Raw genomic sequence first — 72,089 nt, 5'->3', positions numbered from 1 at the left:
GTACGTCCATAATTATTGTGTACACCTGACAGCATTCTATGAAGTCCATGCACCTCCCACACTTTCCTGCCGGATCTTCAGTGCCCCTAGCCTGAGATTAAGCATTCCATATTGCCTATTTGCCTTACCCGTGTATCCAGACCTTCCCGCTACATTATTTGATTTCGCAACTTTGCCTCCTGCCTTGACCTTCTGCTATGTTTGACTACACTACTGCCTTATCCTTCGGTACCTCGCATAGCCCAGCTACCTGTGTGGTCGAGCCGTGTCGGGGATAGTGGCCTAGTTGTTGCCTGCCGCAGCAAGTCCATCCTGCCTTGCGGCGGGCTCTGGTGAAGACCAGCAGCACCTTAGACTCCGCTCCCCGATACGGTCCGAGTCATCAGCCACACAGTTTAGAGGATCCACATCTAGCTTTGTTACACCATAGAGTAGGAAACAGCTGTCACAAGTTCACCTGTCATTTGTACATACCAGCATCCACAATATGAATTCACCATGGAAGCACTTTTGTTATGTCCAAATAAAGCAATCTGTTGTACACTAGCTGCGGTCAGTGGCAACTTTTTTCAGCTTTTTTTTAGCTGAGCTGAGTACAGTGACCAAAAGCAATGTGCAAAAGCATGGGTCCAGGTCTGAGTGGTACTATATCAAGAAGGAAGTGGGCATACCAGGGTGGGATCCCTATTATATATAAATAGCTAAATAAAAGCACCAAGCACTTGGGATACCAAGAGAAATTCATTGAACCATCTGTTGTACATCTATATAGTATGCACAAGTTACTTAGTCTCTTCCACATAGAGTATTTATTCCCTTTTCTCAGTTCTGCCACTCCTATACAAGAGTTAAACAAATAAATGAAACATGACAATTTTTTCTGTAAATGTCATGTTTGGTTGTATTTTGTATATGCTACTGCTAATTCAACAACTTGTCAAACTAGTCAAAGTATGTTATGAATATCGCATGTTGTGGTGTGAGAAAAGTCAAAATACACACACATATATATACTGTCGTTTTTACAATCAGGATTGTCAACTATTTCTTTGACATTTTTGACAGCCTTTAAAAAAGCCTAAACAGAGCAGTTCAACTGCTGCTGATGAAAATATTGCATAAAGAATGTTTCTTTAAGAAACAATGGTACATATGAAAACACCGCTTAATAGTCAGATATAACATTGTGACACTTCTTGACTAAAAGATAAATTAGAGCTAAATTTAGAATGAAAGGCAGCTATTGTACAATATAAGAGGCTGGTGTGCTTTTCAGAAACTCAAACATAAGGTGGCTGGTCACCTTTAGAAACCATTTACATAATGTTTTCAGGGTATGTCGTTGATATACAGTGGGGCAAAAAAGTATTTAGTCAGCCACCAATTGTGCAAGTTCTCCCACTTAAAAAAATGAGAGAGGCCTGTAATTTTCATCATAGGTATACCTCAACTATGAGAGACAGAATATGAAAATAAAAATCCATAAAATCACATTGTCTGATTTTTTAAGAATTTATTTGCAAATTGCCCCACTGTATATCAGGATACTTGCAAACGGTTATGATGATGTATACTGCAGGGACTTATTAACTCATTATATATATATATATATATATATATATATATATATACATACATAGTCGAGGTAGCGCCTCGGGATACTGAGTTGCATAGTCCAGGACTACCGGGATGTGTTGGTGCCCCCTAGTGGATTTTGGCAACGGGCCTACCAGATCCATAGCAATCCGTTCAAACGGGACCTCGATAATAGGAAGGGGGACCAGGGAACTATGGTAATGTGGCTGGGGGTGAGTTATTTGACATGTTGGGCAACAGTGGCAATACCTTTCGACCTCCTTATACATGCTGGGCCAGTAAAAATGCTGCAAAATTTAGTCCTGCATCTTCTGCTGGCCCAGGTGTCCCCCCAGAACATGTTGGTTCTAACACAAGCCTCCGATACTCTTTAGGCACCACCAATTGTTCCACAGTCTCACCCCGTACCTGGTTTACCCGGTACAGCATCCCTTGGTGGACCACAAAACGGGGGTATACAGTCTCGGCTCCCTGTTGTTGTGGTGCACCTTCTACAATTAATACATTTTCCCAGGCCTGAGATAAGGTCGGTCCTGGTGCTGTGCTATATCAAAATTTTCTCCTGAAACATTGAGGTCTGCCAACTCTGATCCTGACGGCAGTTCCTCCACATCTCCTACATTACACTAAGGAGAGACGACACCTCCTCCGCTTCCACCGTAGTGGTGGTAACCCAAACTGCTGACTCAGGTTCCAGGGTTCCAGGGTCACCCCTGAGTATGGTTAGTCTATTGGCAACATCCCTGCCTCACGGGTTTGGGGGACTCCTGTCTGAGACCACAAAGACACGAACCCTGGAAAGTCTATCACAATTATCAACTCATGCGGTAACTTCTTGGCAATGGCCACCTCATGAGTCCAGCAGCCGATTGCTGTTGACAAAGTCACCAGGGCGGTGGGATAGTCTTTTAAGTTGCCGTGTATACACAATACTCCAGCCTGTCGTCTCATATACTCCGTGGGTGGCACCAGGTTGGACCTCACTAAAGCCACCATACTACCCCAGTCTATCAATGCCTACCTAATGACACTACCTCCCACCTTTACCTGGTAGAGGTGACCTGAGTCCCCTGTTCTGGGGACACTGATGGCGCACAGTCTCTGAGCATACAGGGACAATTAGCCCTAACATGTCCCGGGTCCTGACACCCCCAACATAGCAACAGGGCGGGGATTTTAAGGCTTTCCAGCTACCTTGGCAAGGGTGGGGACCTCCTGGGTTTAACCGCCAACTCCCGTACCTCGAACCTTTCTACTAGGTCGTCCATCCCCAGTGCATTGCTAGGGGACCCCTGGCCAATCCAGCTCTGGAGGGAGTAAGGCAGAGCTCTCCAGAACATATTGGCCAGGAGACAGTCCAGCATGGCAGTGGGACTTAATACCTCTTGCTGTAGCCATTTTTGCAGGCGCTGCAATAGGTCATAATACTGTGGCTTGACAGGCTCAGCCGGCTTATATTCCCACTGTTGCATCCGCTGGGCTTGGACGCACACATTTACCCCCAGTCTTGCCAGGATCTCACCCATGACAATGTCATAGTCAACAGCCTGGTTGTCGGGCAAGTCAAAGTATGCCTGCTGGGACCCCAACGTCAGGAACGGAGCGATGACCTCAGCCCACTGGTCTCGGGGTAATCTCTCCCTTGTGGCCACCTTTTTGAAGACTGCCAGGTAGGTCTCAACATCATCTGAGGGGGTCATCTTGGGGATCGCCAACCTAACAGCTTTCCGGGCATCAGGGTTGGTCCGGATTGTCACTGAGGCTTGTTGCACCATTATATGCTGTAACAGCAGCTGGTTGGTTTCCTGCTGGTGCTTGTTGCACTCCTGCTGTTGCTTGGTGGACTCCTGCTTGAGCCTGTTGGTCTCCTGCTGTTGCAAATTGGCCTCCATGAGCGCTTTTATAGCAGCCTCCATTTTGGCAACACTGCGGTCACTTGAACACTGCTTTGCCTTGATTCTCTGGAGCAAACACTCCCGCTGTACTGTCAGTCACTTGTCGGCAGGATTGTTGCCTCTAGCAACAACTCCGACGTGTTATCGCAGGGTTGGTTCTTAGCAACAGCGTGCTGCAACTCAATTGCTGACCTCACTGCGTTGCCTGCATCCTTCACCAAATGTGATGACTCGCTCTTGCAGACAGGTGTGGTTGCAGTATAGAGGCACAGAAACAGGACTTTTCAAATCAAAGTTCAATGTTTTATTCCCACTTGTCAAACAGCAAACAGTCTTAAATACAGAACAAAGGAAAAAGTAACAAAATTCCACCTGTGTTCCTTTTGAGAAACCACTGATCAATGTAAAAGATCAGTGTGTGCAGTGTTATAGTCCCCTATGGGAGGCTAAACTGCAAAAAAAAAAAAGTGAATAAAGATCATTTATTCCCTTCCCTTATAAAAGTTTGAATCACCCACCTTTTCCCATATAAAAAAAAAATTAGTGTAAATAAAAATAAAAATAAACATATGTGGTATCGCCATATGTGGAAATGTCCGAATGATAAAAATATATCATTAATTAAACTGCACGGTCAATGGCGTCCGCGTCAAAAAATTCCAAAGTTCAAAATAGTGTATTTTTGGTCACTTTTTATATCATGAAAAAATGAATAAAAAGCGATCAAAAAGTCCAATCAATACAAAAATGGTACCACTAAAAACTTCAGATCATGACGCAAAATATTAGCCCTATTACCACCCCGTACGCGAAAAAATAAAAGGTATAGGGGTCAGATGTTGACAACTTTAAACGTATAAATTTTCCTGCATGTAGTTATGATTTTTTCCAGAAGTACGACAAAATCAAACCTATGTAAGTAGGGGATCATTTCAATCGTTGAAAGAGTTATGATTTTTTTTAAAGGTAAGGAGGAAAAAATGAAAAAAAAATGAAAAAATCCTGGTTATTAACCTCTTAAGGACGCAGGGCGTATGGATACGCCCTGCATTCCGAGTCCTTAAGGACGCAGGGCGTATTCATACGCCCGTGGGAATTCCGGTCCCCACCGCTAGCCGGTTGGGGACCGGAGCCGGATGCATGCTGAAATCGTTCAGCAGGCATCCCGGCATATCGCCCAGGTGGGTCATTATGCCCCCCCATGTCGGCGATCGCCGCAGATCGCTGGACAATTCAGTCCAGCGATCTGTGGCGATTCCGGGTCAATCGGGTCTCCAGTGACCTGGTGACCCGGAATTACTGGCTGTTCGGGGCCGTCTCTGACGGCCCCGAACAGCCGGAGCCTGCAGGGGTGAGGTGGCAATGGTGCCACCTCACGATCGCCCTGATTCGTCGGCCGGATTACCGGCCGACCAATCAGGGCGCCTGCTGCGGGTGTCACTCCCGCACCCGCTCCGCCCCTCTTCCGGAGGACGTGAGCGGGTGCGGGAAGACGACCCCGGGTGCTGGGGACCCCGATCCCCGGCGTCCATGTTGGGATCGGGGCCCCAGGAGCGACGGCGGCGGCGAGGGACTGTCCTGCGACAGAGCAGCAGCAGGAGGTGAGTTACAGCCTCCTGCTGTTGCTTAGCAACAGCTCCCAGAGTGCAAAAAGGGCATGCTGGGAGCTGTAGTTATGCAACAGCAGGAGGCAGACCACCACAACTCCCAGCATTCCCTTATGGGCATGCTGGGACTTATGGTTTTGCAACAGCTGGAGGCACATTTTTTCTATGGAAAAGTGTACCTTCAGCTGTTGTATAACTACAACTCCCAGCTTGCACAAACAGCTAAAGTGCATGCTGGGAGTTGTAGTGGTGCATCTGCTGGTTGCATAACTACAACTCCGAGCATGCCCGTTGGCTGTCGGTGACTGCTGAGAGTTGTAGTTTTGCAACAGCTGAAGGCACACTGGTTGTGAAACTCAGAGTTTTTTTTTACCTAACTCAGTGTTTCACGACCGGTGTGCCTCCAGCTGTTGCAAACTACAACTCCCAGCAGTCACCTTACACCATGCACCGTACATGCTGGGAGTTTTGCAACAGCTGGAGGCACACTGGTTTTGAAACACTGAGTAAGGTCACAAACTCAGTGATACATGACCAGTGTGCCTACAGCTGTTGCAAAACTAAAACTCTCAGCATGTACAGTCTGTCAGAGCATGCTGGGAGTTGTAGTTTTGCAACAGCTGGAGGTCCTCCCCAATGTGAATGTACAGGGTACACTCACATGGGCGGAGGCTTACAGTAAGTATCGGGCTGCAAGTTTGAGCTGCGGCAAATTTTCTGCAACAGCTCAAACTTCCAGTGAGAAACTACTGTGAACCCCCACCCGTGCGACTGTACCCTAAAAACACTACATTACACTAACACAAAAAATAAAATAAAATGTAAAAAACACTACATATACACATACTCCCTCCCCAGCCCCCCCTCCCTTCCCCAATAAAAATGAAAGCGTCTGGTACTCCACGATTTCCAAAACGGAGCCTCCAGCTGTTGCAAAACAACTACTCCCAGTATTGCAGGACAGCCGTTGACTGTCCAAGCATGCTGGGAGTTTTACAACAGCTGGAGGCACCCTGTTTGGGAATCACTGGCGTAGAATTCCCCTATGCCCACCCCTATGCAATCCCTAATTTAGGCCTCAAATGTGCATGGCGCTCTCACTTTGGAGCCCTGTCGTATTTGAAGGCAACAGTTTAGGGCCACATATGGGGTATCGCCGTACTCAGGAGAAATTGTGTTACAAATTTTGGGGGGTATTTTCTGCTTTTACCCTTTAATCTTTTTTTTTTTTTTTTTTTTTACATATGCAATAGTTGTGAAACGCCTGTGGGGTATTAAGGTTCACTTAACCCCTTGTTACATTCCCCGAGGGCTCTAGTTTCCAAAATGGTATGCCATGTGGGTTTTTTTGCGGTCCTGGCACCATAGGGGCTTCCTAAATGCGGCATGCCCCCAGAGCAAAATTTGCTTTCAAAAAGCCAAATGTGACTCCTTCTCTTCTGAGACCTGTAGTGCGCCAGCAGAGCACTTTTCACCCCCATATGGGGTGTTTTCTGAATCGGGAGAAATTGGGCTTCAAATTTTGGGGGGTATTTTATGCTTTAACTCTTTGTAAAAATGTAAATTTTTTGGGAAACCAAGCATTTTAGGTAAATTTTTTAATTTTTTTTTACATATGCAAAAGTCGTGAAACACCTGTGGGGTATTAAGGTTCACTTTACCCCTTGTTACGTTCCCCGAGGGGTCTAGTTTCCAAAATGGTATGCCATGTGTTGTTTTTTTTTGCTGTCCTGGCACCATAGGGGCTTCCTAAATGCGGCATGCCCCCAGAGCAAAATTTCCTTCAAAAAAGCCAAATGTGACTCCTTCACTTCTGAGACCTGTAGTACGCCAGCAGAGCACTTTTCACCCCCATATGGGGTGTTTTCTGAATCAGGAGAAATTGGGCTTCAAATTTTGGGGGGGTATTTTCTGCTATTACCCTTTTTAAAAATGTAAAACTTTTGGGAAACCAAGCATTTTAGGTAAAAATATTTTTTTTTTTTTTACATATGCAAAAGTCGTGAATCACCTGGGGGGTATTAAGGTTCACATTACCCCTTGTTACGTTTCCCGAGGGGTCTAGTTTCCAAAATGGTATGCCATGTGGGGTTTTTTGCTGTTCTGGCACCATAGGGGCTTCCTAAAGGTGACATGCCCCCCAAAAACCATTTGACGCTCCTTCCCTTCTGAGCCCTCTACTGCGCCCGCCGAACAATTAACATAGACATATGAGGTATGTGCTTACTCGAGAGAAATTGGGTTTCAAATACAAGTAAAAATTTTCTCCTTTTTACCCCTTGCAAAAATTCAAAAATTGGGTCTACAAGAACATGCGAGTATAAAAAATGAAGATTGTGAATTTTCTCCTTCACTTTGCTGCTATTCCTGTGAAACCCCTAAAGGGTTAAAACGCTTACTGAATGTCATTTTGAATACTTTGGGGGTGCAGTTTTTATAATGGGGTCATTTATGGGGTATTTCTAATATGAAGACCCTTCAAATACACTTCAAACCTGAACTGATCCCTGAAAAAAAGCGAGTTTCAAAATTTTGTGAAAAATTGGAAAATTGCTGCGGAACTTTGAAGCCCTCTGGTGTCTTCCAAAAGTAAAAACTCATCAATTTTATGAGGCAAACATAAAGTAGACATATTGTATATGTGAATAAAAAAAAATTATTTGGAATATCCATTTTCCTTACAAGCAGAGAGCTTCTAAGTTAGAAAAATGCTAAATGTACAAATTTTTCATCAAATTTTGGGATTTTTCACCAAGAAAGGATGCAAGTTACCACAAAATTTTACCACTATGTTAAAGTAGAATATGTCACGAAAAAACAATCTCGGAATCAGAATGATAACTAAAAGCATCCCAGAGTTATTAATGTTTAAAGTGACAGTGGTCAGATTTGCAAAAAATGGCCGAGTCCTTAAGGTGAAAAAGGGCTCAGTCCTTAAGGGGTTAAGGGGTTAAAGGGGTATTCCAGGCAAAATCTTTTTTAATATATATCAACTAGCTCCGGAAAGTTAAACAGATTTGTAAATTACTTCTATTAAAAAATCTTAATCCTTCCAATAGTTATTAGCTTCTGAAGTTTTCTGTCTAACTGCTCAATGATGATGTCACGTCCCGGGAGCTGTGCATGATGGGAGAATATCCCCATAGGAACTGCACAGCTCCCGGGACGTGAGTCATCAAAGAGCAGTTAGACAGAAAAAAACAACTCAACTTCAGAAGCTAATAACTATTGGAAGGATTAAGATTTTTTAATAGAAGTAATTTACAAATCTGTTTAACTTTCCGGAGCCAGTTGATATATAAAAAAAAGTTTTGGCCTGGAATACCCCTTTAAGGGGTTAAAGTCAGTGAGCATGCTGGTGGTCCACTGCAGTATACATAACTTTTTACTGGTATCCCAACTTATACTATTGATATAATAGGGTCTGACATAGCCGTCAGACAAATGTTTGCTTGCGCGCCAACAAGTATTCTTCCCAACACCCTGCTCCATACACATGCACATCCAGCTTATGTGTGTTCGTAATGGAGGGAGGTACATAAGCTGCTGCCAGACACCTCCACCAACAGCTCATTCCCTGTGAAATCCAACTTCTTTTCCCTGATATGTTAAATCAGAGGAGTTATGGGACACTCCCATATACATAAGACAATCAGCCATTTATGCTAAAAGTGGTTGGTTTAGCTAATGTTCACTTAATATCTACGGGCAACTTTAATCTGTTAATCTTTGTACCTGTGTTTGCTATTTCATCCTCAATTATTGTCTTCTACTGGAAACAGTGTCCTATGGTCTGTTCCAGTTGATGGACTAAACTTTAAAATAGTCCTTTCTGAGAGCGGGCTGTTATGAGTGAGGTCACTGCCTTAGCAGCAGTAGTGTGTGACAGGGCAGACTGTGGTAGAGGTAGGCCTCTTGAAGAACCATAGTGGCATAGTAGGGCAGGCTGCATAGACGGCAGACACCTTGATGCAGTCCAATGTGGTGGGTACACCTGAAAAATAAAATAAAATAAAAACTTTTATGTTATTTTTTCTGCTGTAAACTTCTGGCCACCAGGTCTCCCTTCTTGGCCAGAACACATTCAGTCGGTCAAAATCTCAGATTTGGGTCTCCTGCTTGTAATGGCAGGAGACAAAACTTAGGAAGTATTTCTCTGCACTGAGCTTGATTGACAGCTGCACAGAGCCTCACTGAAAGCAGCTGCACAGAGCCTCACTGAAAGCAGCTGCACAGACTAAGCTGCACAGACTAAAAGCTGAACAGAGCCTCACTGACAGATACACAGACTGAAAGCTGCTGCACAGAACTTGAGGTATTCTATTCATCCCAGCGCTGCAATGATGTGAGGGCGGAAGTGGTTCCCCAGCAGGTTTCAGTGATGTCATGCCTGCTGGGAAAAGCCCACTTTCTTCTGCTGGGAGATTTCACTATGTGAGCAAGAAGAAAGGTAATATACAGAGCTTTTTAAAGCTCTGAATTTTTTTTCTAAGGGTGGGAGGAGTGTTAGGAGTAGTTAGGGAACATAGCCTGAGTTAGTTTAAAAAAGTTTATTTAGTGACAGATACTCTTTAAGGACCACACTTCAGGGTTGTGCCATGTATCAATAAATATGAGCATCTTATGTAGCTTGGGGACTTAATCTTAGATAATCTTATTTGCACTCCCATTGTGCTCATACAGTTCTTCGATCACTCAAAGCAGGAATGTACAAAGGGGTGGATAACTGTCGAGGCGGGTATCACTAATTCATCACGAACAAGCATTTCTTGAAAAAAAAAGAAAAACTAAATTGGTCATACCAAATGGAAATTTTCCCCCTGACCCAAAGGGCTACTCTTAAAAAATTTGCACCTTGCTTCCAAGTTGACTTGTATTTACTTCTGTTCTGGCAGCTATCCAAGTGGGAGTGCATACTTCAGGGGTATTTAAAGGTAAGTGTCCAGTGGTAAACTTTGCAAAGTCTCCCTCCCTCACCTATGTTTCCTTGGGTTACTCTGAGACAACACTGCCCAAGGACATCCAGAAGGGAGACTCCAGAAGTTAGTCTGTCACTTGGAAAGGCTGGCCCAGCGTATGCCTTAACCTAGTCCTTCATTTGCTAGAAGGCCCGTCAGCTTTGCTCTTGTCCCTAAAGGATTCATTTGTGTTGGAACTACACCTGTAGTGGGACACATCAGAAAGGTTGCAGCTTGTTACCTAGACCTGGAATATTGTAGTTGGAGGCAGACTCCCACGAAAGGTGTAAGAGCTGCTGCTGGGTGATGTTTCCTGACCAGAGCCTAACTCACTAACATGTGCATTAGGTCTCTCCCCTGTCCATGGGGACTGTGGTGGAGACCGGACAGCCCTTGAACATGTAAAATGTTATTAGCTTAACACAGTAAAGATACAGATTTTGGGTACAGACAGTTAACCCCTTGCACTTTTATTGGCTCTGTGCATACAGAAGCAATATATTTTAAGAAATAGACCTGAGACTGAGCTGGGGACCTTTGAGGCAACAGCCACCGGAACAGTGTCTATGGTAGCAAAAAAGTGACCCAGCTAAGGAACACCACAGCTAATGTACATTTCAGGAGCACAGCATGCATTTCTTGATAAATCTGACAAAGCAGATGCCAGAACATTCACATTAAGACCAGTATGTAAAAAGCCAACATAATAAATTCCCCCCCAACATTACAAAAGAGATAAGTCAAAACATAAAATGAGGACAGGAAGTGACTCAGCGTAGTCGTGACCTGGCAAGTTAATGAGTTATAAATATACCACTTCTGTTCAGATTTTCAGTATTTTAGCGAATGTCCTCTAAAGCTCACAACATTTCAATCATCATGTGAGAAGGTAACAGAGATTTCAGTAACATCCCTCTGAGCTGTTGCAATGAAAATTTCATTGCTATAGATGAAAGTAAACTGGTTTTGGGTCTGTGGCTGGTTGATTTACATGTTATAAAAGAATCAAAGGTATGGAAATAGAACAGTTGGAGAATCTCCTCGGGGAAACAAGGCCTACATTCATAAATAGTTCTGCCATATTAGTGCAGATGAATACTCAAATTATACCTAATTATAAAGCTGTTCTCTAAAGCTGCTGTTTCAGTTGAAAATTTAGAACAAATTAGTACTTCACGCTATTTTTATCTATAGTCATCATAGGGACACATCTAACAGGCTAAGTGTTCATTGTTTTAATCTGCTCATGTTACTCTCCTAGCTGATACTGTGAAGACCATAGCTAGATGATACAAACAAGCACAGTATATAAAGGTGCCTATATATAATGCAAAACTGTTAAAACTATTTTCTTTTGTTGACAATAGCAATGATGTCATATAGCTGTAGTGAAAGACTGCCATGTCTTTGTGTATCGTCACAATCATGAGACCCACAGTTATGAGCCATAAGCACGGCATCTTGAGAAAGAATCGAAACGTGATTTGAGGTCGGAGGGGTGCGGAGGCGATATTGCATATGGTTAAGAACTGTTCATGTAGTGATGTGGGATTACGGAGGTGGTTTTGGCATCCTATATACTAGTGCCTGTCCAGACTGGGGAGTAGTGGATATGTTACCCCTGTAGAGCGTAGATAAAGCCACAATTGGACAGTCATAGCATTGCTAGCACAAAATTGCATGTGTTAAACTGCATAGCACCTTCCTCCTGTGTGCACTTTATTCAATGTTGAGCATTTTCTCACCAATCGCCAGTTTTATATTATGTTTTGTTATACATGCAAAGGATTTTAAATATGTTTCCAAAATAAAGATTGTATTTTTATTAAAAATTGTCATTTTGCCTCTATAATCTTCTATGGTATACATGTTTGTTACATAGAGCAACATATATATATATATATATATATATATATATATATATATATATTAGGGATGTAAGAAAAAATCGATTCGCGCGATTATCGCGATTTTTTGTTCCGCAATACTGAATCGATTTTAAAATTCTGAGAATCGATTTTTTTAATAAATTATTATAATTAACATTTACTGTATTTCACTCACTGAGTCACAGTCCTATTTGTCTGTCTAATTTTTTTTATAACACTTAAACTCCTGACCACTAGTTGGCAGTGTACCTGTTATAAGCTCTGTCCCACTCGCAGGCTGCTACCGCGAGACTACAGACTCAGAACAAACAGGAAGGAGAACGTACGCACTCACAGGACAACTCTCGCGGGATCTTGTTCTTTCTCAGCTAGAATAAGTTTTCCCAAGCTTTTAATAGGGAATATCGCGATATATCGAATCGCCACCCTGGTATCGCGATTCGAATCGAATCGCCAAATTATTGGCGATTCACACCCCTAATATATATATATATATATATATATATTTATTTATTTATAGTGATATAGGATGCATAACCCCTCGACAAAGGCATTTGCCGAAACGCCAGCATTGGGGTGGTGTGGCAATGGTGCCTGTCTTGCTACTCCTGGTAATGGGTTTGTTATAATGCTATACACTGATTACTTTTTTAACGGTGGGAGAGACTGCTTTGTGTAACTCTGATAATATGTATGGCACTTTACTATGTACATGTAAATTATGATTGGGTTCATTATGGCAGTAGAGTAACACCTTGAATTTCTTCCCTCTCTTGGGTGGAATCCCTCCATTTTTTTTTATCTATACTATTAATAAAGATTTATATATGTTGGAATAATCTTTTGTAAGTGACTCAATTTTCCTTGCTTATGGTTGTGTATGCATAGGTCTAAAGTGTACTTACATATTTCATGCTGCAGATTTCAATCTAAAGTAAATGACTAAACACAGCTTCAGATCGGCAGTATAATAAATATGTGCAGGATACTGTACATGTGAATAACCCTTAGGGGTAAAACAGCGTGAGGGAAAACAGATCCAAACCCATTCACTGTTTTGCTCTGGTGCATAGAAATATAGAACATAGGCACATACCCTCCAGACAGACTTTATCCCACAGTCCCAGCTGTTACGCCTAGCGCTCCGGGTCCCCGCTCCTCCCCGGAGCGCTCACGGCGTCTTTCTCCCTGCAGCTCCCCGGTCAGTCCCGCTGACCGGGAGCGCTGCTCTGTCATGGCCGTTGGGGATGCGATTCGCACAGCGGGACGCGCCCGCTCGCGAATCGCATCCCAGGTCACTTACCCGTTCCCGTCCCCTGCTGTCATGTGCTGGCGCGCGCGGCTCCGCTCTCTAGGGCGCGCGCGCGCCAGCTCCCTGAGACTTAAAGGGCCGGTGCACCAATGATTGGTGCCTGGCCCAATTAGCTTAATTGGCTCCCACCTGGTCCCTGACTATATCTAACCTCCTCCCTTGCACTTCCTTGCCGGATCTTGTTGCCCTTGTGCCTAGTGAAAGCGTTTTGTGTGTTTAAACCCTGTGTACCAGAACTTCTGCTATCTCCCCTGACTACGAACCTTGCCGCCTGCCCCCGACCTTCTGCTACGTCCGACTTTGCTTCTGCCTACTCCCTTGTACCTCGCCTATCTTCAGCAGCCAGAGAGGTGAGCCGTTGCTAGTGGATACGACCTGGTCACTACCGCCGCAGCAAGACCATCCCGCTTTGCGGCGGGCTCTGGTGAAAACCAGTAGTGTCTTAGAACCGGTCCACTAGCACGGTCCTCGCTATCCCTCTCTGGCACAGAGGATCCACCTCCTGCCAGCCGGCATCGTGACAGTAGATCCGGCCATGGATCCCGCTGAAGTTCCTCTGCCAGTTGTCGCTGACCTCCCTACGCTGGTCGCCCAGCAAGCTCGTCAGATCGCCCAGCAGTCGCAACAGATAGCGCAACAAGATCACCAGCTGTCGTACTTGACCACCATGACACAGCAACTCCAGTCACAACTACAGCAAGTACAGTCGCAGCTACAGCAGCAGCAACCATCTCCTCCGCCAGCTCCAGCACCCCTTCCGCGGCGAGTGGCCGCTCCTAGCCTCCGCCTGTCCTTGCCGGACAAATTTAATGGGGACTCTAAGTTTTGCCGTGGCTTTCTTTCGCAATGTTCCTTGCACTTAGAGATGATGTCGGATCAGTTTCCTACTGAAAGGTCTAAGGTGGCTTTCGTAGTCAGCCTTCTGTCTGGAAAAGCCCTGTCATGGGCCACACCGCTCTGGGACCGCGATGACCCCGTCACTGCCTCTGTACACTCCTTCTTCTCGGAAATTCGAAGTGTCTTCGAGGAACCTGCCCGAGCCTCTTCTGCTGAGACTGCCCTGCTGAACCTGGTCCAGGGTAATTCCTCCGTTGGCGAGTACGCCATACAATTCCGTACTCTTGCTTCTGAACTATCCTGGAATAATGAGGCTCTCTGCGCGACCTTTAAAAAAGGCCTATCCAGCAACATTAAAGATGTTCTGGCCGCACGAGAGACTCCTGCTAACCTGCATGAACTCATTCATCTAGCCACTCGCATTGACATGCGTTTTTCTGAGAGGCATCAAGAGCTCCGCCAGGAAAAAGACTTAGATCTCTGGACACCTCTCCCACAGTCTCCACTGCAATCTGCGCCTAGGCCTCCCGCCGAGGAGGCCATGCAAGTGGATCGGTCTCGCCTGACCCTGGAAGAGAGGAATCGCCGTAAGGAAGAGAATCTTTGTCTGTACTGTGCCAGTACTGAACATTTTTTGGTGGATTGCCCAATCCGTCCTCCACGTCTGGGAAACGCACGCTCGCACTCAGCTCTCGTGGGTGTGGCGTCTCTTGATGCCAAGTCGGCTTCTCCACGTCTCACGGTACCTGTTCGGATTTCCACTTCAGCCAGCTCTCCCCTCTCAGCCGTGGCCTGCCTGGACTCTGGAGCTTCTGGGAATTTTATTCGGGAGTCCTTTGTGAATAAATTCCGCATTCCGGTGACCCGTCTTGTCAAGCCACTCCACATTTCCGCGGTCAACGGAGCCAGGTTGGATTGCACCGTGCGTTACCGCACGGAGCCCCTCCTAATGTGCATCGGACCTCATCACGAGGAGATTATATTTTTTGTCCTTCCTAATTGCTCTTCTGAAGTTCTCCTTGGACTACCCTGGCTTCAACACCATTCCCCAACCCTGGATTGGTCCACTGGGGAGATCAAGAGTTGGGGTCCCTCTTGTTCCAAGGACTGCCTTCAACCGGTTCCCAGTACTCCCTGCCGTGACCCTGTGGTTCCTCCTGTATCCGGTCCCCCTAAGGTCATTAAGGACTCTGCCTGCCACAGGAGATGCCCCTCCCCCCCTCCCAGTTCCATCAGGCAAGCTTCTGTGTCCCCTCATGGCCCTCGTCCTGGTGTCACACTGCCCCGTGCCAGGTCTCGCCTCTGCCCTCTCTCCCCATTCCTACTCCTGCGGTTCTGCCTGCCGTTGAGGAATCCCTCCATCCTTTCCCGGTGTCCTCATCCCAGGGGAGGCAGTTACCCGATAAAGAGAAGGGGAGACCTAAGGGGGGGGGTACTGTTACGCCTAGCGCTCCGGGTCCCCGCTCCTCCCCGGAGCGCTCACGGCGTCTTTCTCCCTGCAGCTCCCCGGTCAGTCCCGCTGACCGGGAGCGCTGCTCTGTCATGGCCGTTGGGGATGCGATTCGCACAGCGGGACGCGCCCGCTCGCGAATCGCATCCCAGGTCACTTACCCGTTCCCGTCCCCTGCTGTCATGTGCTGGCGCGCGCGGCTCCGCTCTCTAGGGCGCGCGCGCGCCAGCTCCCTGAGACTTAAAGGGCCAGTGCACCAATGATTGGTGCCTGGCCCAATTAGCTTAATTGGCTCCCACCTGGTCCCTGACTATATCTAACCTCCTCCCTTGCACTTCCTTGCCGGATCTTGTTGCCCTTGTGCCTAGTGAAAGCGTTTTGTGTGTTTAAACCCTGTGTACCAGAACTTCTGCTATCTCCCCTGACTACGAACCTTGCCGCCTGCCCCCGACCTTCTGCTACGTCCGACTTTGCTTCTGCCTACTCCCTTGTACCTCGCCTATCTTCAGCAGCCAGAGAGGTGAGCCGTTGCTAGTGGATACGACCTGGTCACTACCGCCGCAGCAAGACCATCCCGCTTTGCGGCGGGCTCTGGTGAAAACCAGTAGTGTCTTAGAACCGGTCCACTAGCACGGTCCTCGCTATCCCTCTCTGGCACAGAGGATCCACCTCCTGCCAGCCGGCATCGTGACACCAGCAGATTTTGTAAGGGTCTATTCACACGTACAGGACCTGAATTACTAAAGTCCAACCAACTTTTTTTCTGGGTTAATGCGCCTAAGTTTTTGTTCACAGAATAACCGACAGCCAAGAGGATAAGTGAAAATAAAAAAAATGGAGTGATTTGTAACAAGGGACTGTTTGCCATTGTGGTTTGTGTTGAAGTAACTTGTTTTCTAACCTGAAAACATTTTGTACAGTTCAACACTTTTATGAATAAAATATCGAATGCTTTTGTGATAGTTAATGTTTATTTTTATTTTTTTTAACACATTTGAAATATTGGGTTTAAATCAATTTAACACCCAAGCTGATAAACAAGGATAAATGCTGTAGTGTTTGAAAAATGTAAGTTTTTTTGCGGCTATTTCGTTTCTTGGAATCACTAAGGCTAAGTTTCCACTTGGTTTTTTCTGGCAGTTTTTGGATATCGGCCACTGCAGTTTTTGAGCCAAAGCCAGAAGTGTATTCAAAAGGAACAGGAAATATAAAGGAAGGACTTATACTTTTCCTCCCTTATGGATCCACTTCTGACTTTGGCTAAAAAAAAACTGCAGTGGCAGTATTCCAAAAACTGCCAGAAAAAAAAAAAAAAGGTAGAAACTTAAGAGTTTGTGCGACGCAATTGACTAGTGCAACACCAAAAAAACGTGCGAGAGAGAAAAAAAATGCGACAGAATAGTAAATAAGTCTGAAAAAAAAAAAGACGAGTCATATTGAAATCACTCCAGAATAAAAACTCCACTATTTGTAAATCACGGCCACAGTATTCGACGCAGATTTGAAGCGCAGGATTTTAAGTTTTGTTCAGTCATTCAATTTACATTGAAATTTGCAGCAGAAAATCCTGCGCATTAAATCTGCACAGAATACTGTACGTATGAATAGACCAAAAAGCTGTGTACCTTCAGGCTGGTGATGCACCTAACTGCTTTAGCAGCAGCTTATGTAGCTCCCTGCCAACCAACCACATCTAATTCTTGTCTCTATCTAGACCCAGGACAATAAACACGGTTACTAGATAGCTCTCTATTACTTCTCTAGCAGTGAAGGATTACGCCTTCAGCACAGGCGACCTCTCCCCTTCATTCAGCTCTATACAAGCCTGTGCATGCACGGGTCCACACAAGCCAATGACAGTATTCCTACCTCACTCATTGCTGTCTCATCCCACTATAAAGCCAAGATCCCTACCTCCATCTCACCTAACTGAGCTCCTCCCCATCAGAGGGCATAATGCACCAATGCCAATAGACAATTCTATTTGTATTTTGTCTTCTTAGGATCCTTTGCCTATACCTGCATCCATTTGGAAGCCCAGAAGGCGCTTATCCATGTGCCAGCCACTGCAATCAATCATTACCAGGTAGTGCAGCCCATTTTCTTGCAGCAACTTTAAATAAAACAGTAAAACATGTATAAAATACAGGATATATACAGTATTTATAACACATAAATCAATAACACTGTCAATAAAGCAGTCTCTTGAATGCAAACAGCCACCTAAAGTAGCACGCAAGCAGGTATAAAAATAATATAGTCAGGCAAAGGAGAGTTGATTGTTTCTCCCTTACAGACGGAATCATCACTTCACCATCTGAAATGTACATCCCTATATTTCAAATGAATAAATGATGCCTCACGGTGTACAGTTACTGGAAGAGATTCCCTGACATGTTGCCTCAGCAGGCTTTCATTGACAGAGATGAATATAGTATTGCTTTGGTTAAGTGGCTCGAAACATCATTATTCTCTCGTCAATGTTTGTCATATAGTGAGTGCTTTAAAAGAGGCCAATGCTATGAAATCAACTAATAATCTGTTTTCTTGGCATTACCTTGATTGCCAGAGTAAATCACATCAGTCAGAACACAACCGTGTGACCTTACCCATAAGAATATATTAGGTAATTAACCCCTTAATGCACCAGGACGTACATTTACGTCCTATACATGACGCAAGCACCAGATCGGTGCTTACATCATGTATGGCAGGTCCCAGCTGCTATCAGTAATTAATCATTGATGTCCTCCATTAACCCCTCAACACAGATCTCGGCATCTGTGGCATGTGCGTTTGAATGGATGATTGGATCACCAACGGCGCTGCAGTGGGGATCTGATCGTCCAAAATGGCGGCCGGAGGTCCCCTTACCTGTTCCGGCCATCATCCGGGGGTCTTCTCCTCTGGTCTGCATATGCATAGTACTGTTCAGTATCTGCAATCAAATGATTGCTATAAATAGTCCCCTATGGGGACATAAAAAGTGTAAAAAAAAAATAATAAATTTTATGTGAAAAAGCCCCTTCCCATTTTATCCCAAAAAGCGTTAAAAAAATGAATAAACATATTTGTTATAGCCGTTTGCGTAAATATCCGAACAATCAAAATGTAATGTTAATGATCCCCTATGGTGAACAGCGTAAACGTAAATAAAAAAGTCAAATATTTTTTATAAAAAGCTATTTAAAAAAGTCACATATACGCAAAAAGTGTACCGATAAAAAGTACATATCATGGCACAAAAAACGAGTCCTCATCCAGCCCCGTATACGGAAAAATTTGAAAGTTATAAGTGGTCAAAATAGAGTGATTTTAAACATTCAAATTTGTTTAAAAAGTTTTAGCTTTTTTAAAGCCGCAGAATAATAGAAAAGCATAAAACATGGGTATCATATTAATCATACTGACCCACAAAATAAAGAAAACTTCATTTTTATCATAAAGTGTATAGTGTGAAAACGAAGCCTTCTAAAATTTGCTAAATTGGGGTTTTCTTTTCAATTTCCTCACACAAATAATATTTTTTTGGTTGCACAATACAGATTATGGTAAAATCATTGCTCTCATTACGAAGGAAAATTGGTTGTGTAAAAAATAAGCCCTCATATGTGTCTGTGGATGAAAATATAAAAGAGTTTTGATTTATAGAAGGCGAGAAGGAAAAAGCTAAAATGCAAAAATAAAATTGACTGTGTCCTTAAAGGGGTACTGTACTGGAAAACTTTTTTTTTTAATTAAATCAACTGATGCCAGAAAATTAAACAGATTTGTAAATTTGAAAATTAAACAGATTTGTAAAATTTTTTATTTCCTTTCACCCTGACCACAGTGCTCTCTGCTGACACCTCTGTCCATTTTAGGAACTGTCCAGAGTAGGAGCAAATCCCCATAGCAAACCTATCCTGCTCTGGACAGTTCCTAAAATGGACAGAGGTGTCAGCAGAGAGCACTGTGGTCAGACAGAAAGGAAATTCAAAAATAAAAGAACTTCCTGTGGATCTTACAGCAGCTGATCAGTACTGGAAGGATTAATATTTTCAAATAGAAGTAATTTACAAATCTGTTTAGCTTTCTTTCACCAGTTGATTTAAAAAGTGGAGTGCCCCTTTAAGGCCAAAATTGGCTGTGTCCTTAAGGGGTTAACTAAGTCTATTTAGAGGCGTGAATGGTAATTAACTAAGTCCATTTAGAGGTGTGGATGGATGTCTAATTGTCCTGAAATTGCTTACATGCAACAACTGTTACAAATCTACATGTACAGTACAAAGGCTCACCTATCATACTAGCAGGTATAGCAGTGGCAATGGGACTATCCAGCTTATAGGTCATCGCTACCACATGGTTATAGGTAAACTAACTAAGTTCCTTAATACACATACAGTATGGGTCAAGAACGGGATGGACAGCAGGTTATGTGGGATCAAATGTTACTGACAACATCCTATAGATGCATTTAACACATATAGCAACATTGTTTTGACCCACACTTTGCCAAATGTTTCAAGTGGTTTGAAACTTTATTGTTATATGTTGGAATCATCAATAAAGATATAATGTTCTTTATTTTACTGAAATGGGATGCTGTCATTAAAATTTTCTTAACTTATGTGATGTCTCACATACACTGTACTCACGAAAATGGGATTCTTCTCCCATATATCTTTAAAGCACACCCTAAGAAGCTTTAACAGCTTGAAGGGCATTATATAGCAGTACTGAGAAGTCTAAGGCTATATTCACATGTACAATTAATTACAGTACGTAGACATACCAGCAAACCCATGCTGAATTGATTGAGTTTAATGGCCCTAACATGGTCTAATAGGTACTATGTTCAGACCATTTCTAAGCTTATATGGGGAGATTTATCAAAACCTGTGCAGAAGGAAAGTTGCCCAGTTGCCCATAGCAACAATCAGATTACTTCTTGTATATTTAAAAAGGCATCTGAAAAATAAAAGAAGTGATCTGGTCAACTTTTCCTCTGCACAGGTTTTGAGAAGTCTTTCCCATAGTTTATTTGCAAAACAGGAAGCTGTGCTTTTCAGTCCTGTGAAAAAACTGAATGCACTTTGAAATGGAACGAATGTGGTCACAATTTGATTACGCTTGGTGGATGGAACTTAATGGATCCAACACAGATTCACTGCACTAAGTATAAGCATATAATTGTGCTAGTATGCCAATATATACCGTCGATGTACTTTCATTTTACATGTAAACATAGCCTAAGCTGTGATTTAAATACTGTCATACTAAAAGCCCCTGCAGTCTCTCTGTCTACGTGTGTCACACCAGCTACTCTGCTTTGTCTTCCTCTTCCCCTCTCCTCACTATATAGACTTTCATGAGCAGCTGTAACCAAATACTTTACTGAGCTTATCAATTCATGCAACTGAGCAGTTTTTTAGAGTGAATTATGAGGGCAGCTAAGGAAAGGAGCTAAGGAAAGGAGGCATTTAATCTGATATGATGTATTACAAAGTTTCCTAGATTCATTTATACTATTGATTTATGTGAAGTTTGTTAAAACAACAGTGACTATTTAAATAGGCACTGTCAGATACAAAAACTTTTTATATCTTGTACATCTTGGCAAAACATGAATCCATCTAATATACTTCATATGAAGTCATGGCTTTGTCCAAGCTGAAACACAGGCATGGACAAAGCACAGTAAGTGAGGGTGGGCTAGCACTCCTCTGTGCTCTCTGCTGTCTGATAGGACAGGAGAGAGCACAGATGAGTCCTATCAGACAGGAGAGAGCACAGAGGAGTCCTATCAGACAGGAGAGAGCACAGAGGAGTCCTATCAGACAGGAGAGAGCACAGAGGAGTACTATCAGACAGGAGGGAGCACAGAGGAGTACTATCAGACAGGAGAGAGCACATAGGAGTGCTATCAGACAGGAGAGAGCACAGAGGAGTCCTATCAGACAGGAAAGAGCACAGAGGAGTCCTATCAGACAGGAGAGAGCACAGAGGAGTCCTCTCAGACAGGAGAGAGCACAGAGGAGTACTATCATACAGGAGGGAGCACAGAGGAGTACTATCAGACAGGAGAGAGCACAGAGGAGTACTATCAAACAGGAGAGAGCACAGAGGAGTGCTATCAGACAGAAGAGAGCACAGAGGAGTGCTATCAGACAGGAGAGAGCACAGAGGAGTCCTGTCAGACAAGAAAGAGCACAGAGAAGTGCTATCAGACAGGAGAGAGCACAGAGGAGTCCTATTAGACAGGAGAGAGAGCACAGAGGAGTGCTATTAGACAGGAGAGAGCACAGAGGAGTGCTATCAGACAGGAGAGAGCACAGAGTAGTACTATCAGACATGGGAGAGCACAGAGGAGTGCTATCAGACAGGAGAGAGCACAGAGGAGTCCTATCAGACAGGAGAGAGCACAGAGGAGTACTATCAGACAGGAGAAAGCACAGAGGAGTGCCATCAGACAGGAGAGAGCACAGAGAAGTGCTTGCCCACCCTCACTTACTGGACTTTGTCCATGCCTGTGCTCCAGCTTGGACAAAGCCATGATTTTATAAGCTATAATTTCTATTAAAAAGGAAATCAATTTACTTTATGAAGTGTATTAGAAAGGTTAATGTTTGGCCAAGATGTACAACATATTAAAAAAAATTGAATCTGACAGTGGCCATTTAAGTTGTTTGGTTTCAGAGTATAATTTTTCTGTCTATTATTAGTTAGATATTCTTTAAAAACTCATTAAGCCTTTTTTTAATTGTACTACTACTCCCCCTCCGCATTAACATGCTTAAATATTTCCTGTAAAGTCTTGTTCTACATTTTCCAATTCTTTATTCTTGATCTATCTGTTGCTAGGGCACAGTTACAGACTTAAAATAGAAATGTTGATACTAGTTAACAATCAAAAAGAATTCACTTGTTTCCATCCAATTAGTCATGCTTATTTGCTGTGGGAGTTTAGCTATTATTTATTATATTCTGTTAGATTGTGCTGACACTATTTCACAACACTGTATAGAGATTATTCCATTGTCCCTGCCTCCATTGGGTGCTTACTATTCTGCAGTAATGTATAGATTATTACATTGGTCCCTGACCCCACTAGGGCTACCAATATAACCTCAGTATGTTTTTTTGCAGTGTGAGAGAACCACAAAAATGGGGAAAACATATAGGGGGAGTTTATCAAAACCTGAGGTGAGGAAAAGTTGACCAGTTGCCCATAGCAACCAATCAGATTGCTTCCTTCATTTTTAACAAGGGCTCTGAAAAGTAAAAGAAGCAATCTGGTTGGTTGCTATGGGCATCTGGTCAACTTTTCCTCAGCACAGGTTTTGATAAATCTCTTCCATAGTATCCATTCAGATGTTGCATGGGTTAGATCTAAACCTGCACCCGAAATATGTGACAGAGGAAGGCTTTCTGCGCTAAAACATGTACTGTCTGTACCACTTCTATGACCAGATGTGAATAAACACGTCAGTTATTGCCTCCAACTTGGTGAGTGCAGAGATCTTCTTACTACTGATAATGTTCCTTGTGACACCTAGTGTTAAAAAGGCATAAAAAATAAAACAGTAGAAACAGTAAAAAACAAGTCTCCCTTTCGCTAAGTGTCAAATGTTAACCTTAGTGACCACTGACATGATTTTTGTGCAACAGTCATTACAGCATTTTATTTTATAATGTTTCTATGACACTCTAGAACAACATCTGTGCAGAACAATATGCAGTAGTGTCTGCTAGGACCGACTATGCTTAGCAAAGCTCCGACTGTGACATTATAAAGAATGTTTTCCGATATATGGTATATCTTTGCTGTATGTGAATGGTTTATGCACCACTTCAGGCATTTCCGCAAATGAGTGTCAGGATGTGGTTTTAGCTCAGGAGCCAATCAGCGAGGCGTATAGTTAGCCACATCTACTACAAAAGGAGCTTGGGTGGAGTATAATAAGCAGAGCCAATAGATACAGATCTAAGGTGACCATGCCTTAAAGACCGGTTACTATAGACATGGGTACTCTATAAAACATATACATAAAGTAATCGGCATCCAAGAAAAAAAAAAAAAGTAATTTGTAAAAATATATAGGGATACATGTAAGATAAGCATGTAAAACTCAAAGGCTAACATGGGCCAAAAAAACAAGGTTTAAGTTTATGTGGGCCGCATCCAAAAAAGGACATAGTAACACCGGCCCTTAAATTCTGGGAACGTGACGTGAGCGAACGTCAATACGAGGCCCCCACATTAGGTGATGTATAGGTTGGAGGATAGTTCCCCCCACATTAGGTTGACAGTATAGTTCCACCCACATTAGTTTGGAGGATAGTTCCCCCCACATTAGGTTGGCAGTATAGTTTTCCCCCCATTAGGTTGGCAGCATAGTTCCCCCACATTAGGTTGGCAGTATAGTTCCCCCAACATTAGGTTGGCAGTATAGTTCCCCCACATTAGGTTGGCAGTATAGTTCCCCCACATTAGGTTGGCACTATAGTTCCTCCACATTAGGTTGGCAGTATAGTCCCCCCACATTTGGTGTAGTATAGTTCCCCCACATTAGGTGCAGTATAGTTCCCCCACATTAGTTTGGCAGTATAGTTCCCCCACATTAGGTTGGCAGTATAGTTCCCCCACATTAGGTTGGCAGTATAGTTCCCCCACATTAGGTTGGCAGTATAGTTCCCCCACATTTGGTGCAGTATAGTTCCCCCACATTAGGTTGGCAGTATAGTTCCCCCACATTAGCTTGGCAGTATAGTTCCCCCACATTTGGTGCAGTATAGTTCCCCCACATTAGGTTGGCAGTATAGTTCCCCCACATTTGGTGCAGTATAGTTCCCCCACATTAGGTGTAGTATAGTTCCCCCACATTAGGTGCAGTATAGTTCCCCCACATTAGTTTGGCAGTATAGTTCCCCCACATTAGGTTGGCAGTATAGTTCCCCCACATTAGGTTGGCAGTATAGTTCCCCCACATTAGGTTGGCAGTATAGTTCCCCCACATTTGGTGCAGTATAGTTCCCCCACATTAGGTGTAGTATAGTTCCCCCACATTAGGTGCAGTATAGTTCCCCCACATTAGGTTGGCAGTATAGTTCCCCCACATTAGCTTGGCAGTATAGTTCCCCCCACATTTGGTGCAGTATAGTTCCCCCACATTAGGTGTAGTATAGTTCCCCCACATTAGGTGCAGTGTAGTTCCCCCCACATTAGGTTGGAGGATAGTTCCCCCCACATTAGGTTGGCAGTATAGTTTTCCCCACATTAGGTTGGCAGTATAGTTTTCCCCACATTAGGTTGGCAGTATAGTTCCCCCACATTAGGTGTGCAGTATAGTTCCCCCACATTAGGTGCAGTATAGTTCCCCCACATTAGGTTGGCAGTATAGTTCCCCCACATTAGATTGGCAGTATAGTTCCCCCACATTAGGTTGGCAGTATAGTTCCCCCACATTAGGTTGGCAGTATAGTTCCCCCACATTTGGTGCAGTATAGTTCCCCCACATTAGGTGTAGTATAGTTCCCCCACATTAGGTGCAGTATAGTTCCCCCACATTAGGTTGGCAGTATAGTTCCCCCACATTTGGTGCAGTATAGTTCCCCCACATTAGGTGTAGTATAGTTCCCCCACATTAGGTGCAGTAAAGTTCCCCCCACATTAGGTTGGAGGATAGTTCCCCCCCACATTAGGTTGGCAGTATAGTTTTCCCCACATTAGGTTGGCAGTATAGTTTTCCCCACATTAGGTTGGCAGTATAGTTCCCTCACATTAGGTTGGCAGTATAGTTCCCCCAACATTAGGTTGGCAGTATAGTTCCCCACATTAGGTTGGCAGTATAGTTCCCCCACATTTGGTGCAGTATAGTTCCCCCACATTAGGTTGGCAGTATAGTTCCCCCACATTTGGTGCAGTATAGTTCCCCCACATTAGGTGTAGTATAGTTCCCCCACATTAGGTGCAGTATAGTTCCCCCACATTAGTTTGGCAGTATAGTTCCCCCACATTAGGTTGGCAGTATAGTTCCCCCACATTAGGTTGGCAGTATAGTTCCCCCACATTAGGTTGGCAGTATAGTTCCCCCACATTTGGTGCAGTATAGTTCCCCCACATTAGGTGTAGTATAGTTCCCCCACATTAGGTGCAGTATAGTTCCCCCACATTAGGTTGGCAGTATAGTTCCCCCACATTAGCTTGGCAGTATAGTTCCCCCCACATTTGGTGCAGTATAGTTCCCCCACATTAGGTGTAGTATAGTTCCCCCACATTAGGTGCAGTGTAGTTCCCCCCACATTAGGTTGGAGGATAGTTCCCCCCACATTAGGTTGGCAGTATAGTTTTCCCCACATTAGGTTGGCAGTATAGTTTTCCCCACATTAGGTTGGCAGTATAGTTCCCCCACATTAGGTGTGCAGTATAGTTCCCCCACATTAGGTGCAGTATAGTTCCCCCACATTAGGTTGGCAGTATAGTTCCCCCACATTAGATTGGCAGTATAGTTCCCCCACATTAGGTTGGCAGTATAGTTCCCCCACATTAGGTTGGCAGTATAGTTCCCCCACATTTGGTGCAGTATAGTTCCCCCACATTAGGTGTAGTATAGTTCCCCCACATTAGGTGCAGTATAGTTCCCCCACATTAGGTTGGCAGTATAGTTCCCCCACATTTGGTGCAGTATAGTTCCCCCACATTAGGTGTAGTATAGTTCCCCCACATTAGGTGCAGTAAAGTTCCCCCCACATTAGGTTGGAGGATAGTTCCCCCCCACATTAGGTTGGCAGTATAGTTTTCCCCACATTAGGTTGGCAGTATAGTTTTCCCCCCATTAGGTTGGCAGTATAGTTCCCTCACATTAGGTTGGCAGTATAGTTCCCCCAACATTAGGTTGGCAGTATAGTTCCCCCACATTAGGTTGGCAGTATAGTTCACCCACATTAGGTTGGCAGTATAGTTCCCCCACATTAGGTTGGCAGTATAGTTCCCCCACATTAGGTGCAGTATAGTTCCCCCACATTAGGTGCAGTATAGTTCCCCCACATTAGGTGCAGTATAGTTCCCCCCACATTAGGTGCAGCACAGTTCCCCCACATGAGGTGCAGTATAGTTCCCCCATATTAGGTGCAGTATAGTTCCCCCACATTAGGTGCATTATAGTTCCCCCACATTAGGTGCAGTATAGTTTCCCACATTAGGTTGGCAGTATAGTTCCCCCACATTTGGTGCAGTATAGTTCCCCCACATTAGGTGTAGTATAGTTCCCCCACATTAGGTGCAGTATAGTTCCCCCACATTAGGTTGGCAGTATAGTTCCCCCACATTTGGTGCAGTATAGTTCCCCCACATTAGGTGTAGTATAGTTCCCCCACATTAGGTGCAGTAAAGTTCCCCCCACATTAGGTTGGAGGATAGTTCCCCCCCCCCACATTAGGTTGGCAGTATAGTTTTCCCCACATTAGGTTGGCAGTATAGTTTTCCCCACATTAGGTTGGCAGTATAGTTCCCTCACATTAGGTTGGCAGTATAGTTCCCCCACATTAGGTTGGCAGTATAGTTCCCCCACATTAGGTTGGCAGTATAGTTCACCCACATTAGGTTGGCAGTATAGTTCCCCCACATTAGGTTGGCAGTATAGTTTCCCCACATTAGGTGCAGTATAGTTCCCCCACATTAGGTGCAGTATAGTTCCCCCACATTAGGTGCAGTATAGTTCCCCCACATTAGGTGCAGTATAGTTCCCCCCACATTAGGTGCAGCACAGTTCCCCCACATGAGGTGCAGTATAGTTTCCCACATTAGGTGCAGTATAGTTCCCCCACATTAGGTGCAGTATAGTTCCCTACATTAGGTGAAGTATGTTCCCCCACAGACATACAGCCTCCAGCCATATACAGTGTATGGCTAGAGGCTGTATGCCTGTGTACTACCCCACTTCAGTGCTCTGACCACCACTCCTCCGGTCCGGCCATAGCAGTAGGTCCTAGGAACGGAGAAGCGGTGGTCTGAGCACCGAAGCCGCTGCCGCTGGTCACTTACCATGCTGGCCAGCGCGTGTCTGCCACCTCCATGTTCCGCTCCTCCGCGCCTCCATTGCTATGGGCACATGCACGGGACGTCAGTGACGTCCCGGCGTGTGATATATCTCCTGGCGGCCCCTGCATTTTTAAACTTAACGCGGGGCCGCAGAGAGTTGACGGGGGCATCCCTGTGTCCCGAAAACATCTTTTGGGACACAGGGATGTCCGGGCCGCAAATATATTTATTGTGGGCCGCATGCGGCCCGTGGGCCACATGTTTGACACCCATGATGTAAGATATATGCAGGGAACTTAGGATTAGATAGTAAACACTTGGCAGTAGTGTTGGCACCAATATCCTAGAATTCATGAATCCAATATTAAAATAAGGGCAGTATGCTGAAATAAGAGTATTAAAGGCTGACTGAATAATAGTGGCATTCACCCCCCATAGGCTAAAGATATCTGTTTAATGCCCTTACAGTTTTTACTGAGCTCTGCTTGGGCTAAAGGCCAATACTGTTTAGCCCAAGCAGAGCCCAGGTTGATCATGCGGGTGCAATGACAGCACAAGCAGCAGGATCCCAGCTGTAATACACAGGAATACCCAGCTGCAAATGCCAGGAAAAGAGATGAATCTGTTCCTGGCAGTTTAACCCCTTAAATGTCACGATCAATAGCGAGCATTGCATCTATGAGATTTGTTAATATCGGCAGCCCAGGAACTCTTTAGTCTTGCAGATATGATACATTAGCTTTTTGGTTTTAATGGCTAACAAGAACAAAACAAAACAAATTATGTTACATGGCGAGCTTTCAAACCAATTTAGAGTTGTTCTTATATATCTTGTAGGGAACAGCTCACTCTGTGGGGTCAGCAATGACAGTATTCAGAAAGGCAGCGGGTTTCTAACATCCAAGAGGATGCTTATTCAAATTATTTTTTGGCACAAAGCACAGTGTCAACAAAACAACAAAACCTAAGCCTGTCTGGCTCTAACTAAACATCAGGATACCTCACTATCCTACTGTAGGCCTAATGTCTGGCTCCAAGCAAAATCACGAATTTTCCATGCGGTGACCCAGTACAGAATAAGGAATTCTTCTGTACTCCTGCCCATCCTGTGTGGCAGATGCTGCTTCAATGTCTGTCTTGGGCCACTCTCCTCAGGACTTTCTATAATTCACCATATAATGCAATGTTATATAATGGTTAATGTACAAGTATTTTCTATGTACTTGTTACTTTAAGAATCCTGTTGCTATGAACCTTGTTGTTAGGGGAGTATGCAAAGGTGAACCAGGTGACTTATCCCGCCAATGGGATCTCTCTAAATTCCTCCTATATATAGTGAGGTCAGAGTTCAGCTCTCTTAGTCTCTTGCTGTGGTGCAGTTTGGTGAAGTGTGAAGCCTGTCTGTGAGGTGATTCTGAAGGAGGCCTGAGGCCTAGTCCATCAACCACTCATCTACTACCAGTTAACCCCACTACCCAGGTGAAAGTGAAGGCCTTGCAGTAAGTACTAAGTCCGGGGAATTTAATACAAGTCAAGTCCAGCAAGTTAGTCAAGCTCAAGTCCCTAAAGTATAGTGTGAGCTGCATACCAGTCAAGTCAGTCATATACAGCACAATCAACTATAAGTCCCAGCAAGCTGATAAGCTTCCCAAAGTTCACCCTGCATCTCCTTCACGCTAATCTGAGCTGTAACGGATTGTACCATTGTACCTACCTCAGTAAAGCAAACCAGTTATCTGTAACCTTGCGTTGGAGTGATTATTTGCCCCGTGCCTGGCACAGAAGAAGCTGGTCTACCTCGGATGGTGTATAGGTAAACCACACCCTGGCGTGACGAAACGGTTAATTACACATTACCCTCATCTGACTCGACAACTTTTGACGTCCTAGGATACGGGTGTGTGCCTTATGCAAGAACCCCGCCCAGTCTGAACTATGTCCATATTGCAGAAATTGCGCCAGTATTGTACGGGACTTTGTCTGTGAAAATGCCTATGCGAAGAGACGCTTGTAAAATAGAGGGGGAGGAGAAACGTTTATGGTCTGCGACTGTGAAAAGTACAAGTCTATGTCCGTCATGTGTTAAGTGCGAACAGAAGCCAAGCTGTGTAAAACAAAATGTCAGGTACCTGAAAGTGTTAAAGAAGTTGGAGAAAAGCCCGTGAAGAATGCCCGATAAAGTCTTGGTCCTGCTTCTGGGCGTGGAAGCCAGGACTCCATGCTAAATCCAAGGTGGAACCTTTTGCCGTCGGTTTTTGGTATGTATTGCATACCAGTCTATCCCGATCTGCTCTAATTTCAATATCTAGAAAATTAATAATGTCTTTACTCATAGTGGAAGTGAAGTGAATGTTGTGATTATTTGTGTTTAACTCATGAATAAAAAATTCCAAATCAACCAAATCCCCTTTCCAAATCAAAATAATGTAATCTATATATCTTTTCCAGAGCACCAGGTTTGCGCCAAATCAGAGAATGATGTTATCCTCCTCCCAAGATGCCATAAATAAATTTGCGTAGCTTGGCGCAAAACTGATGACCATTGTAGTACCAACTTGCTGTAAATAATATTCATCCTTAAAATAAAAATAATTGTGCATTAAAATAAAGTGAATTGCTGAAGAGATATACTCAATTTGTTGTGGTTTAATGTGCCCCTGTTCCAAAAATATTTTTACAGCAGATATACCTAGATAGTGATGAATAATAATATATAAAGAAGAAACATCTAGTGTGGCTAAAATATGGTCCCCTGTCCATGGTAATGATTCTACTATTGACACTACTTGAGTGGTGTCCTTCAGATATGTGTGTGTCTTTCGTACAAATGGCTGCAAAAATCTGTCAATGTACTGGGATAGGTTCGAAGTGATCGAACCTATCCAGGAAACGATGGGGCAGCCTGGTGTCTTTGGGAGACAATAGAATATGGGTAATCTTTCAGGTGTTCCAAGAATGAATTTGTACTCTTTATTGTTAATTATAATCTTCTTCTATGGCTTCTTTACACAAAGTTTGTAATTGTTGCCCAATTCGGTAGTTGTTTTTATAGGTGAAAGTATCACCAAGCTGTCGCCAACACTCCTGATTATAATCGTCAGTATTTAAGATCACAATGCCGCCCCCCTTATCAGCGGGGTAGATTGTGATCTCAGTATTTGATTGAAATTATTTTATAGCCTTTCTCTCCTTATATGCCACATTGTCCTTGTGATGTAGTTTTGATTTGCCTTAACCCCTTAAGGACCCAGGGCGTATGGGTACGCCCTGGCTCCTTGGTACTTAAGGACCCAGGGCATACCTGTCCCGCGGCGGGGACTGGACCTGGATGCCTGCTGAAAACATTGAGCAGGCATCCCATGCAAATGCCTGGGGGGGGGTTGTAGTTTTGCAAGTTTTGTAGTTTTGCAACATCTGGAGGGCCACAGCCACTGTGCAGTGGTCTCCAAACTGTGTCCTTCCAGATGTTGCAAAACTACAACTCTCAAATTGCCCATACAGCCCAGGCATGCTGGGAGTTGTAGTTCTGTAACATTTTGCCCTTCAGATGTTGCAGAACTACAACTCCCAGCATGCCTGGACAGTCTCGTCATGCTGGGAGATGTAGTTTTTCAACATCTGGAAGGGCACAGTTTGGATACCACTATACAGTGGTGTCCAAACTGTAGCCCTCCAGATGTTGCAAAACTACAATTCAAAGTATGCCGAGACTGTCCAGGCATGCTGGGAGTTGTAGTTCGGCAGCATCTGTCCCTTCAGATGTTTAGGTTTTGCAACATCTGGATGGCTACAGTTTGGACACCACTACACAGTAGTCTCTAAACTGTTCTCCTCCAGTAGTTGCATAACTACAACTCCCAACATGCCCTTTGGCTGTCCGTGCATGCTGAGAGTTGTAGTTTTGCAACAACTGGAGGCACACTGGTTGGGAAACATTGTCTGTTTCCTAACTCATTGTTTCCCAACCCGTGTGCCTCCAGCAGTTGCAAAACTATAACTCCCAGCATGCACTGAGAGACTATGCATATTGGGAGTTGTAGTTTTGCAACAGCTGGAGGCACACTGGTTGGGAAACACTGAGTTATGTTTTGCAACCAGTGTGCCTCCAGCTGTTGCATAACTACAACCCCCAGCATCCATAGACAGCCAAAGGACAGCCAAACACTACATATAAACATACCCCTACACAGTACCCCCCCCCCACCGCAGTAAAAATGAAAAACATCCGGTACGTCACTGTTTCCAAAACGGAGCCTCCAGTTGATGCAAAACAACCACTCCCAGTATTGCCTGACAGCCATTGACCCTGTTTGGGAATCACTGGCATAGAATACCCCTATACCCACCATGCAAATCCTTAATTTAGGCCTCAAATGCGCATGGTGCTCTCTCACTTCGGAGCCCTGTCGTATTTCAAGGCAACAGTTTAGGGCAACATATGGGATATTTCCATACTTGGGAGAAAATGCCTAAGAAATTTTGGGGGGCTTTTTCTCTTTTTACCTCTTATTAAAAGTTGGGGTCTACTCCAGCATGTTATTGTAGAAAAAAAAATATTTTTACACTAACATACCAGTATGTTGCCCCATACTTTTCATTTTCACAAGAGGTAAAAGGAAAAAAAGGCCCCCAAATTTGTAACACAATTTCTCCTGAGTACGGAAATACCCCATATGTGGACGTAAAATGCTCTGCGGGCGCACAACAATGCTCAGGAGTGAGAGCGCACCATGTACATTTGAGGTGATTTGCACAGGGGTTGCAGATCGTTACAGTGTTTCTGACACAAACACAAAAAAAAAACACCCACATGTGACCCAATTTTAGAAAACTACACCCCTCACGGAATGTAACAAGGGGTAAAGTGAGCCTTATTTTTTCACTAAAATGCTGGTGTTATCTTAAATTTTTCATCTTCACAAGGGGTAATAGGGAAAAAAAATACATAATTTGTAACCCCATTTCTTCTGAGTATATAAATACCCCATATGTGGAAGTAAAGTGCTCTGCTGGCGCACTACAATGCTCTGAAGAGAAGGAGCGCCATTGGGCTTTTGGAGAGAAAATGTGTCTGGAATTGAAGGCCATGTCCATTTACAAAGCCCCCATGGTGCCAGAACAGTGGAACCCCCCCCCCCCCCACACACACATGTGACCCCCATTTTGGAAACTACACCCCTCATGGAATGTAATAAGAGGTGCAGTGAGCATTTACACCCCGCAGATGTCTGACAGATTTTTGGAACAGTGGTCCATGAAAATGAGAAATTCAATTTTTCATTTGCACAGCCCACGATTCCAAAGATTTGTCAAACACCAGTGTGTGAAAATGCTCACTGCACCCCTTGTTACGTGCCTTGAGTGGTGTACTTTCCAAAATAGTATGCCATGTGTGTTTGTTTGTTTTTCGCTGTTATGGCACAATAGGGGCTTCCTAAATGTAATCTAGTGCACCCACAGAACACTTTACATACACATATGAGATATTTCCTTACTCGAGAGAAATTGGGTTACAAATTTTAGGAAGATTTCTCTCCTTTTACCCCTTGTAAAAATAAAAAAATTGGGTTTACAAGAACATGAGAGTGTAAAAAAAATGAAGATTTTGAATTTTCTCCTTCAATTTGCTGCTATTCCTGTGAAACACCTAAAGGGTTAACAAACTTTCTGAATGTCATTTTGAATAATTTGAGGGGTGCAGTTTTTATAATGGGGTCATTTGTGGGGTATTTCTAATATGAAGGCCCTTCAAATCCACTTCAAAACTGAACTGGTCCCTGAAAAATTCCGATTTTGAAAATTTTGTGAAAAATTGGAAAATTGCTGCTGTACTTTGAAGACCTCTGATGTCTTCCAAAAGTAAAAACATGTCAACTTTGTGATGCAAACATAAAGTAGACATATCTTGTATATGTGAATCAATATATAATTTATTTGGGATGTCCATTTTCTTTATAAGCAGAGAGCTTCAAAGTTAAAAAAATAAAATCTAAATTTTCATTTTTTTCATCAAATTTTGGAATTGATAAAATTATGCAAGTATTGACGAAAATTTACCACTAACATAAAGTATAATATGTCACAAGAAAACTATCTCGGAATCAGCATGAAAAGTAAAAGCATCCCAGAGTTATTAATGCTTAAAGTGACAGTGGTCAGATGTGCAAAAAATGCCCTGGTCCTTAAGGTGAAAATGGGCTGGGTGCTTAAGGGGTTAAATCTCCCTCCACTGATTTTTTGAAAGTGGAAATATCAGGGCCCATCAGTTTTCTTGGAAAAAAAACATGACTTTAATTTTCATTCAGTATGTAAGTACTTTGATTTGGCCTCTTGTTGCTCCAATGGGTGTCTGAGAAAATATTTCTTCAGACATACATTGCAGGCTTGGAATTTGTTTAAAGAATATGAGGGTGCAAATTTTAAACCTTTATTTCATAAAGATTCTTGTGCCGATGTAAGTTGGTGATTGCTTAAATTTATAATTAATGTGACAGAAGCTTTTAGTGGATTTTGCCCATTTTTAATGTAGGTTGAGATTGTATTTCTATTCCTGTATCTTCTACGTGTCCTCTTTTTTGGGGGGTTCCTATTGTCTCTAGTGTGATTGAATTTGTCTGGACCGGGTGGACTTCTACTGGAACTGTTTGTATTCTTTGTATCACCTTTGGTACTTGTGTTAATTGATTTGTTTGTGTCTCCCTGTATGGGGATTGATTGTGATACTTATTTTTGGTATGGTCTGTTCTGGTATGTGTAATTGTTTACATAGGGTTTCTGATATGGGGTATGTGGGGTATTTTTTCTCCCTCCATAGGGTTTGTATTTCTGAGTATAGGGGGGGGGATTTCGGTAATGGTGATCCTCCCTTGTAAAATAGTTTCCCCTGTGGTATTGATCTCTCCCCTATAAAAAATTTCTCACTTAAAGGGGCATATCTATTTGCCAGGGTCGGGGTTTTTGTTTAAAGTCCCATACAAGTCTATGGGAAATATATGTTACTGCATAACTTCCAAATGGCTGGAGATATTTCAATAATACTTGGTCACATTTTACTTATATGTCCACTTAAAATATATTATAGTTTATTTAACCCTTAACTACCCCCTTTTGTGAGGGTTGGGTTTTTGTTTAAAGTCCCATGCAAATCTATGGGAAATGTATGTTCCCACATAACTTCTGTACGGCTGGAGATATTTCAATAATACCTGGTACACCTATTACTTATATGTCAAATAAAAAGATATGATAGTTAAATTAAAGCTTACATAAAATATGGGTTTTTGTTTCAAGTCCCATGCTAGCATATGGGACTTTCAGTACCTTACTCCACAAGCTCCACTCTGCATCTCCTGGGGAATGTGTCAATCCGGCTAGCAAGCCACACCCCATCTCACAAAGAGAGGAGGTCGGGATAGGAGGTCGAGATATGAGGATGGGATATGAGCTCGGCATATGAGGACAGGATATGAGGTCAAGATAGGAGGACGGGATAGGAGGTTGGGATAGGAAGTTGGGATAGGAGGTCGAGATATGAGGATGGGATATGAGGACAGGATATGAGGTTGAGATAGGAGGACGGGATAGGAGGTCGGGATATGATGACGGGATAGGAGGTCGGGATATGATGATGGGATATGAGGTCGGGATATGAGGACGAGATATGAGGACGGGATATGAGGACGGGATATGAGGTTGAGATATGAGGACGGGAAAGGAGGTCGGATATGAGGTCGAGATATCAGGACGGCATATGAGGACGGGATATGAGGACGGGATTTGAGGTTGAGATATGAGGACGGGATAGGAGGTCGCGATATGAGGTCGAGATATGAGGTCGGGATAGGAGGACAGGATAGGAGGACAGGATAGGAGGACGGGATAGGAGGTCGGGATATGAAGTCGAGATATGAGGACGGGATATGAGGATGGGATATGAGGTCGGGATATGAGGTTGAGATATGAGGACGGGATATGAGAACGGATATGGGGTTGGGATATGACAACAATATATGGGGATGGGATATGAAGTCAAAAGCTTCCTCCTTTGTTGATTTTCCTCCCCAACAAGGATGAGGAAGGAAAAACCTGGCAAGGCCGGGTACTCAGCTAGTATCCAATAAATGAGATAAACTTTTTACCTCCCATTGGTTCCTCAATCTCTTAGACATAACATTTTCCAATTTTTTTAATGTTTGGATTAATAACATATCGTTTTCTTCACTTGGAAAGTGCTGTTCATTAAATATACTGTGCAGTATCATTAAATCTAAACTTTTCAATAGATTGTTTTTTGCTTTCCAAGTGAGACCAAATCTTCATTGGTAATTGGAGCATGTTCACACTAGGTATAAAAGAAATTGGTAAACTAGTAAAAAAGAAGAATAGTGCAGCTCATAATTAGTTACTGACCAAGGTTAAAGGGGTTATCCTGGAAAAAACTTTTTTATATATATCAACTGGCTCCAGAAAGTAAAACAGATTTGTAAATTACTTCTATTAAAAAATCTTAATCCTTTCAGTACTTATGAGCTTCTGAAGTTAAGGTTGTTCTTTTCTGTCTAAGTGCTCTCTGATGACACGTGTCTCGGGAACCGACCAGTTTAGAAGAGGTTTGCTATGGGGATTTGCTTCTAAACTGGGGGGTTCCCGAGACATGTGTCATCAGAGAGCACATAGACAGAAAAGAACAACCTTAACTTCAGAAGCTCATAAGTACTGAAAGGATTAATATTTTTTAATAGAAGTATTTACAAATCTGTTTAACTTTCTGGAGCCAGATGATATATAAAAAAAAGTTTTTTTTTCCTGGATAAGACCTTTAATTGGGTGTACACCTATACCCAAGGTGTGATTTAACAAAGCTACTTAGGGAAATATAAAAGAAACTCAAACCTCAAGGACATTATTGATGATGCTATATAATAAATTATTGATTCAGAGACCGTGCTTCAATAACAAATAGAATTATTAATTAAAATAAAATTCTAAAATACATCTAGTATCCTCTCACAGGGCCCTTGTGTGAGGAATACTCTAGTAAAATTCACACACAAGTAACAATATTATGCACACTGCAGTAGGTGGATTATTGGTATATGATATATATCTGAATAATGTATCAGACAGTCCGGCATTTACTTGTCCATAATTTCTGGTTATAGTGCAAAAATGGTGGAATAAAGATGGTAGAATTGTCCATATAGAGAACTAGTAGCACTACAATGCTCTTGTACACCTGTAGGAATAAAAGATATTACCAGCTATGCTGTAGAATAGTCCCGTCCTTTCTCGCTGAATTAGGAGTGAAGGCAGACACTCGCAGACTGGAGGTAATCGCAGGATGATGGTAAAGCGCTGGCATGCGCTAGTGCGGCTGGTCCGAACAGCCCCGGATCCGGTGTAAGCCACACAGTGAGGGAGATTTATCAAAACCTGTCCAGAGGAAGAGTTGCCCAGTTGCAGATAGCAACCAATCAGATAATTTCTTTCATTTTTAACAAGGCCTCTGCAAAATGAAAGAAGCTAGCACAACTACTGAGGAAAGGGTCGATAATCTTATGTAAAGTACCTTGAAACATGTCTAGTTTTCCAGTGCAGGAGACGCACTGCCTACTGTGTGGAATATTACAAACTACTGGTCCGTGCTGTTCCACCATATACCAGCCTCACCTGTCCAGCGATCCATCTCCCGTTCCCGCTGCTGCAGCTGATGTCAGGCGCTGCTAACACGAGGTACTGGGATCTGCTGGCTTACAGACATCCTTAGGAGACACTGTGCGGCTTACACTAGGTCCGGGGCTGTTCGGACCAGCCGCACTGGAGCATGCTAGCGCTTTACAATAATAATTAATACAAGTGAAGTCCAGCAAGTTAGTCAAGCTCAAGTTACTAAAGTCTAGTGTGGGCTGCATACAAGTCAAGTCAGTCATATATAACACAATCAACTATAAGTCCCAGCAAGCCAATAAGCTTCCCAAGTTCAATCTGCATCTCCTTTACGCTAATCTGAGCTATAACTGATTGTAACATCTTTCCAGCCTCAGTAAAGCAAACCAGTTATCCGAAACCTTGGGTCAAAGTGATTATATTAAACCCCAACAGCCCTTTGTTTTAAGGCTTCCTCCCCAGCATTCAACACAGGAAGCCTCACCAGAGAACACCATGGCGAAAGGAAACCCCATAGTGGACTTGGGGTGCAGACTGAAGCACTCCCACTTCCAACCTGTCATCCAGTCCAGGATATCCAGCCCATGTAACTTAAACAAAAGAGCCCTAGCAGTCTATGCTCTGCTAAAGCAGCATATAACCTTCGGGATTTCCTCTACCGTGCCTGGCTGAGAAAACCAGGTGAGATATACACCCCATCCACCACTTTCCCGTACACTTTGCCACAATCTGGAGAAAAAAAATTTAGGGAAAGATTTATCAAATACTGTGCAGAGGAAGAGTGGTGCAGTTGCCCATGGCAACCAATCAGATCACTTCTTTCATTTTTAAAGCGATCTGATTGGTTGCCATGGGCAACTGCATCATTCTTCTTCTGCACAGGTTTTGATAAATCTTCCCCATAGACTGTTAGCTCTTGCCACCAGGGCCCTTACTCCTCTTGTTTGACTTTTAGTATGTAATATTGTTATGTTTGAAACTTGTCTTTATATGTACCCCCAACCATTGTAAGTTGTATACACACATACACAAACAACCTAGCAGACAAAAAGAATCAATTTGTAAAAAAATTTAAGTAAATTTAAAAGATAAGGAAAGCAAACTGTAACTGTTCTATTGTCTCTAAATTGATGTTATAGGGGTATTCCGCCTATAACATGATGTCTGATCACGGGGGTCCCATCGCTGGGGACCCGTGCGATCTCGGCCATGGGGCCCAGACATCCGATGCACGGAGCGAACTTCACTTTGTGCCGGATGACCGTCGATGCGGTAAGGAGGCTCGTGACGTCAAGGTCACGCTCGCTTATGACTTGCCCCCTCAATGTAAGTCTATGGAAGGGGGTGTGACGGCCATCACGCCCCCTCCTATAGACTTGCATTGAGGCATGACATCACGAGCCTTCGGCGCTGCACCCGATGCATTAAACAAATGCAGGGTGCCCCCAGTAGCGGACATCTTATCCCCTATCCTTTGGATAGGGGATAAGATGTCTAGGGGCAGAGTACCCCTTTAAGTACCAGAGATTTGATGTCACCTTATCTCTGGATCAAATTCCATAGGCCTGGGAGACCCAAAAAGCTGGGGATTCAGCCCTGTTTTTTTAATAATGGGAGTGATTATCAGGTGATGGCTGAGATTATAGTCAGGCAGGGGGAATTTATTTGGCATACACACCCCTTACTGTACAACATAAACACCTTCTGACTGTATAATCCTGCCCATCAACTGAGTCCCTCCCATTTCTTAAATTAACCCTTAAGGACTCAGGCCATTTTCACCTTAAGAACCCAGCCATTTTTTGCACATCTGACCACTGTCACTTTAAGCATTAATAACTCTGGGATGCTTTTACTTTTCATTCTGATTACGAGATTGTTTTTTTCGTGACATATTCTACTTTATGTTAGTGGTAAAATTTTGTCTATACTTGCATCATTTCAAAATCTTTATTTTTTACACTTGCATGTTCTTGTAGACCCAGTTTTTGAATTTGTACAAGGGGTAAAAGGAGAGAAATCCCCCTAAAATGCGTTACCCAATTTCTGTCGAGTAAGGAAATACCTCATATGTGTATGTCAAGTGCTCTGTGGGTGCACTCCAAGGCTCAGAAGGGAAGGAGCGACAATGGGATTTTGAAGAGTGAGTTTTTCTGAAATGTTTTTTGGGGGGTATATCGCATTTAGGAAGCCCCTATGGTGTCAGAACTGCAAAAAAAAAAACATGGCATATTATTTTGGAAACTACACCCCTCAGGGAACGTAACAAGGGGTCCAGTGAGCCTTAACACCCCACAGGTGTTTGACGACTTTTCGTTAAAGTTGGATGTGTAAATTATAATTTTTTTCACTAAAGTGCTGGTTTTTCCCCAAATTTGACATTATTACAAGGGGTAATAGGAGAAAATGTCCCCCAAAATTTGTAACCCAATCTCTACTGAATACCCCATGTGTGGACGTCAAGTGCACTGCGGGTGAACTAGAATGCTCAGAAGAGAAGGAGTCACAATTGGCTTTTGGAAAGTAAATTTTGCTGTAATGGTTTTTGGGGGGCATGTCACATTTAGGAAGCCCCTATGGTGCCAGAGCAGCAAAAAAAAAAAAAAAACACACACAACACATGGCATACTATTTTGGAAACTAAACCCCTCAAGGAACGTAACAAGGGGTACAGTGAGCCTTAACACCCAACAGGTGTTTTACGACTTTTCGTTAAAGTTGAATGTGTAAATGAAAAAAAATAAAATTTTCACTAAAATGCTGTTTTTTGCCCCAATTTTTACAAGGGGTATTAGGAGAAAATGCCCCCAAAAATGTGTAACTCCATTTCTTCTGAGTATGGAAATACTCCATGTGTGGACATCAAGTGCTCTGCTGGCGCACTACAATGCTCAGAAAAAAAGAAGCGCCATTGATCTTTTGGAGAGAGAATTTGGTTGGAATAGAAGTCGGGGGTCTTGTGTGTTTACAAAGCCCCCGTGGTACCAAAACAGTGGACCCCCCCCCCACATGTAACCCCACTTTGGAAACTAAACCCCTCACCAAATTTTATAAGGGGTGCAGTGAGCATTTACACCCCACTGGCATTTGACAGGTCTTTGGAACAGTGGGCTGAGCAAATGAAAAATTACATTATTCATTTTCACAGACCACTGTTCCAAAAATCTGTCAGACACCTGTGGTTGTAAATGCTCATTGTACCTCTTATAACATTCCGTGAGGGGTTCAGATTCCAAAATGGAATCACATGTGGGGGGGGGTCCATTGTTCTGGCACTATGGGGGCTTTGTAAACACGCGTGGCCTTCAATTCCGGAAAAATTTTGTCGCCAAAGCCCAATGGCGCTCCCTCTTTTTTGAGCATTGTAGTGCGCCCGCAGCACTTTACATCCACATATGGGGGTATGTTCTTACTCAGAAGAAATGGGGTTACAAATTTTTGGGGGCTTTTTTTCCTATTTTCCCTTGTAAATGATAAATCTAGGGTAACACCAGCATTTTAGTTTTAGTTTTTTTTGTTTTCCCATCCAACTTTAAAGAAAATTCATCAAACACCTGTGGGGTGTTAAAGCTCACTATACCTTGTCATGTTCCGTGAGGGGTGTAGTTTCCAAAATGGGTGGGTATTTATTTTTTTGCGTTTATGTCAGAACCACTGTAAAATCAGCCACCCCTGTGTAAATCAAAAATTTAGGCCTCAAATGTACATAGTGCGCTCTCACTCCTGAGCCTTGTTGTGCACCCGCAGAGCATTTAACGCCCACATATGGGGTATTTCCGTACTCAGGAGAAATTGCGGTACACATTTCGGGGGTCTTTTCTTCTGTTACCTCTTGTGAAAATAAAAAGCATGGGGCAACACCAGCATGTTAGTGTAAATTTTTTTATACTAACAGGCTGGTGTAGACCCCAACTTTTGCTTTTCATAAGGGGTAAAAGGAGAAAATGCCCCCCAAAATTTGTAACGCAATTTCTCCTGAGTATGGAGATACCCCATATGAGGCTCTAAACTGTTTCCTTGAAATACGACAGGGCTCCGAAGTGAGAGAGCACCATGCGCATTTGAGGACTAAATTAGGGATTGCATAGGGATGGACATAGGGGTATTCTACACCAGTGATTCACAAACAGGGTGTCTCCAGCTGTTGCTAAACTCCCATCATGCCAGGACAGTCAGTGTCTGTCCAGAAATGCTGGGGATGGTTGTTTTGCAACAACTGGAGGCTCTGTTTTGGAAACACTGCCGTACTATATGTTTTCATTTTTATTGGGTGGACCGTGTAAGGGGGTGTATATGTAGAGTTTTACCCTTTATTATGTGTTAGTGTAGTGTAGTGTTTTTAGGGTACATTCACACAGGGGGTTTACGGTGAGTCGCAGCTCAAACTTGAAGCAAGAAACTCACTGTAAACCCCCCAGTGTGAATGTACCCTGTACATTTACATGGGGGATAAACCTCCAGCTGTTGCAAAACTACAACTCCCAGCATGTACTGACAGACCGTGCATGCTGGGAGTTGTACTTTTGCAACAGCTGGAGGAACACTATTTGAAAAACCTTAAGTTAAGTTCTGTTATCTAACTCAGTATTTTCCAACCAGTGTGCCTCCAGCTTTTGCAAAACTCCCAGCATGTACTGATTGCCGAAGGGCATGCTGGGAGATGTAGCTATGCAATAGCTGGAGGTACGTAACTACAACTCTCAGCATGGCGAGAAATCCGTTTCCTGTTCGTGCATGCTGGGAGTTGTAGTTTTGCAAGATTTAGAGGGCCACGGATTAGAAACCACCTCACAGTGATCTCCAGACTGTGGCCCTCCAGATGTTGCAAAGCTACAAATCCCAGCATGCACAGACAGCAAACTGTTGTGTGGGCATGCTGGGAGTTGTAGTTTTGCAAGATTCAGAGGGCCACAGTTTAGAAATCATTGCACAGTGATCTCTAAACTATAGCCCTCCAGCTGTTGCAAAACTACATATCCCAGCATGCCCAAAAAGCAAACAGCTGTCTGGGCATGCTGAGAGTTGCAGTTTTGCAATATCTGGAGGGTTACAGATTAGAGACCACTGTATCTGGAGGGTTACAGATTAGAGACCAGCGGCTTTTGTAGTCTGCAGCACGCCAGGGAGCCAGCCACACATCATCGCCGCCCGCCGACAATCGTCGCCTCCGCAGCCGACGATGTTAAGTGACCTCCGGCATCGGTCACAGGACAGTTCCCCCGTTCTGCCCGCACTACTGTGGGTGGGCAGAACGGGAAAACTGAACGTTAACCCCCTGCCCCCAATCTGCTATTGTTATTGATCTGCTTTGGGTCATTGTCCATCTGCACTGTGAAGCGCCGTCCAATGAGTTCTGCAGCATTTTGCTGACTATGAGCAGATAATATTGCCCGAAACACTTCAGAATTCATCCTGCTGCTTTTGTCAGCAGTCACATCATCAATAAATACAAGAGAAACAGTTCCATTGGCAGCCATTCATGACCACTACGCCATGACACTACCACCACCATGCTTCACTGATGAAGTGGTATGCTTAGGATCATGTTCCTTTCCTTCTCCATACTCTTCTCTTCCCATCACTCTGGTACAAGTTGATTTTGGTCTCATCTGTCCATAGGATGTTGTTCCAGAACTGTGAAGGCTTTTTTAGATGTTGTTTGGCAAACTCTAATCTGGCCTTCCTGTTTTTGAGGCTCACCAATGGTTTACATCTTGTGGTGAACCCTCTGTATTCCCTCTGGTGTAGTATTCTCTTGATTGTTGACTTTGACACACATATACCTACCTCCTGGAGAGTGTTCTTGATCTGGCCAACTGTTGTGAAGGAGGTTTTCTTCACCAGGGAAAGAATTCTTCGCTCATCCTTCACAGTTGTTTTCCTTGGTCTTCCGTATCTTTTGGTGTTGCTTAGCTCACCGGTGCGTTCCTTCTTTTTAAGAATGTTCCAAACAGTTGTTTTGGCCACGCCTAATGTTTTAGCACTCTCTCTGATGTTTTTTTTTTTTTTTTCAGCCTAATGATGGCTTGCTTCACTGATAGTGACAGCTCTTTGGATCTCATCTTGAGAGTTGACAACAACATATTCCAAATGCAAATAGCATATTTGAAATGAACTCTGGACCTTTTATTTGCTCATTGTAATTGGGATAAAAAGGGAATAACACATATGGAACAGCTGAGAAGCCAATTGTCCCATTGCTTTTGGTCCCTTAGCAAGTGGGAGGCACATATGCAAACTGTTGTAATTCCTACACCGTTTACCTGATTTGGATGTAAATACCCTCACATTAAAGCTGACAGTCTGGAGTTAAAGTAAATCTTGTTTGTTTCATTTCAAATCCATTGTGGTGGTGTATAGAGCCAAAAATGTTAGAATTGTGTCGATGTCCCAATATTTATGGTCCTGAGTGTATACTACACTACTACACTGCTCAAAAAAATAAAGGGAACACTAAGATAACACATCCTAGATCTGAATGAATGAACTAATCGTATGAAATACTTTCGTCTTTACATAGTTGAATGTGCTGATAACAAAATCACACAAAAATTATCAATGGAAATCAAATCTATCAGCCCATGGAGGTCTGGATATGGAATCACACTCAAAATCAAAGTGGGAAACCACACTACAGGATGATCCAACTTTGATGTAATGTCATTAAAACAAGTCAAAATGAGGCTCAGTAGTGTGTGTGGCCTCCACGTGCCCATATGACCTCCCTACAATGCCTGGGCATGCTCCTGATGAGGTGACAGAGGGTCTGAGGGATGTCCTCTCAGACCTGGACTAAAGCATCCGCCAACTCCTGGACAGTCTGAAGGCAGGGAAGGTGAACCAGATCTTGTGTGGGGGGTTCTTAGGTGCTCACGCCCCGTGTGAGCACCTAAGAACCGTCCGCACAAGATCTGGTCCACCTTCCCTGCGTTCAAGTCTTGTTGCTATTGTACCTGAAGAAAAATAAAGAAGTACCTGTCTATAGCAACTGAAGTGGTGAGTGCTCCGTTCTTTTCTTCAATATGGGACTGATTTCTGCTATTCACTATATACGAGAAGCACCACCTGAACAGACAGGGTACTTAAAGGGGTTATCCAGGAAAAAAATATGTTTTTATATCAACTGGCTCCAGAAAGTTAAACAGATTTGTAAATTACTTCTATTAAAAAATCTTAATCCTTTCAGTACTTATGAGCTTCTGAAGTGAAGGTTGTTCTTTTCTGTCTAAGTGCTCTCTGATGACACGTGTCTCGGGAACCGCCCAGTTTAGAAGCAAATCCCCATAGCAAACCTCTTCTAAACTGGGCGTTTCCCGAGACAGGTGTCCCCAGAGAGCACTTAGACAGAAAAGAACAACCTTAACTTCAGACGCTCATAAGTACTGAAAGGATTAAGATTTTTTTAATAGAAGTCATTTACAAATCTGTTTAACTTTCTGGAGCCAGTTGATATATAAAAAAAAGTTTTTTTTTCCTGGATAACCCCTTTAAAACACAAGACGAGGATTACTGAATACGCACCTATTTGAATATGTTGCAAGTAGTAGTGCCAGGAAGTATCCTACTTTGAGAGTGGATGTTTATTATTTGCTTTATATCACTTCCTGTGATGTCATATATAATCCAAATAGAAGCAGCACATCAAGCAGTATTGGCTGATAATAGATGCGGGGTGCTCGCATACTTGGAGCCTGGGTCCACCAGTTCCTTAATCCAGAAATGCCAAATAGGATGCAGCACACCACGAATGCAATCAAAGTTGAGGGTTTATTCCATAACGTGCAAAAGACAACATTTCGCCAGCCTCACACTGGCTTTTTCAACTTGAAAAAGCCAGTGTGAGGCTGGCGAAATGTTGTCTTTTGCGCGTTATGGAATAAACCATCAACTTTGATTGCATTCGTGGTGTGTTGCATCCTATTTGGCATTTATATACACAGTGATCCCTCAACTTACAATGGCCTCAACATACAATAGTTTCAACATACAATGGTCTTTTCTGGACCATTGTAACTTGAAACCAGACTCAACATACAATGCTATGGAATCTGCCAAATGTGTCAATGGCTGGAAGAACTGACCAATCAGAATGGATATTTCACTGGTAAAACCTGTGTATTCCTAAAGTGAATGCATTGACTGGTGTCTGGTGGCGCCCCCTACAGTACAGGGAGGTATTTACATGTTCTGTACTCTTTACCTGTACCAGGGTTAGCTGCTCCTTTGGACACCAGGTGAGGGCGGCTCCATTTTCCTTTTGTTTAGGACATTGCGTGTACTGTACAGGACCCTGAAGAAGCTTCTGTCCTCTACATAGACCAGTGTTTCCCAAAGAGGTTGCCTCCAGCTGTTGCAAAACTACAACTCCCAGCATGCCCGGACAGCCTTTGGCTGTCCGGGCATGCTGGGAGTTGTAGTTTTGCAGCAGCTGGAGGCGCCCTGGTTGGGAAACACTGAAATAGACAGTGAATTACAGCTCCCAGAATATCTTTCTTACTTTTATGTGTAAGGATTTGTTTTATCTGTATTAGTTATCTACTTATTTTTCTTTAATCCTCACTTTTTCCTGTTTTTTGATGACATTTTGAAGGCTTCAGAACCAATTACCAGGTTTCCATAGAGTTATGGTCTCAACATACGATGGTTTCAACATACAATGATCATTCCAGAACCGATTAATATTGTAACTTGAGGGACCACTGTATATATATATATATATATATATATATATATATATATAATGCTAATTGTCATGGCTGGTATTTCTTTGCAAGCAACCCTAGCTGCAAACAGTAATTTTTTTGTCTGGTCAGATTCTGCTTTATAAATGGACACTAGACTAACTCCATTAAAGTCAATAGGATTCATCACTGTCTGTCCGTCTCTGTTTTCTGGCCCTGAATGGAGCCTACGTGCAGGTGTGAACGAGGCCTGAGAGCCTACAAGCAATGGTATGCGGATTGTGTGGACCTGACAGTGGAAAACTGGATCCTATTCATATAAATGTAGAATGGCTGCTATTTAATGGGAAACACCAGGAAAATATCACTTATATTACAACATATTCTACAAGTATGTATTACAGATTCTACCATGTTGCATTTATGGTGACTGCCGCTATGGGGCGCAGTACTACAGCTCAAGCATATATTCGTCTAATGGGCGAGAGAGCTCGTGGACTGGACTGCGCACGCGCAACATCTCTGTTCAGCTAGAGGCTGTGAAATAATAATACATCGTGTCAACGCATGACCTAATGTAGAGGCAGCTCGTCATACATTCGGATCTAGCTACTACAGCCATTTTTCCGCGCTCCGCAGCCATTTTAGTGTAGCCGCATATATATATTACCAGGGAGAGGAGAGGCTTCAGCTCTGTCGAGGGGGCGTGGTCTATTTTGGTCGCGAGGTGATGACGTTATGAAAGGCGACACCTCATCTGGCGGATTTCTTGTATTCAGCGTATGCGACGTGCGGCTCAGGCTTCTCCCCGCTCGGTGTGACGGCTCGGCGATATGACGTCAGCGCTGGAGAATTATATCAACCGTATCCTTATTATAGAGCTGCTTCTCGGGGCGGAAGCTGGGCAGTGCAGGCAATAAGTCTTAGCAGTAATGTCATTAGCCCATTGGTGACTGTCTATCCTTTCTCCCTCAGCTCTGGATAGCAGCTTCCATTTGTAATGGGGTGAACAAGGCGGTATATGTCTGTCCTCATGTAATAGAAATAGCCCCATCTGTTTCAGGAGCCTTATTGGGCTGGTGGGCAGCAGTACTCTATGGGGGAGATTTATCAAAACATGTCCAGAGGAAAAATGGCTTCTTTCATTTTTCAGAGGCCTCTTCACAAATGAAAGAAAACATCTAATTGGTTGCTATGGGCAACTCGGCAACATTTCCTCTGGACAGGTTTTGACAAATCTCCCCCATTGTACGGAACCCCCTCAAAAATGCATTGCTGTCTATTGAGATAGTGCATTTCCGTGCAGTCCTAGCGCAGACGCCTGCTGCCCACAGAGTCTCTGCCTGGAATTTCTCCGGAAAGAGATTCCATATTGTGAATGGGCTCTTAGGGTATGTTCACAGGTACAGGATCTGCTCCAGATTTCAATGTAAATAAATGATTCAACCCAGCTTAAAATCTACAGTAGATACTGTAAGTGTGAATGGACCCTGAGGGTAAGTTCACATACACCACAAACGTGTAGGGATCGACCGATATCATTTTTTTAGGGCCGATAATCGGAGGAGGTTAGGGTCGATAGCCGATAACTTATACTGATATTCCGGTATTAGTTATCGGCTATTTATCCCCCCGCAACACCGCTTCAGATCATTGATTTAAAGCGGGTGCTTTAAATCTATGCACTGCAGTGGCTTTTGCGGTGCCATAGGCCTCCGCCACCACCTGCTTCTCTCCCCCTGCCTGTCCGGGGGTCCTGAGACCTATCACTGCCACTGCTCCCCCCCGCCGTGCCTAGGGGTGCCTCCAGCTGTTGCAAAACTACTACTCCCAGCATTCCCGGACAGCCATTGGCTGTCCGGGCATGCTGGGAGTTGTAGTTTTGCAACAGCTGGAGGGCCTACTGTAGGTATAGTATATTACACAGATCCCTGTCCATCCCAGAACCCTGACTCGCCTTCCCAGTTGCTGCAGGGACCGTCCGGGGAGGGTGGTCCGGGCCATCCATCCTTCCTGTAGTGTCCGGCGGCATTCCGGGTGGAGGGTGAACCGATCCAGGCTGTCCTTCTTCTCCTGGCAGGCTCCGGCCTAGTAACGCTGCATAGACGCCACTGCGCAGTGACGCACCTGATGTCGCGGCGTCTATGCAGCGTACTAGGCCGGAGCCTGGCCGGAGTGGAGAAGAGGACCCCGGAGAAGGACAGCCCGGACCGGTTCACCCTCCACCCGTAATGCCTCCGGACACTACAGGAAGGATGGATGGCCCGGACCACCCCCATTACGGGTAAGTTTAATTTTTTTTATTGACTCGGAGGGTGGGGGAGGGGCCCGACCGGTATAGCGGTATGGGCAAAAATCCATAGCGTGGGAGAAAAAAAAACGGTATCCGGTTCATACCGGTATACCGCCCAGCACTACGGTGGGGGGTGTGCGGTGCGGCGGGGCGGTCGCGGTGCGGGGGGGGGGCGGGGCAATATCGGCTTATCGGCAAGGTAATTGCCGATACCGATAATGCCCAAAATCGTGATTATCGGCTGATAACATCGGCCATACCGATAATCGGTCGATCCCTACAAACGTGTGTACCAAAACAAGACCGATTTGGCTTGATGTTGAATATTTTTTTTGTTAATATGTAAATCAGAATAAAAAAACACATACATTTTAAACTTAGCTCTATACTACACCATCAGTCACTAATACACTGCTATGGGATAAAAAAAAAACGTATACAGTACATTCATATACAATTTTTTTTTTTTTTGTGGTAAAGAGGAGTGGGATGTGTAGAACTGCATATTAACAAAAAATTGTAGAGGGGACAAAATGTAGCCAAGTGTTACATACTTTTGACTATGTTAGCATAATGGAAGTCTGAGTATTCTATAACATACTTATGAGTACCATTTTATATGTACAGTGGTCCCCTCAAGTTACAATATTAATTGGTTCCAGGACAACCATTGTATGTTGAGACCATAACTCTATGGAAACAAGGTAAAATGTCATGCAAAAATAGGTAAGTGAGGATTAAACCAAAATAAGTAGATAACTAATATAGATAAAGCAAGTCCTTACATATAAAAGTAATAAAGATCTGCTGTGAGCTGTAAATCATTGTCTATGTAGAGGACAGGAGCTTCTTCAGGGTCCTGTACAGTACACGTAATGTCCTAATAAAGTAACATGGAGCCACCCTACTGGGTGTTCAAAGGAGCAGGTAACCTTGGCACAGGTAAAGAGTAGTACGGAACATGTAGTACCACCCTGTACTGTAGGGGGCACTACTAGACAGTCAGCCAGTGCATGCACTTCAGTAATACAGGTGTTTAACCAGTGAATTCCCTTTCTGATTCTAATCAGATCTTCCACCCATTGACATGTTTCACAGATCTGGACTGTCCGTAGCATTGTATGTTGAGTCTGGTTCTAAGTTATAATGGTCCAGAAAACACCATTGTATGTTGAAAATATTGTATGTTGAGGGATCGCTGTATGTTCTGATGTACTGCTGTGGTATAGATGTTAACCAGCCCTAACATGGCAACAACTTGTATGATCGGCATCTATATAATGCATAAACAGATTACGTCATCTGCCAGGTAGTGGTTCTGTCCCCCGGCTTAGGCTGGGTTCACATCACGTTTTCCCCATACGGGACCGCATACGGCTGGGGGGAGCTAAAAACTTGTGCTCGCATATCCCTGCCGTATTTGGTCCCGTATGTAATTCATTTAAATGAGCCGACCGGAGTGAACCGTTGACTAGGGTTTTAGGTCCGGTAGAAAACCGCATACGGGGAAAAATGAGCCGACTGGACCACTCCGGTCGGCTCATTGAAATTAATTACATACGGCAGGGATACAGGAGTGCAAATTTTTTGCTCCCCAGCCGTATGAGGTCCCGTATAGGGAAAAACGTGATGTGAACCCAGCCTTATGTAGAGTCCCAAGCAGTTTGCTGCCTTCCCCCCCCCCCCCCCCCTTCCATTTTAAATCTAAATGCTATAATAGGGCTAGTACATACAGCGGGGAGAACAAGTATTTGATACACTGCCAATTATGCAGGTTTACCTATTTCCAAATGCATGTAGAGATCTGTAATTTTTATCCTAGGTACTCTTCAACTGTGAGAGACTGAATCTAAAAAATCCAGAAAATCACAGTTTGATTTAAAGAAAAAATTATTTGCCTTTTATTGCATGACATAAGTATTTGATCACCTACTAACCAGTAAGAATTCCAGCTCACAGACCTGTAATTTTTTTTTTTTTTTAAGAAGCCCTCCTGTTCTCTAATCATTACCTGTATTAACTGCACCTTTATGGATTAAAATCCTTCAGCGCACATAAGGTCCCCCTGCTCAGGCCAGCGCCTGTCTGAAGTTTGCCAATGACCATCTGGATCATCCAGGGGAGGAATGGGAGATGGTCATGTGGTCTGAGACCAACATAGAGCTTTTTGGTCTAAACTCCACTCCCCGTGTTTGGAGGAAGAAGGATGAGTACAACCCCAAGAACACCATCCCAACCGTGAAGCATAGAGGTGGAAACATCATTCTTTGGGGCTGCTTTTCTGCAAAAGAGTCAGAATGACTGCACTGTATTGAGGGGAGGATGGATGGGGCCATGTGTCACGAGATCTTGGCCAACAACTTCCTTCCCTTAGTAAGAGCATTGAAGATAGGTTGTGGCTGGGTCTTCGAGCATGACAAGCACCCGAAACATACAGCCAGGACAACGGAGTGGCTCCATAAGAAGTGTCTCAAGGTCCTGTAGTGGCCTAGCCAGTTTCCAGACCTGAACCCAATAGAACATTTTTGGAGGGAGCTGAAAGTCCATATTGCCCAGCGACAGCACCAAAACCTGAAGGATCTGGAGAAGGTCTGTATGGAGGAGTGGGCTGAAATCCATGCTGCAGTGTGTGCAAACCTGGTCAAGAACTGCAGGAAAGGTTTGAGCTCTGTAATTGCAAACAAAGGTTTCTGTAACAAATATTAAGTTATACTTTTCTAATGTATCAAATACTTATGTCATGCAATAAAATGCTAATTGTTGTTTTTTGTTTTTTAATTATACAGTGTTATTTTCTGGATTTTTGTTTTAGATTCCATCTCTCACAGACAGAGTACCTATGATAAAAAATTACAGACCTCTACATGCTTTGTAAGTTGGAAAACCTGCAAAATCTGCAGTGTATCAAATACTTGTTCTCCCCTCTTTAGAGGTTTTATCCAATCTTCAAACAGGAACTCTGTTTTTTATAATACCCAGAGTGTGCTGTATGCCTCCTTAACAGGTCTTGCAGGAACGGTTGCAGTTATTACAGCTGATGGGAGGATGATTGTGGTAAGGAACATTTTCAGATCTTGTTGAAATATTTACTTTTGTGAATTGTTTCTCGTGATACTTGAGATCCTCTGTGTGCCTCATATACCGTATATACTCGAGTATAAGCCGACCCGAGTATAAGCCGAGACCCCTAATTTCAACCCAAAATCCCAGGAAAAGTTATTGACTCGAGTATAAGCCTAGGGTGGGAAATACCTCATCCCCCCCTGTCATCATCCAGACCCGTCATTAACATCCTCATCATCATCCCCTTGTCATCATCCCACACATCCCCCCTTCATCATCCCCTTATCATCCCACACATCCCCCCTTCATCATCCCCTTATCATCCCACACATCCCCCCCTTCATCATCCCCTTGTCATCATCCCACACATCCCCCCCTTCATCATCCCCTTATCATCCCGCACATCCCCCCTTCATCATCCCCTTATCATCCCGCACATCCCCCCTTCATCATCTCCTTGTAATCATCCCACACCCCCCCTTCATCATCCCCTTGTCATCATCCCACACCCCCCCTTCATCATCCCCTTGTCATCATCCCCACCCCCCTTCATCATCCCCACACCCCCCCTTCATCATCCTCTTCTCATCATTCGCCCTCAGTGGTCTTCAACCTGCGAACCTCCAGAGGTTTCAAAACTACAACTCCCAGCAAGCCCGGGCAGCCATCGGCTGTCCGGGCTTGCTGGGAGTTGTAGTTTTGAAACCTCCGGAGGTCCGCAGGTTGAAGACCACTGCGGCCTTCAACATCATCCAGCCCCCTCTCACCCCCTTTAGTTCTGAGTACTCACCTCCGCTCGGCGCTGGTCCGGTCCTGCATGGCTGTCCGGTGAGGAGGTGGTCCGGTGGGATAGTGGTTCCGGGCTGCTATCTTCACTGGGGGCGCCTCTTCTCCGCGCTTCCGGCCCGGAATAGAGGCGTTGCCTTGACAATGACGCAGAAGTACGTTGGCAATGAACGCACCTCTGCGTCGTTGTCAAGGCAACGTGACTATTCTGAGGCCGGGCCCGAAGCGCTTAGAAGAGGCCTCCCCGGTGAAGATAGCAGCCCGGAACCACTATCCCACCGGACCACCTCCTCACCGGACAGCCCTGCAGGACCGGACCAGCGCCGAGCGGAGGTGAGTACAGAACTAAAGGGGGGTGAGAGGGGGCTGGATGATGTTGAAGGCCGCAGTGGTCTTCAACCTGCGGACCTCCGGAGGTTTCAAAACTACAACTCCCAGCAAGCCCGGACAGCCGATGGCTGCCCGGGCTTGCTGGGAGTTGTAGTTTTGAAACCTCTGGAAGTCCGCAGGTTGAAGACCACTGCGGGTGGGGGAGTTCACTCGAGTATAAGCCGAGGGGGGTGTTTTCAGCACGAAAAATCGTGCTGAAAAACTCGGCTTATACTCGAGTATATACGGTATACAACCAAGCAGGAACTATATTCAGAATTTTTACTTCCGTAGCAAATACACATATCAGATATACGACCCCATACAATGTTTACAAGTAGAGATGAGCGAATTTACAGTAAATTTGATTCGTCACGAACTTCTCGGCTCGGCAGTTGATGGCTTATCCTGCATAACTTAGTTCAGCTTTCAGGTGCTCCGGTGGGCTGGAAAAGGTGGATACAGTCCTAGGAAAGAGTCTCCTAGGACTGTATCCACCTTTTCCAGCCCACGGGAGCACCTGAAAACTGAACTCATTTATGCAGGATAAGCCATCAACTGCCGAGCCGAGAAGTTCGTGACGAATCAAATTTACTGTAAATTCGCTCATCTCTATTTACAAGCTTAGAGGGAATCTGTTATCAGTATTACCCACACGAACCTGTTAGTAAAGGCTTGTTGTGTGGAAATTACTGATGAAAATGATACTTAAAGGGGTACTCCGCCCCTGGCATCTTATCCCCTATCCAAAGATGTCAGATCGCCGCGCTCCCGCTGCTGGGGAGCCCTGGGATCGCCGCTGCGGCACCCTGCCATCATTACTGCACAGTGCGAGTTCGCTCTGTGCGTAATGATGATGGGCGATACAGGGTCTGGAGCAGTGTGACGTCATGGCTCCGCCCCTCATGACATCACGGCCCGTCCCCTTAATGCAAGTCTATGGCAGGGGGCGTGATGACCGCCACGCCCCCTTCCCATAGACTTGTATTGACGGGGGCGGGCCGTGATGTCACGAGGGGCGGAGCGATGACATAACGATGCTCCGGCCCCTGTATTGCCCGTCATTACGTGCAGAGCGATCTCGCTCTGCGCAGTAATAATAGCGGGGTGCCGCAGCAGCGATCCCCGGGGTCCCCAGTAGTGGGACCCCGGCGATCTGACATCTTATCCCCTATTCTTTGGATAGGGGATAAGATGTCTAGGGGCGGAGTACGCCTTTAACTACCACAGATCCATGGCTCAGTTCGTCCGTTATTCTTCTTTTCAGTATATCACCAGACTTGGTGTGCGTGCACGCAGGGAGGTGTTCGCGAGCTCTCCATGCACAGTGATGTCACCACTGCTTCATACACTGTCTCCCGGCTATTGATTATTCATAAGCTCCATCTGCCTGCTTGCTTCTGTCTGCGGCTACTACATATGTACCTTCCAGTGTACACAGCCATCTTAGTGTGGAAGCAGGCCACGTGTACTGTGGGTAGGAGTGAGCAGGCTGACGGAGCTTTATAATTATTCATAAGCTGGGCTGACATTACTATGCAGGGAGGGCTTGGGTAACGTCCCCTGTGCACAAAGTCCAGTGATTTACATTTCCCAAAAAATAAGCATAATGTTCGAATGGAGTCACTGTTCTCTCGGTGGTAAGTATAATTTTCATCATTATCGTCCTGCACCACAAGCCTGTACCAAAAGGTTAGTGCGGGTGATATTAATGACAGATTCCCTTTTTAATATTCTGGTTTCATAAAATATACCTCGGATGAATAAAAGGAAATTATTCATTTAAATGGATTATATTTTTCCAGATGAAGAAGAGAAATAAATTATGTAGTCAGCAAAAAAAAAATCCAGGTCATCACTTTGCTGTTCCTTCTCTGATTTTAATGTTGGCCTGACTTCTTTGTCACATGGACTTCACTAGTGATAAACAATATTCTACATCAGGCTGGTGATAACTAGCTGACTGGTGACAGTCTTACTGTGGGACCCCACTGATCACAAGAACGGAGGTCCCTTGTCTTCCTCGTGATTTAAGCAGTAGGCAATGCTGTTCAACCACTGCTCCATTTACTCTATATAGATCTTTCAAACATTGCTAGAGTACAAGGAACCTGTATTATATGGTTTACGGAATGAAAACACCCATGTCACAGTACTGCTTTACACATAGAGAGGGGAATTTATCAAACCCTTTAGACTGCTTCATTTAGACATTTAATACAATTATCGCGAGGCTGCCACTTCTGCCACATTTAACCAGACTAAGGTAGAGCAGTTCTGTATTCATTCAACAAAGTCCATGCGACTTTTGATCAATTTGGCGAACGTCTGCCACTTTCTCTGTGACACGTGCTCTAAACAAGTTCAAAACTCACACCAGTCTAATAAATGTCCCTCAGAGTTCGTTGAACTCTGGGTGTAAAAAAAAAAAGTGGATCCTCATCTGATCCATAATCTAGTGCTAGGCCCCATTTACATAGCGGAATTTCATTCAGATTGTTTTTATAACTTTATGGAAGCTTACATGAATTAACAAAGAGAGAATAAATTAATGTATATAGCACATAGTTATTAAAGGAATTTCGCTCTGGAAAAATTCTGGCGAGATGTCCCACAGGCAGGAGGTGTCAGCATGACAAGCCAACGCTAGGAACGCTCAGAAATGCTCTATCTCCTTAGGCGCCAATGCATTTCCAAGCAGATTTTGCAGCAAGAATTGACATTTCCATTCTTTCTGCAGTCCATTATTAAAATTTCCAATACAGAAATGTTGTTGTGTACATGATGTAGCAGTGAATCCCATTGAAAACAATAGGAGTCTGCTGCAACGGCATTTCCAAGCAAAATTTTGCTTGGGAATTCTGCTGTATGAATAGGGCCTAAAACAGATAGATAGCTGTTCATGTTTAGGGCTGTTTTGATGCTCTGCAGCCTGTTTCCTTTCCTCTCTAACTAGTTCTGACATGGCTAAATGTTTTTTGTTTTTTTTTCCCTAGGGAACACTTAAGGGATTTGATCAGACTATTAACCTAATTTTGGATGAGAGCCATGAGCGAGTATTCAGTTCATCACAAGGAGTAGAACAAGTAGTCCTGGGACTGTACATTGTAAGAGGCGACAATGTGTAAGTGTGTTACTGTTATGCTACTTGTAGATCTATAGATTGTGTTTGAACTACACAATGAAATTGAGAATATCAAACCTCACAAATTAAAAAAAGGCTCAATTTAAAGGCATCATTTATAAACGTATAATTACATATAAACGTGTTTATAAAACAGTCCTCCAGTACCACTTTGTGCAAACATAAAAAGCAATCAACAACAAAAAAGGAGTATCTAGGCTAGCTGAAGTATCAACAGAAATGGGGTGTAAAGCAACTATAGCCTGAAAAGTCAACCTACACAATGCAGCGCAGATACTATCATGCATTCCTACTTATGTTGTTTCAGACTTGCATGATTCAAATTAATACATTCTATTATTACAAATGATATACTTCTATTTTAACCAATGTAAATTACAAATATACATGTTATTATCTACACTAAATAAACCACAAAAACCCCCTAGGTGGGTCAGGGATCCCACTAATATATATCACGCAAACACGGGGCCTTAGCCCAGGGCACAAATCCCTTTTGAAGTGTACCCCCCAAATGAAGGAAAATATAACTTTTATTGTGTTTAATATAAAATGATAACAAGTGATTAAAACCACAATTTCACAGTTCCGGATAATTAGTAAATTCTGGGATTAACCCAGTAGTCTCCTATCTAATGGGTTTGCAGTACCCAAACAAATGGAATCTGTGAAATAGATTCAAATCTGAAATTTGCCTCCTCAACTAGTTTCGGCGCATCTGCACCGTCCTCAGGAGGAATAAACGGCAAACACCCGTCCACGTGTTGCGTTCTATCTTTTATACCCTAGGTTTGACACCTCATCACTCCCCGACACTCTGAAAGACCAATCTTAGGTTCCGATCCTTATATCCAATAGGTATCTACCACCTCATTCACCTGTGTGGAATGTAACCAACCAGGTACATGTTTACCTGTTCCCATCCGATGACGTGAGTTGCTGTCATCACGGAGCGCCATTGTTGTGATTCCGATCATGTGTGTGATCACATGACCGGTGGACGCCTTCTCCAATTTTCGCGCATTCGCCCGGACTTAGACATCGCCTCGCATCTTCTTGTGCGCAGGCGCTGGGACTTAGAAGAAATATGTGTCGCTCGCTTGATGTATATAAGTCGCTCCCTAATCCTTCGCATGTGCTAGAACTTACGTGATTCCTAGCATTACTCAGACCATCTTGGCGCCCCATGGAGTTGGGGTGGAGTTTCTTAGGTTTCTGCTATTTCACGGGCAGTCCTTGCATTTCTCCTCCTTTTCTAGATGGAGTGCTGTCTGTCTTCTGTACTTCCTCCTGTGACTGGCTCAGCCATCTTGTTGAACCCTTCTGCTACCGGTCCGGCTGTAGTTTAGTTTGGTGTCTCTTGAGATTCAGCCTTTGCGCTAACCCCCCCCCCCCCATTCTGAGGGGTTGTATGGCCTTTGTACGGCTTCTGCTTTTGCCTTTGCAGCCTATGCCCTCTGACCTCCCAGTATTCGAAGGTTTCTTTATTTCGCTCCTGCCCTTGTTATCCCCCTTTTTGGCGGAGTTCTGCTGGGTATGGTTTAGTTGCAGCTGTTGCTGTCCTAGCTTTCGCAGGGGCACTTGTTGGTCTTGCCAGGCAGTTCCTGTTTCCTCCCCTCTTCCTCTGGCTAAGGTTCTGTTGGTTCTTGCCAGGTCCGTACTCTGGCTTCTCCAGCCCCTCGCTCTGCCCTCTCTCCCTGTATGGGTACGTCTTGCTTGGAAGCCATCTTGGTTGTCCTTGTGCTTGCTTCTGGATGTGAGGGTTCTGTTCTCTGCTCTTACTCTTAGCGATCTTTCTGCTTAGTGTCTCTTCCTTCCTGTTAAGGCCTCTCTGTTCAGGTCACCTTTGGCTCTCCGGGGCTCCTTGACAGTCTCGGCTGTGGCAAGTCCCTCCTCCTTTTTAAGTGTGTCAATTGTACTGTGCTTGCCCTCCAGTCTGGGTGGGTACCCTCCCGCACCCTCGCCATGTCTTCATTTCCTCGCATTGTTGCTTCGGTTGGGTTGACATCTCGCTGGGTCCCCTCGGTCTTCCTCTCGGTGACTGTGTCGTTCTGGGATGTTACTCTCTTGGTCATCCAGTCCATTTCCACATTGGAATCCTCTGTTTGATCGTCCTTGTCTATATCCTAGTCTTTTTTGTGTATGCGGGTGCTGGGTGGCATGGTGGCCTCAGGGGTGGCGGTTCCTTTTTCTCCTGGCCTCGATTCTCCGCTAGGGTGGGTCACTCTTCCATGGCGGCCCCAGAGTCGTTCTGGTCCCTCTCCCTCGGTGTTTTGCCCTTTCAGGCTCTCCTTGCCTTGGGCTCTCTGCCAGGTGGCCTTTCCATGCTTTGCGCTCTGGAGTGGTTGTTCCTGGGGCATCCACCTTTCCTGGAGTTTGTCTCTGGCCTTGGCAGGGTTCCAGTCCTACTCTTCTCTGCTGTTTTCTCTTCAGTGGATGTCTTTGCTCCCCGCTCCATGTCCTGCCCCGGCCTGGGTGCTCATCAGCCGAAGTGTTCACTCTGGCTTGGGGTCTTCTGCCTCTCCTGGTTTGGGACTCCAAGGTCCCTCCTTTTCTTCCTGGACCTGGGATCCTCTGTTTCTCTGGGCGGCGGCTCCAGTGTTCCGGATGGCTCTACTCCTTCCCTCCAGTCTATTTACGTTCCTCCTTCTCCCTCTGGAGTGGGAGGGGACCGGATCATAGGTTCTCAGGGTAGGGGGCCTTCCGGTCATCCTGTTTGCCCAGTCTGGCCGTTTTGTGTGTCTCAACTTCTGTGGTCCACCTTGTTGCATGTTATTTCCCACTCTTGTGGATGTGCGGTGTACTCTTGGGTTCTCTTCCACCAGGTTTTGCACTGATTGACCTTAGGATTGAGGATTTCAGTTTTTAGACCTCTCAGTTTGGGTGGTCGGTGGGTGCATCTTGCCCTAGCCTTCTTCCTGGCTGGTTTCTTCAGGCGCTCTGGACTGTGTACATGAGTTTTGCTTTTATTTCTCTTTTTGTCCCATTCTAGCGGCTCTGTTATCCGCCTTCTCAGTCTTGCCTTCTTGCTGAGCGTGCTCAGCTGCTTTTCTATTCTCTCTCCTCAGCCTCTGTCCTATGGTTGCGATTGGCTTCCTGTCAGGGCTTTCCCTTCATGCCTCTCTGGCATGTTTCTCTTCTGGGAGTGGCGTTTCCTCACCATGTTTACCTTGCTTAGACGAATCGCTGTATTAGGGGTTCTTTTACCTCTCTCTTCAGTGTTTGGGCCAGGCCTCGGTTTTTCTGCATCTTATGTCTTTTCATCAGGGGTGTTTTCTGCTCTCCTGCCAGGACTGTTTTGGGATGACCATTTGTTGTCTATTTGGTGGCTGTTGAACCCCATTCTCTGCACAGTTCCTTCCTTTTGGGCCATGTTTTGCGGGGGCTGCCAAGTGGTTGTTTGTCAGGTTCCGGTTTCTTCTGGGCCTCATCCACTTTCTTGGGTGACTGGTTATGGCTAAGTCTCTGGCCTGACCTTCTCTGGCAGTTGTTTTTTTTTTTTTCCCCACCCCAGGGACTGCTTTGGGACGTCCCATGGTCTCTGAGGCGACCGAGAAAAGAGATTTTTTTTTTTTTTTTTTTTTTTTGTACTCACCGTAAAATCTTTCTCGTAACCTTCATTCGGGGACACAGCACCCACCCATTTACTGTTCCTGGTCAGGTTGTTTGCCTGTTATTGCTTTCTGGTGTCCTTCGGATGTTTTCTCCTTTTGTGGTTTGGCTTTTCCTACTGCTTTGTGACACAACTGATTTAGCTTAGTGCCTGTGGGCGGGTATATCCTGCTTGGAGGAGCCGACTTCTCTTTTTCCCTAGTGGCAGCAGCATAATACCCATGGTCTCTGTGTCCCCCAATGAAGTGTACAAGAGAGATTTTACAGAGAGTACATAAAATCTCCTTTTTCCCCACCTGTGATAGTGTTCTGTGAAGAATCTTGCTATAGTATGTTTAATGTTGATACACAAAATTTATGAAAAAAGTGTATTATCCTTTTAGTGAACAAATAAAACATCTTTCAGTTTGTACATAATTTGGTTCAGTTATCAGTACAAATATATTTTAATAGTGACAATGACAACTAAGTTTTACATGTCTCTACAGGGCTGTTATCGGAGAGATCGATGAAGAGACAGACTCTGCACTGGACCTGGGGAATATAAGAGCTGAGCCTCTGAACTCTGTTGTAAATTGAAGAGATGTGAACATGCATCTACATCTGTACATTAGCTTTTTCTTTTTATTAATGCATTTGGATGAATTACATTTTTTTGCATCTTTTTATGAGTGTATTCTACCTTATCATGTAAATTAAAATGTTTATACGTTTTTATGTTCTGTCCTTTAATTCTTTTGCATGACACAGGGAGGGAGTGCTTAGTTGACTATTTTAAACTGGAATCCTGCAGCTTTATGGTTTTTTGTTTAACCAAACATTGTAGTGTTGTAGTGGATCTAAAAAAAAAAAAAAAAAAAAGGAAAAATGTACAGGAAACTTTGCCTCTTTTTTGTATCCACTCATGTGTCTACATGAAAATTGTGACTCCAGCCATGCACATAATAGCTAAAATCTACATACTGGAACCGTAGCCATGGCTGCTTCTGGTATGCTTTGCTGCCACTGTATACTCTAATGCTGAATCAGCTTTTCGGTCAATGGCATCTTTGCATCCTTTTACAATGCATGAGTCTTCTGCAGGGAACACAGACCTTCTGAACAGAAGTGCGACAGCTAGATTCACTTTTGGAGGGTTTCCCCAAGATTTTGTAGCTTTAGAATAGAGTATATACAGGGCTTTGTTACTAGAACTGGGTTCATTATTTTGGTTTAGCCCAGTCAGCCTGCATTAACTCAGTAGCGACAGAGTGAAGAACCTGTGGGCCAACTTAAGGATGTAGAATAGCTCTTATTTCCTGGGTAAATCACTGAAATATGACTTGCCCTCCACAGTTTCTTTCATTGCTTTAAGTGGGCACTGTCAGATTCAAAAACCCTTTTTTATGTGTTGTATATCTTGACAAAACATTAACCTTTCTAATGTACTTAATAAGAAAACTATTAAAAAAATTATAGAAAAAAAAAATTGGACAAAGAGACCCCAGCAGCACTCAGGTAGAAAGATGAGTCGTGTAGAGTGAGGACACGTCCCCTTCCAAAGTACAGAAAGACAAACCAAGTGAGCAACAGAAAAAGGAATTTGTGAGAGAAATATAGGTGCTAGACACATAAAAATATGTACACAGTGAGGATTAGATACTGAGCAACATGTAATGTATAACATTTTGGGGTGTTTTTGTGGGATATGACAGGAATTTTTTTGACAGTAAAAATTTTTTTTTACTATGCTAGAGGTGCTGTAAAATTAGTGTAGTTCATAATATAGTGTCTGTTACCTGTCTCTGATGGCTGGTCTCGCATCCTCATGTGATTTTTGCACTTTATGTTCATTTTTAACAGCGTACGAAATGACTCCTGTCGCGGGTGTTCCCAGGATGCAGTGCATCCAACACACTCCCTAACTAGTCAGATGACAGGGAGCCTGTTCTGCTTCAATGGGTGGAGCGACCACAGTGAAATAGCAACAGCTGGAGGCACCCTGGTTAGAAAGCACTGGTCTTTTGCATGGAATTCGGCTAGTTTGTGGTTCAATGGGTGTGGTGGCATATATGTGTGTGTGTGTGTGTGGGGGGGGGGGGGGGAGAGAGTGGAATTATGGGATTTGTAGTAAGAGAGAACTCCAACAGAAAATACCCAGTTCGCAAAAGGAAAGCCTCAGCTTTATGGTAATCTCACAACACAGCCATTTAACCCAAAGACAAGCACAGATCATTCCTAAGCATGTCCATTACTGTCTGGCAGGTAAGTGCTAAAATCACCTTATGGTGGATAACCCCTTTAGTGATGAAGGGTGTCCACGTAGGCCGTGTGCCCGCTCCCGAACTATGAAGCTTGATCAGCAGCTGAGCACATGTAATAGGCGGTTGTGGTTAATGCCGGACGTTGCCGATCGGCTAATATACGGGATTAACCCTTGAGACACCATGATCAGAGTTGATTGTGCCATCTTAAAGTCCCAAAAATCTGTTTCTGGTAGCTATGGGATACTGATCGGGACGCCCGTGGTAAAATTGCAGGGTCCTAAACAGCTGAGAGGACAGTGGGAGGGCCCTTACCTGCCATCTCGATGGAGTGCTAATAACACTGAGAAATGCTGTTAACCTCCTGAGCGGTAATCCCGAGCGTGACTCGGGGTTAATTTTCCCAGCCAGGATCGGTAACCCCGAGTCACGCTCGGGGTAGAATTGCAGAGTTCCCGGCCGGGCTGCACGATATATCGCAAAAGCAATGCGATATAGCGATGCGGCCCCCCCGGGAAAACATGCGATTATCTGCTCTGGTCGGCTCCCGTTGCGGGGGCCGGCCAGAGCAGGTAAACAAAAATACTAAAAGTCAGTGTTTCCCTACCAGGGGGCCTCCAGCTGTTCCAAAACTACAACTCTCAGCATGCCCGAACAGCCAAAGGCTGTCCGGGCATGCTGGGAGTAGTAGTTTCACAACAGCTGGAGGCCCCCTGGTAGAAAAACACTGAGCTAAGTGTAAAGGGAAGAAGTAGTAAAATAAAAAAACCTTTTGCTCACCTAGTCCCGGTCCCTGCAGATGCCGTTCCCCTCCGTGCAGCCCGGGGTGTCCTCTCTTCACTATTCATCTTCTAGGACCTTTCACTTTTCAGCCAATCACAGGCCGCAGTGGTGTAAAGCCTGTGATTGGCTGAAGGGAAAGGGCTTGTTCTGCAGCAAATACACTAGGTTTGAAATCTGCCGGCAAACCTAGTGTATTTGCTGCAGGACAAGAAGGTGACAAGGGGGGGGGGATGTGACTGGGGGGGGAATGTGACTGGGGGGGAGGGGAATGTGACATGAAGGGGGGATGTGACGGGGGGAGGGGAATGTGACAAGGGGGGAGGGGAATGTGACAAGGGGGGAGGGGAATGTGACAAGGAGGGGGGAGAATGTGACGGGGGATGTGACAAGGGAGAGGGGAATGTGACGGGGGAGATGTGAAATTGAGTTAAAAAAAATTGTACCGCTTTTGGTACACATTTCCAGACAGAATCATACCGCCAGGGAGGTTAAATAAAAATAAAACTACTTGTCCATGGGACTAAAATGGAGCACAATCTATCATGATGATCCACTTGTCCTGGTACACAAAGTAATTTTAATATTGCCAAAATGCGTTGGCTATCTGAGAACCACTATCATATGGTCAGTGTAAAACATCACCACCTAAAAACAAAAGACCATACAAAAGGAATGTATGTAAAGAAAAACAATTTAATTTTATTGAGATATTACAAAACCTAAAAACATCTTTAAAAAACATGTAAGGAATGGATGCTACATATATATCAGACAGAAAAAACGAAGATGAGGGTACTGCAACGTAAAATTTCTCAGGTATAGATGGTTTATAAAATGGGTAGTGGTCACACCATGTGGACCACTCCACCAGCAGGACATTCACTAAGAATGATAACCCAATGGTATCATAACACTTATAAGTGCAGTGTGCAAATATGATGCAAACAAATGACGGACTATGACAGTAGTGTAAACAAATTACTGGATATAGTATAAACAGGCTGACTGCAGCAAAAGTAATATGTCTGCTGTGAGGTGCAGGGTAAACATCACATAGTTAATAATAGTACCAAGTTTGACCCATGCATCTGATAAGCACCGCTCACCTCCTACCCCAACGTTGTTGTTCAGGGTTTCCAATCTAAGGATTGCTTGTAATAGTCTTCTATGGGGACCAGGGGTGTGGAAATTTTAAATAAAACTACTTGTCCATGGGACTAAAACGGAGCACAATCTACTTGTCCCTCATGACAATCCACTTGTCCTGGTACACAAAGTAATTTTAACCAAAATGGTACGTAAATAAGGTCTTTATTCATTTAGTTTTTGTGTTTTTGTTTTCTTCTCCTTGCCCCATAATAGCCAAAACTCTTATTTTTCCATCTACAGAGCCATATGAGGTGTTTTTTGTGGCACCGATTGTACTTTTTAATGACACTTCATTTTTACATAACACATGCTCCGAAACCCAAAAAATTTGTCATGTGAAATAATTTAGCAAATTTTTTTTTTTTTTTTTACTCCATTCACCTTTTGGTCAAACTTGCATGTTATTTGATACTTTAGGTCGGCCTGATTACAGCAATACCAGATTTGTTTGGTTTTCATCATGTTTTACTTATTTAACCCCTTAAGGACGCAGACAATTACATTTTTACGTTTTAGTTTTTTCCTCCTCGCCTTCAAAAAATCATAACTCTTTTATATTTTCATCCACAGACTAGTATGAGGGCTTTTTTACGCGACCAGTTGTCCATTGTAATGCCATCACTCAATTTACCATTAAATGTATGGCGCAACCAAAAAAATACTATTTGTGTGGTGAAATTAAAAAGAAAACCGCAATTTTGCAAATTTTGGAAGGTTTTGTTTTCACACCATACAATTTACGGTAAAAATGACATGTGTTCTTTATTCTTTGGGTCAATACGATTAAAATGATACCCATGATAACGTACTTTTGGATTACTGTTGCGCTTAAAAAAAAAATCGCAAACTTTTTAACCAAATTAGTATGTTTAAAATCCCCCTATTTTGAAGACCTATAACTTTTTAATTTTTCCGTATAAGCGGCGGTATGAGGGCTCAGTTTTTGCGCTGTGATCTGTACTTTTTATTGATACCATATTTGCTTATATAGAACTTTTAATCAATTTTTTATAAAAAATTTTGGGAATAAAATGTTATAAAAAAAGCATCTATTTTGGACATTTTTTTTATTTTTACGTTCACGCCGTTCACCTTACGGTATCATTAACATTTTATTTTAATAGTTCAGATATTTACGCACGCGGCGATACCAAATAACTATATAAAATATTTTTTTTAACACTTTTTGGGGGTGAAATAGGGAAAATGGGACAATGTACGTTTTTTATTGGGGGAGGGGGTTTTTCACATTTTTTTTAAACTTTATTTTTATACTTTTTTTTACTTTTATTTTTACACTTTAATAGTCCCCATAGAGGACTATTTATAGCAATCACTCGATTGCTAATCCTGTTCAGTGCTATGTATAGGATATAGCACTGATCAGGGTTATCGGTGATCTTCTGCTCTGGTCTGCGGGAAGGCAGATCAGAGCAGAAGATGCTGGGAAGGCAGCGGAGGCAGGTGAGGGGACCCTCCGCCTGCCGTGCAGGATTATCGGATCACCGCGGCAGTGCTGCGGCCGATCCGATCATCCATTTTAGTGAACGCGATGCTGCAGATGCCGTGATCTGTATTGATCACAGCATCTGAGGGGTTAATGGCGGACATCTGCGGGTTGGAGGTGACTTCAATGCCATTGCAGACATCAATATGGATACCACGAACTCTACACCCGGACACAGGACAGAACTTTCTGACTGGTTTCATAATAACAATCTTTGTGATGTATGGAGGTGCCTACACTCTACAGAACGAGATTACACCTTTTATTCTAACTCTCACAATACGTATACTAGACTAGACATGTTCCTTGTCCACAATGACCACATTTTAGAAACATCCCAATGCGACATAGGACAGATCACCTGGACGGACCATGCCCCTGTTACTATATACATAACCTCTTGCACGGGCATCTCGGGCACTTTTCAATGGAAACTAGATCCCTTCTTTGTGTCCAAAGAAGAATACAAACAAAAAATTTAAACTGACAGACGAACGATTAAAACCTACCTTCTGCTCCCAATCCAGAAGTACTATGGGCCTCCCATAAGGCGTATATTAGGGGTATGCTCATGCAGCAGGCTTCCAGACACAAGAAACGAAAAAATAAAGAAGTACAAATCTTAATTCAGGAAATAGCCGCTTTAGAGAAAACACAGAAGAAGTCTAGAGATTTAATAACCTTACAAACACTAAGATAGAAAAGACTGCTGTTGTATGGCCTTCTATCTAACGAATTCGACAGACATTTCAGGAACCTTCAATGCAATGGTTATCACCAAATCAATAAAGCTTCTAGACTCACCGCCGCCCTTGCTAAAGGCCCTAGGAAAAAGAGTAGCATCCCATTCCTGATTAATGCAAAAGATAATTCGAAAATAATCCACCCCAAACAAATTGCAAATGAAATAGCTACATTTTATAAATCCCTATATAATCTTAAAGATGATCCCGACACGTCTCATCCAAAAATCGACGACATAGATAAATACTTGTCTTCATGTCCACTACCTAAATTAAAACCAGAAAACATCTCTGCTTCAAAAAATCCATTCACCGTCACAGAGGTTGAAAATGTAATTAAACGACTTAAATGTAGAAAGGCCCCGAGGCCGGATGGATACTCGGCGGAATACTACAACGCATTCATGACCACACTATCCCCACACATATGTAACGTATTTAACTATGTAGCCACTATAGGTTCGTTCTCGAAAGATATGCTAGCAACAAATATAGTTGCCCTGCCTAAACCAGGCAAAGATCCGACCACCCCAGCTAACTTCAGACCCATTTCCCTTATAAATTTGGACATAAAAATGTACGCTAAAATTTTGGCCAACCGTATAAAAAATATGCTACCAGAGTTGCTACACCCTGACCAGGTGGGATTCACTACTGGGCATCAGGCTAGTGATGGGACTCGTAGAGTTATAGACCTTATTTCATGGACCAGAGTTCACCGGAAGCCTTCTCTGCTCCTATCACTGGACGCAGAGAAGGCCTTAGACAGAGTCAATTGGGCGTTCATGAGTAGAGTCCTGCACCATAACGGGTTCCCTGAAGAATTTATAAATTCAGTTTTTGCTCTATATACTAACCCATCTGCTAGGGTGTTCATAAACAACTATTTTTCAGACCCCTTCCCCATAACCAATGGGACTAGGCAGGGTTGCCCACTTTCTCCGCTTCTATTTGTTCTTGTCATAGAACCCCTTGCTATTAAAATTAGAAATAACAATTCAATATATGGTTTAGCATCAGAACACAGGATCAATAAAATCAGCCTTTTCGCAGACGACATCCTACTATTACTCTCTGACCCACAACATTCCCTTTCTGAACTTTCTATAGAACTGCAAAATTACAGTACAGTATCCTATTACAAAGTTAACGTTACCAAATCTCACATCCTCAAGATCTGGATTTCCAAACAACTCACTTCACACATCCAACAATCATTTCCGTATAAATGGGAAACAACTTCTCTTTCCTATTTAGGCATTAACCTAACAATAGACATCAATAATTTGATACCGGAAAATTACCATGAGCTTTATTCTTCCATCCAGAAAGACTTAACATCATTTGGTAGATACTCTTGGAGTTGGTTTGGAAGGATTAGCGTCTACAAGATGTTCATCCTCCCAAAGCTTCTGTACCTTATGCGAACCATTCCTCTGGCATTACCCGTGAGCTTACTGAATAAATTTAGGAGACAAATGTCAGACTTTGTATGGCAAAAATCTAAACTGAGATTGTCAGCATCACTTATGACTAAAAAAGCTGAAAACGGAGGAACTGGGCTACCTAACTTGTCGGCATATCTTCAAGCCATACTACTGAAACAGTCATTAGAGTGGCTGAAGCCTCCCATTGACAAAAAGCCATGGGTCCTTCTAGAGGAATCTTTATGCGGTATTGAAGACTGGACACCATTATTATTAAACTCTCATAAAATAAACAACACTAAACTTAGAATAAACAAAATAGTCTTGGACAACATAAAAATGTGGAATATAAGGCCCACTGCAAACAATGATACTGCTACTGATTGCTCAATCATCCTAACCATACAATCTGTCCTACTCTATACTCCACTCTCCGACCTTCAAACTTGGACAGATAGAGGCATTACTTCACTAAAACATTTGTACAAAGACAATAAACTAATATCTTTTGAAGAACTCCAATCGATATACGGTTTACCAGATGCAGAGAGAAGATCATATAACACCATTGTCAAAAATTTGAAACAATTTCCCCAACCCACAGTATCCATTCCTCAAACACTTGTAGACCTCATGAACCTATCCTCTGACTCCATCTCGAAAATTACCCTTAAGCCATTATATCAGTTCTACAATAATGACCTATATATAAATAATGGGACACAGCATTCTAAGTGGGAAAAATAATTAAACCTGACAATCTCTAACTATGAATGGGCTCAGGCTCTTAAATCTTTAAATAAACACACATCGTGTTTAGGCCATAGAGAACAATTTTTCAAGATGGTATCTATGTGGTACTATACCCCGGCCAAATTGCATTACATGATCCCCTCATGTCCCCAACTATGTTGGAGGGGATGCGGGTTGACAGGCACCATAAGTCACATTTTTTGGTCGTGTACTGCACTTCACACATTGAAAAAAGGTGTGGAGGAATTAGTACAGCTGGTTTCACACAAGTCATTATCCATATCCAGCAAACTTGTACTTTTAAACATAGGCCTTCACACAGCAGACGCCGCTTATAGAACACCTTTATGCCATATCCTAATAGCCTACAGATCCCAACTTGCAGCTAGGTGGAAATCCTCTTCTGTCCCTTCTACAGCTGACATTATAGAAGCAGTCAAGTCCAATTGTTTTTACGAAACGACGTACGCTTGGAAGCTAGCTAAACAACAGACTGACCTGCGAGTCAAGATGGAAGACCTGGACGAAGCACTATGCACTGGCCTAGGTGTTGCTAATTAACCATGCACATCACTTCTATCACGGTTTTATTAGATTTCATGCTGTTCTGGGATCCATTCCATTAAATTATGTTCATCCTATATTATTAAATGGTACTACTCTAACTACCCATTACTACTTATGATTACTGGGTATCACACTTTGCACATATTTCCGGTGAATCTTCCTGTGGCGAGGGAGGGGAGGACTACGGGATCTAGTAAGGAAAAATCCTATTCTTCGCTGCAGAGTTATAGGTAGGACTATAAAATACTTTAAAACTGCTTATGTGACGTTATTATTTTTCAAGATGACCTATAATGATCTACCGGATATGTCTATAATATCCGCAACATCCAAAGACATTATTCTGCAAATTAATATTTCTACATACAGCTGAGTGATTGCTTTAGTAATATTTATATAACTGTGTTATATTTGTTATGTATTGTTCCTTGGCCACGTTGTTTTCTTTGGCCAATCTTTCCTTTGTTGTAAATTTCTCAAAAAAAAATCCATTAAAAATCATTTAAACCAGGGTATTATACATGAGGGGCACATGACAGGGGGGCGGGGTCCTGTCATGTGCCCCCACATATAATGCCCCCCTGACGTGCCCCTTACTCATCATGCCCCTCTCACTTATAATTTGCTTCCCCCCTCCCCTTTCTCACGCCCGTCACCTTTCTCCCATGCTGCGGCTGCTCCATTCCTGCAGTCAGTGAGAGCCGCGGGGACGTGATCTCCGGGCACCGCCGCAATGATGTGATGTCATCGCGCCGGCCTGCCGTGATTGGCTCTCACTAACTGCAGGAATGGAGCAGCCGCGGCGTGTGATAGCAAGGTGACGGGCGTGAGAAAGGGGTGGTGGAGTGGGACAGCCGACAGCTCCCGCTTCACCATGTGATAGTTCAGGAAGAGGGGCAACAATCTCGGGGGGGGCAATTGCCCCATTGCCCCCCCCCCCTGGATCTGCCACTACCTCCACAGTGGGCGGCGACCCGGCGCCTCGGATCGGATTCGCACAGCTAGCACTGCAGAGAGAGTGAGTGAGCCAGGCAGGGGCAGAGAGCTGAGAGTACGAGCGCGCCCCCCCAGATGTTGCGCCCGGTGCGGCCGGCCCCCCTGAACCCCCCACGCTACGCCTCTGATGCCATCACTCACTTTACCATAAAATGTACGGTGCAACCAAAAAAATACTATTTGTGTGGGGAAATTAAAAAGAAAACCGCAATTTTGCTAATTTTGGAAGATTTCGTTTTCACTCTGTACAATTTACGGTAAAAATTACATGTGTTCTTTATCCTTTGGGACAATAAGATTAAAATTATACCCATGATAACATACTTTTCTATTACTGTTGCGCTTTAAAAAAATCGCAAACTTTTTAACTAAATTAGTACGTTTAAAATCCCCCTATTTTGAAGACCTATAACTTTTTCATTTTTATGTATAAGCGGCGGTATGAGGGATCATTTTTTGCGCCGTGATCTGTACTTTTTATTGATACCATATTTGCTTATATAAAACTTTTAACCCCTTAAGGACCAAGGACGTACCGGTACGTCCTTGGTCCTGCTCTTCTGATATAACGCGGGGTTACACAGTAACCCCGCGTCATATCATGGCGGGCCCGGCATCATAGTGAAGCCGGGACCCGCCTCTAATAGCGCGCAGCGCCGATCGCGGCGCCGCGCGCTATTAACCCTTTAGCCGCGCGCTCAAAGCTGAGCCGCGCGGCTAAAAGTGAAAGTGAAAGTTCCCGGCTAGCTCAGTCGGGCTGTTCGGGATAGCCGCGGCTAATCGCGGCATCCCGAACAGCTGACAGGACAGCGGGAGGGCCCCTTCCTGCCTCCTCGCTGTCCGATCGCCGAATGACTGCTCAGTGCCTGAGATCCAGGCATGAGCAGTCATGCGGCAGAATCGCTGATCACTGGTTTCTTATGAGAAACCAGTGATCAACATAGAAGATCAGTGTGTGCAGTGTTATAGGTCCCTATGGGACCTATAACACTGCACAAAAAAAGTGAAAAAAAAAAGTGAATAAAGATCATTTAACTCCTCCCCTATTAAAAGTTTGAATCACCCCCCTTTTCCAATAAAAAAAAAAACACAGTGTAAATAAAAATTAAAATAAACATATGTGGTATCACCGCGTGCGGAAATGTCCGAATTATAAAAATATATCATTAATTAAACCGCTCGGTCAATGGCGTGCGCGCAAAAAAATTCCAAAGTCCAAAATAGTGAATTTTTGGTCACTTTTTATATCATTTAAAAATGAATAAAAAGTGATCAATAAGTCCTATCAATGCAAAAATGGTACCGTTAAAAACTTCAGATCACGGCGCAAAAAATGAGCCCTCATACCGCCCCATACACGGAAAAATAAAAAAGTTATAGGGGTCAGAAGATGACAATTTTAAACGTATTAATTTTCTTGCATGTAGTTATGATTTTTTCCAGAAGTCCGACAAAATCAAACCTATATAAGTAGGATATCATTTTAATCGTATGGACCTACAGAATACATATCAGGTGTCATTTTTACCGAAAAATGTACTACGTAGAAACGGAAGCCCCCAAAAGTTACAAAACAGCGTTTTTTTTTCAATTTTGTCGCACAATGATTTTTTTTCCCGCTTCACCATAGATTTTTGGGCAAAATGACTGACGTCATTACAAAGTAGAATTGGTGGCGCAAAAAATAAGCCATCATATGGATTTTTAGGTGTAAATTTGAAAAAGTTATGATTTTTTAAAGGCAAGGAGCAAAAAACGAAAATGCAAAAACGGAAAAACCTCCGGTCCTTAAGGGGTTAATCCATTTTTTATTAATTTATTTTGGACTAAAATGTTTTAAAAAAAAAAAAAGCAGCTATTTTGGACTTTTTTCTTTTACGTTCACGCCATTCCCCCATACGGTATCATTAACATTTTATTTTAATAGTTCAGATATTTACACACGTGGTGACACCAAATATGTATATAAAATATTTTTTGACACTTTTTGGGGGTGAAATAGGGACAATTTAAATTTTTATTGGGGGATGGGGTTTTTCAAATTTTTTTTACTTAATTTTTTTACTTTTTTTACTTTTATTTTTACATTTTAATAGTCCCTATAGGGGACTATTTATAGCAATCATTTGATTGCTAATACTGTTCAGTGCTATGTATAGGACATAGCACAGATCAGTATGATCGGTCATCTTCTGCTCTGGTCTGCAGGAAGGCAGATCAGAGCAGAAGACGCCGGGAAGGCAGCGGAGGCAGGTGAGGGGACCTCTGTTTGCCGTGCTGGATGATCGGATCACCGCGGCAGCGCTGCGGGCGATCTGATCATCCATTTTAGTGACCGCGATGCTGCAGATGCCGTGATCTGTATTGATCACGGCATCTGAGGGGTTAATGGTACACATCCACAGGATCGCGGATGTCCGCCATTACCTGCGGGTCCCTGGCTGCGATCAGCAGCTGGGACCTGCCGCGCATGATCAGGGCATCGCTCCGATGCTCACGTTTATGCTTAGCACGTAAATGTACATCCTGGTGCGTTAAGTACCAGCTCATCAGGATGTACATTTATGTCCTGCGTCGTTAAGGGGTTAACGTATGAGGGCAGAAAAATGTGCTACAGTACCCCCAAATTTTTTTACCACAACACAAGCAGTACACAACAGTGCTGCAGGCACAGTCTGCTTTCTCTCAAATACTATTAGGAATGGACTGCTGGGTATGGATTATACCGTCTACAGACTAG

General features: G+C 43.7%; 1 protein-coding gene across 1 annotated transcript; it reads left to right on the top strand.

Annotated features, from left to right (window-relative positions):
- Nucleotides 1-46,552: 46,552 nt before the first annotated feature.
- Nucleotides 46,553-59,894, top strand: LSM8 (LSM8 homolog, U6 small nuclear RNA associated). The gene is made up of 4 exons (XM_056573839.1): nucleotides 46,553-46,777; nucleotides 51,220-51,260; nucleotides 55,421-55,548; nucleotides 59,670-59,894. The coding sequence occupies exons 1-4, from the start codon at nucleotides 46,747-46,749 to the stop codon at nucleotides 59,758-59,760; spliced, it is 291 nt and encodes a 96-aa protein (XP_056429814.1). The 5' UTR covers nucleotides 46,553-46,746; the 3' UTR covers nucleotides 59,761-59,894.
- Nucleotides 59,895-72,089: the final 12,195 nt, after the last annotated feature.

This window comes from Hyla sarda, chromosome 4, assembly GCF_029499605.1.
Source record: "Hyla sarda isolate aHylSar1 chromosome 4, aHylSar1.hap1, whole genome shotgun sequence".
Taxonomy (NCBI): domain Eukaryota; kingdom Metazoa; phylum Chordata; class Amphibia; order Anura; family Hylidae; genus Hyla; species Hyla sarda.
This window is presented reverse-complemented; position numbering and strand designations above follow the sequence as displayed.

Coding starts and splice junctions, on each gene's coding strand:
- LSM8 (XM_056573839.1), top strand. CDS start 46,747: ATGACGTCAGCGCTGGAGAATTATATCAACC. Junction 46,778..51,219: donor GCTGGAGAATTATATCAACC/GTATCCTTATTA, acceptor CAGGTCTTGCAG/GAACGGTTGCAGTTATTACA. Junction 55,549..59,669: donor ATTGTAAGAGGCGACAATGT/GTAAGTGTGTTA, acceptor ATGTCTCTACAG/GGCTGTTATCGGAGAGATCG.